Source organism: Gallinula chloropus (genome assembly GCF_964237585.1).
Source record: "Gallinula chloropus genome assembly, chromosome: 14".
Taxonomy (NCBI): Eukaryota; Metazoa; Chordata; class Aves; order Gruiformes; family Rallidae; genus Gallinula; species Gallinula chloropus.
Window position 1 is genome coordinate 8,250,928 of NC_140099.1, and position 71,471 is coordinate 8,322,398.

The 71,471-nt window shown below is 48.0% G+C and overlaps 1 protein-coding gene across 1 annotated transcript; it reads right to left on the reverse strand.

Annotated features, from left to right (window-relative positions):
* Positions 1-10,466: 10,466 nt before the first annotated feature.
* EXOC3L4 (exocyst complex component 3 like 4) lies at positions 10,467-31,389 on the reverse strand (the record flags this gene model as incomplete). The annotated part of the gene is made up of 11 exons (XM_084270706.1): positions 10,467-10,796; positions 12,891-13,012; positions 13,824-13,976; positions 14,672-14,794; positions 16,460-16,574; positions 18,687-18,782; positions 20,791-20,891; positions 22,065-22,190; positions 23,209-23,326; positions 26,010-26,661; positions 31,047-31,389. The coding sequence occupies 11 exons, from the start codon at positions 31,387-31,389 to the stop codon at positions 10,637-10,639; spliced, it is 2,109 nt and encodes a 702-aa protein (XP_084126832.1). The 3' UTR covers positions 10,467-10,636.
* Between the last annotated feature and the right edge of the window lie 40,082 nt (positions 31,390-71,471).

Consider the following 71,471-nt stretch of genomic DNA (forward strand, 5'->3'; position numbering starts at 1 on the left):
TTTGAGAACTTTGCTACCAGAGGCACAAACCTCATATAGTGATAGCTTTGCCCTCTCCAGTCATATCTGAACCCAAATAACAATACAGAACTCTCCTGATTTTGGTTTCCACTGGCATCAAAAATCCTTCCTGTCTGAGTAATGAACCAGGAATTCAAATCTTACAGGAATGCTCTAAATCTTCATCAAAGGAAGGTCTCCTATGCAAACGTGGTCTGCATCCCCACCCTGATATTTCTGCTTGAGGAGTGGTCCATAGCTGAGGTTGATGACACCTTCACCATGATATTTCTGGTGGAGGAGGCATCCATCTCTGAGGGCACTCTGGTACCTTCCCCCAATGGTTGTGTGAGGGAGGTGTGCATTTTTGAGGTTGTTTTGCTACCCTCCCCCTGATATGGAGACCAGAGGAGGGGACCATCAGAGGTTTCTGGCTGGGCCCAGCTGTCCCTGACATGTTCACAGCAGGCAGGAGACATAATGTGTTGGAAGTGAGGTCCCTATGTCCTGACAGGCCCTGCAGCCAGACGTTCACAGCTTGATATCCCTGGACCTTTGGTCAAGCAACTTCATACCCTGGGACAAATCGCCCTCCCCCATGAAATGGAGGGGTAGTGATACAGTCCCTGTGTTTGGAGCTGCTTGCAGACTGGTGGGCATCCTCAACATCTGCTGCATGGAGACTTGGGGAGGAGCGTCAGGCACTAAGAGAGGGTGTAGTTTTTTCCTTTTCACCTGAGGAAAACTGGTGATGCTTTTTACCAGTGTGGAAATCCAGCACAACTGGCTCCCACCACAGTGGGAACTTGGGCTTCTTGCCATCCTGCTCCCATCAAAAAATGGAGGGCACGTTCTGGGGTCACAGCACTGGGCTTAGGTCTGGGATAGGGCTGAATGAGGCACTTGGGGCAGATCTGCAAGAGCTCTGAGCTGGGGCAATTGGGGTGGTGTCATACCTGCCTGTACCACCCATGTCTGGAAGGACACTGCTGCTTCGGAGAAGCCTCAGAGATCCTCTGACAAAAAAGCACCAGTGTTTTTATCACCCTATTTTTAGGGTACTCCAGCACTCGCTCCCCCATAGTTCTTCTTTATTTTCCACAGCTTACTCTTGCTTCTTTATATAACACCACTTCTCCATTTACAGCTTCCTAACGTCCTTGGCAGAGGCAGCCTGAACACAGGAGGACCAGCTCTCTGTAAAGCCAGATAAGCGTGTGTGTGTTTGCAAGGTGTGTCTTGTTTTCCTCACAGTGCTCCCACGTTAAAAGGAGGCCACTGAGATGGGGCCACATTGACTCGGATGCCCTCAGAGGTCAGCACTGAGGGAAGGCAAACGGGAATGGCCTCACCAGTTAAGCTACAAGACCTGGTGCAAAAGCCACATCCTGGGCAGTGTCAGACATCTGTGATCTCTGCGATGTGGCTCAGTGCTCCCAGATGTGGTAGCACAGTTGTGCTGCATAGCACAGGGCTGGGTTGCTGTTCAGCCTTGAGAAGAGAAGACTAAGGGGGGACCTAATTAAAGTCTATAATTATCTTAAGCAGGGGATGCAGGGGGAATCAGCCAGCCCCTTTTCAGTGCTCTGTGGGGACAGGACAAGGGGCAATGGCTGCAAGTTGGAGCACAGGAAGTTCCGCACCAACATGCGGAAAACTTTTTCCCAGTGAGGGTGAGGGAGCCCTGGGACAGGCTGCCCAGGGAGGTGGTGGAGTCTCCTTCACTGGAGATATTCAAGCCCCGTCTGGACGCCTATCTGAGTGATATGTCCTAGGGAGCTGCTTTGGCAGGGGGATTGGACCCAATGATCTCTCGAGGTCCCTTCCAACCCCTACAATTCTATGATTCTATGATTCTATGATCTCCTGCTCCATGCTTGCTCTGCAGTATCAGGTCCTGAATACAAACTCAAGCTTGAAGGGAAAAAAAAAGCACTGGGCTGCCTGTCAGGTGACCCTCAACAGCTGAGGCAAGACAAACCCTGCCAGCCACCACGATCCTTGGCACTGCCAAAACCACCCTGCAGCAGCTAGAGCTGCTTCAGCCGTGTCAGAGGAGCTGCTCGAATACCTGCCGCCCACGAGTGCAGGAGAAATGTGCCCACCCATGTTTAAAATCTGGGGCTGGAGCATGCCTGTCCTCACTGGTGCTGAGCTCACGGGTTCTCCACAGACACCAGTGGCTGTGCTCAGGCTGGCACACAGCTTGTGTGCAGGGGGTGAGAGGACTAATTTTAGATCGAGGAATGCAACAGTGATACTGAAGGTCACTGAATGGTGCCAAAACCCAGCCAGCCCTTGTGATGGTAGCAGCATCATTTTTAGACCTGTTGAGACTGATCAGAACAACTTTTCACTGCATTTTTTCCCTCTAGTCCAGGTACCTTCCCTGCCCCAGACTTGCCGCATGGGGCACCTCTTTCTGCCCAGCAGGAAAGTCTGCCCATAAATTCCCCATCACCAGGCGGTGGAAATTAGTGGGGGCAAAACCATGTGGGAAGCTGCAAAAGCAGTACTTCTTTTTGAGGTCTTGAAAGTAAGACACCAAGAAGTTCTGGTTTGAGCTTCCTTTTGGGTCCTCCAGGTTTGCCCACTGCTGCTTCCAGGGTCTCTGCTGTTGGGTTATCCTCATGTGTCCAAGCAAATACAGGCTTGGTGAGTGGCACAGAAGGACATTTCCAGGGGAAATCCAAGTGGCCATGAGGACTCAATAGCCTATGTTTCAAACCCTCTGACTCAGTAAGGAACTCATCGCTTATCCTGCACTGTTGAAATCAACAAAGTTTTTACTATCAAATTTACTGGCAGCACAGAGAGGCTCTTCGTAAATAGCAGCGTGTTCCTGAACAAGGTTTACAGATCTCCTGAGGACTGAAATTCCCCTGACCTTGCAATAAAGTACTCCTATCTCTTCAAAAAAAGGTCTGTAGATTCCTGCTGGATAATAACCTTTCTCTTTGCCTCCCCCTGCCCTGGCAGAACACACACTGCTGGGCTGGGTAAGGAGCTCTGCACAGGTTTTCTCTCCTGGGAGTTGTCCCAACAGTTCAGCAGCCAGACATGGATCCTTCCTAAACCACTCTAGCACTGGATGAGATTGTCACAGTATTTCTAACATCCCCTACACAGAATGAAGAGGACTAATGGAGGTACAGGTGAATGATGGGCATGAAAACCAATCTTGCAATGACTAGGCAAAGGCAGTGGTTCACATGCAGCATTTAAAGCGTGTGCACTTTTAACCCCTCCAGGCTTTTATCTGCCTGCTTTAGAAAGAAGCAGCTTCACTTATAAGAGGTTGAATAGGCTGGTCCATATAGTTTTAAAGGTGGGGGTTTTTTTTCATGAGCATGGAAAATAATATTCCTCTGAGGATTCAGTTCAGTATGGCCCATACAAGCACTTTCCCAGAAACAGAGCTGGAACAGCACCAGTGCAATCCATTTTTTTTTGGTGTCGTGACTAAAACAGTGGCATCGAAACCCACACGCCAAGGCCTGAGGTTAACTGACCCTGGAGAAATAGCAGTTATTGTTTGCAATAATGGTGACTGGCTCTGGGAATTTGAACAATATTGCCATGAGTTTTGCTGCCTGTGTGTAGGCAGTTCTGTTAAGATTTTTCTCCTGCTTTGGATGTTTAATAGAGCAAAATTAGGCATGCATTCAAGCAGTCCTGCCCTGTTGCAAGCTGAACAAATCCTTTTCTTACTTCACTCAGGAGACACAACCTTGAGCTGTTTCAGTATTGCAAAAGGCGTTGTGCTGGAAATAAGAAATCACAGGCCCAAGGGCTGGGGCCAGAGGAGGAGGCAACAGCGTGTTCGGGTTCAGCCCTTTCCCCTGCAAGCAGCACTGAAACGTCAGTGGGACTCCACCACTGCCCTCCCCAGGAAAGGTTCTCGTGCCATGACATACGCAGCCTCTGCCACAGTGCTGAGGGATGCCATGCGAAGGGCATGCCCGGCCTGGGAGGGTGCTGCAGCTGCTCTGAGATCTTGGCCAACGCTGCAAGGGCAGGGTCTCCTCAAGGGTGGCTTTTTTCCTTGCACAGAATAATTGGGTTGAAATTTAGGTCACAACTTGATACAATCCCAAGGATCTATTATTTCCTTGTATCGTGGCTAAATCTGGCTTTGAGCTGTTTGGCAGCGAGGAAAGGAGTGGAAGTTCACATGATTAATGAAAGGGAAAAAAAGACTTTGTTGTTTTTCAGACCAAACAGAGTGCAGAGGGGCATTTCACCTGTGATGCCACAAGGCTACACATCCTCTCTCAGGGCTAGAGGCACTCCTGAGGTAGAAGGGGATGTTGGACCAGAGCTGCAGGGGTCCCTCATTCTGTGTTACCTTCCCAGGGGCCATCATCTAGGGGCAGAAGCAGAAGGAGGGCTGGGCTGCAGGCTAAGTCAGGGGCAGGAGATTTGTGGGACAAGCAGCACAAAGCATTTCTTGGTGTCTCTCTTCTATGCAGTCCACCGTCTCCTCTTCACCCCTCACTCTACTCCACCAAGAACAAGCTCATCAGATCCAGAAGGTCTCCTGAGTCAGCTCAGTGCCTCATTCATCTTCCAGCCATTAGGGAAGAAACAATTGTGCTTCCAAATAACAGCTCCTCCTTGAGCTTGCTGGGAGAACTTGTTATCATGGGCAAATTGAGTCTGGCCCTTTGGGCTGTTATTTCTGTCTGTGCGTCTCCTTAAAGATAGTGAACACGTCATCCGGGGGAATGGGCTTTGTTTTGGAGGGTGACTAATGGCTTCTTAGCAAGAACATGTGCTGGGTGGATTCAGCCTTGAGATCAGCGAGGGGAAGAGGCAGTATGGGCTTTCACTTGTGCTTTGGAGGGCTCAAGGCCCATTTGTTTAAAGGTCTCTCAAGATGAAAGCATGTCTAGTGCATTCACGCACTGCGAGGGGAAGATGATGGTCCACGTGTGCAGGTGACGTAATTATGGAGACAAAAAGCCACCAGCTGCTTTGGCCTTGCTCCTCTGAATGACGTTTAATTCCATGCTTGCCCCTTATCTACTCAACAAGCGCCTGTTTATAGCACAGTTCCTTCAGGAAATATTTTTTCCTGAGCTTTGGAAAAAGTATTGTAAAGTTGTGAGCTCCCTCACTCAGGAAATGGTCCCTGGCATTTTGTGCCCTGCTCAGGATGCCAAACTTTTATTATTACTTGGATTTCCTTAATTTCAGCTCTGGGATTAGTTACGTATACTGAAGGTCAGCAGTAAGCACTGTTGCGTATGTGCATGCGAAAGGAAGAGAAACTCCCCGGTCTTGTTCTTACCTCTGGCACCGTGGGCCACCAAGGATGCAGCTCCTCATTGTAGGTCAGCACCTGCAAGTGAAACAGCCCCCCGGGGCTGCTTATGGCCCCATGGTCCCTCATATCATGGCAGCCCTAGAAAACCACAGCGTCACCACGAGTTACCAGCCCGGGGGCTCAGGCCGTCTCCTGCTCCTGGTCCTGTGCCTGTGCACTGCTGAAAGGGACTCCACACGTCTGTCCCCATCGCAGAGCAGGACCAGCCATGCTGGCACATCTCTTGCAGGCATCTGCCTGGCCTGCTGCAAAAAGCCATTGATGGTGTGGACATCACGCTTCAGCCCTGGCAGCGCTTGTGGTGATTTCTCTGCATCTGACTTGCATCTACTAGTTTCTCTATGCCTAACCCTCCACAGAAAATGGAGAGCAGCTTATTCTTTCCCTTTTGCAGCAATATTTTCACTGTTGTAAGACGATTATCATGTCCCTGCTCTGTGCCTTCCCTGGAAGTACTCTTTTAGTCCATTGACTGAAACAGGTTGAAGGCCACTGCTCTGCTCTGACAGATGTGAAGCAAACATCTCTTTCTCTGTGGATGCAGTTTGCGGGATCATTTCTGTTTTCAGAGCTTTCTTCTGATTATCAGCATCTTTCTCCCAGCTGCAGTTTGCCAGCACCTTTCTAGGGGCTGAGTGCAGCCAGGGATGGCTTCACAAGCTCCGTAACCACCCCTGTCTGCTTTCCAGCTTGGATTTGCTTGTTCTGTCCTTGTGTAACACTGTTCACAGAACAGCAGGTCTGCCTCACCTGATGCCAGTCTCTCCACAGTCCTGGGAACCAAGGCACAATCCTGCATCCTGTAAGAAAACCCTTGGCAGCTCCCCAGCCCCAGGCTCCTTACTGAGCTCAGGCTACAGACCTACTCATGCTGCCAGGCCTGATTTCATGCATGGCTAAACATAAACTCCGATGGATCAGACATCTTGGAACTTAGGTGCTCATCTTTGATCTGCCATTCACTTTTTTCTGCCTCCTTTAGCAAGAGGTGCAATCTCTGTGCAGCTAGCAGAGAAAGCCTTACACCGGTGGTGTCAGCATAGCAAAACCACTACAGCAGCCTTTTCCTGGAGGCTTCTCTGCTTTACATGTTGCTCCTTTTCTGGGATAATGTATTTGAATGATTTGATAGGAATTTACATATATAAATGGAAAGTATCACGCTGGGAGAGTATTGGAGACTACTTAGGGGGGTATGTGTGTGTCTGTGTGACAGGGAAGCAAAGTTCAAATTTGCTCAGTGTCCTTTAACAAATAGTCCTGTGACTGTGGGACTAAAGGAAGTTCTTGCAGTTCTTGAAAAGTTAATCTTAACCCAGTTATGCCACACATTAATTTACATCAGTCTTTACCTTTACCCAATGCTGTCTTAGTCTTGTAATAGTTTAAACGTGCTATGTCCAATAAATGCTCCAGGAATCTGACTGAGCTCTGGGACAGGTTTTATGGGAGACACGAGCCACTCTGGGACAGGTTTTATGGGAGACACGAGCCAATCTCAGTGCTAATGTTATGTCATCGTTAGCAGGATTAAGGGAATGGAAGCGCACAGCGACGCTGAGCAGAGCACTCCTGTATCTGCCCAGTGCCCAGAGAACCAATGTCTGGCTTTGGGGCAGTTCAATCTAATCACAGCAAGATTTCATGGAGATATATGCAAAATACAAAAGAGAAATGTCTGCTAAACAGCACTGCTTTGATCCATAATTACCAAAGTAGTTAAAACTAATACAGATTTACTTTTCAGCCACTTCTGAGAGAGTAACATCCTAGCATCTCCTTTCCTCTCAGCCGTGTTTGCTGGGTGATGTTGGGCCACACTGCCCAGCTCATAAAGTGGATGTAATATTGCAATCCACTTCTCATGGAACACCCTTAGTATTTTAACCCAACTGAGAGCTCTCTGCTCAAAGATACCTCATGGCAGGGAGCTAAATGTTATAGTGCTGCTGGACCAAGGGCTTTTACTGGGATATTCTGACTGACTGATTATGAACCTGAGATCAGGAACAGTCTCCTGTGCTTTCATTGCAAAATCTTGCTATTGCTTCCTTCTTGCTTGGAGCAAACCTGTTTCCTTCCCCTCAAGAAAGGACAATTTCATTGAGCTGAAATGATGGCACCCAAAAGCTGGTCTCAGATGGCAAACCCCAGCCTATGGGTCACCCTGGCTGCAGGCGCTGTTCCCTTGGACAAAGAGTACTGGAAATGCTGCTTTTCACCCCAAACCAGAAACAAACAGTATTGTGAAACAGCAGAGACCTCTGAAACAAACATAAAAAAATCTGTCACCACCCACACAGTGCTGTGAGCTGTTCCAGATCCCTCCCCCCTACTCCGAAATGCAGCTTTCACCCCTGAGAAGCTAAATCTGGTGAGAGTTTGGCTCTTGCATTTAGTTGGATACTTTGAGGAAGCCTTATTCACTGAAGGATTTATCCACACTTGGTAGCTTGGGCCTCCAAGGTAGAATCATTCCTGTGTGATTTAGTCTGGGTGATCCTGCTCTGGCAGGGGGGTTGGACTAGATGATCTTTCAAGGTCCCTTCCAACTCCTGATGTTCTGTGATCCTGTGAAAAGTGAGCTGTGTCTCCTGGCAGGGAATTAACTGTGTACTGGGGGAGGAATAGGGCTGATGGTGGAAAACACAGGCAAACAACGAACAGAGAGAGTTAGCAGGGTAGTAAGTGAACTCCTTGGCTCCTTCCTACAAGAGCAACATATTCCACAACAAAAGCCCTGCAAGGCCTTTCTTCTCTTCTGTTGGAATGTGAAATACAGTCTTAATGAACACAGGGTGTTTCACAGAAGGCAGCTGGACAGCAGCAGCTCATTTCAGAGAGCACAGCCCTTCCTTCTCCCTGCTCAGGTGTCTCCAGGATCTGCTTTTGCAGCCCAGATGGAACATTCTCCTGCCCGGGGTAGGGACTCCTGCTCCCCCCACCGTGGAGCTTCCTCCTCTTGCATGGCTGCTGGGTCAGGACAGGGGCTGAACTGTAGTCTCTCCATACTGGGATTAACCTCCAACCGGTTTGCTCCTGAGCAAGCAGCAGGAGAGCGGCAGCTCCGCAGGAAGCTGGCTGTGCTCCTGGCACTGACTCACAGGATGCCAGGCTGCAGGGCTGGAGTGTCCCAGGAGAGGCTGGGTCATCATGCCCAGCTTTCTTCCATGACTTGAGGGTAGCAAATTGCTTTTGTTAGAAAACAGAAGGCGAGTGCCTTATCTAATCCCTGGGCCAGGCGGCTGGAGCCTGAGGAAAGGCAGCTGCTTTGTGGAGAGACCACCAGGAAGACAATACAATTGAAAAGCCAGGACACCTTTAATGCATTGGGGAGAATTTCTGTGCCACAGAAGCCTTGCATGGGATGCTTGGATCAGAGATAGATGCTCAAGGGGTAGAGAGAAATTTCTGATGCATAAAACCTCCCCCCATCAGTGCCTCAAATCCTGCACTTCTCTGAAAATCCAGCCTTAAATATGTCTGGCTAAGGATGCAAAACTTGAAATCCCCTGTTTATCTCCCCCGTTTAGTCGATGCTTTTGACATCAAATATAGATCTCCCAGTGCTGACGCCCTTCCCCTCTGCCGACATGGGGGATGGAGCTCACACACTCAAGGGGGTGTAATACAGGGCACCCTGCTTATGCCACATCCCTGCAACAGGGAAGGGGAGCTGCTCCAAAGTGTTCCTGAGCTCTGCACACCTATCCAGAGGTGCAGGTGATATTTCACTTCTCCATTGCAAATGCAGCGAGTCACCAAGCTGAGGATTTACAGGAATTTTCATGAGCTATATGGAAGAATAATGCAGGGCAGAAAATTCCTCCCAGGATTTCCTACCTCAAGCTCTCCATTTATACCCGATTTGTCAAAGCCATCTTTAGAAAAACGTCTTGACTGTGGATGTAGCAGTCTAGCCTGAGAAAATTTTTCATATGATGATTGAAAATTAAAGATGCACTCTGTGTTTCTTCTTCATCAGAGCAGCTCCCTTGGCCTGTCACCAGCAGCTGCTGCCCACGTGGGCTGAAATTTACACTGGTGCAAACTGGAGCAAAGGAAACAAAAGAGGCTCACTACTGATGCTCTAAGCTCTGCTGCAGGCAAATTAGTGTTCAAGGCTATGCCATGTCCCCATCTATCACATTAATTGATAGATCGTAAACATGTTTCTGTACAGACTTGGATTAATTCCTGTGAAGGGCAACCTAAAGGATAAATTGGATTAAATAAAATTAGATTTGTACAGCCAGAGACTGCTGGATGTCGCTTTTAGTCTCCCAAGCAGATGCTGGATGTAATACTTCAGATCCCCCACAGAGCTGAAATGGTGGTGGTCCACACCCATTGATGAGGTGATGCTGGTTTACTCCAGAGGAGGATCCAACCTGTAGCACTATGCCTGTCCACCTCACATAAGGTTTCATACTGTAGTCAGATTGTACCAGACTTGTTAATATACATTTGAATGCACAAGAAAATGGACAAGGGGCATGGTGGCCCTTTTCCCTGCAGCAAGGAAGACTCAGAGCCTCCCTCCTCTGATCCAGCCACGTCTGCCCACGCTGACAGGCTGTGATGGCACGAACAGGCCTTCAGTCAAACTGGAGTTTTGCAAGGCAGACTGTGAGTGAGGAAAATCTGCTGAAACACCAGAAGGGCCATGGGTCCCATACTGGAGTGCAGCCTGCTCCATGCGCTGCGTGCCCCAGCTATGGAGTTTGGTTACCCTGCAAGACTTTCCTCCTGAGGCAGGTAGTGGTCTGTGGCATCAAGTCACGACGTCACCAGTCATGTTTCATGCCAACCTGGCCAGCTGGTTCATGGGGGAGGAAATAAGACTTGGGTGTACCACATCCCTTGCCCAAGCTCTGCCCCTCGGTTGCTCAGGGACACTAATTATGAAGGAGGCTCTTGCTCTGCTACTGTGTAATTATGCAATGCACAGTCCAAGCCTTAATATAGCTCTGAGTAAACTCCTTTTGGTTTTCTCCTGTTCTCTGAAGAGACTCAATCTTGGAACAAACAACTGAGCAGCAGTCTAAAAATAAGACGTGTATTGGACACGGGGCAGACACAGTGCCTGGGCTGGAGTTACTGCCCAGGAGCTCCTGCAGGAGGTCATTGTCTTGGCACGTCTGTTGCCTTCAGTTTTTGAACTCAGGTTCTGAACTCAGAAAACTACCACTACAGCAGTCAGAAAGTTGTGTTTGCAGAGGGGTGAGGCAGGGGAGCAGATTTTGGATCATGCAATAGTGGCAGCGTAGGTGGAAGGATGATGCTGACTGCTGGTTTGGTTCTGGTTTAGAAGCACTTGATGGTCACTGGGGCATCAATTTCAGCAAAGAGCGTGTTGCCCTCTCCACCATCAGGGCTCTGCAGCATATGAACTTGCCGAAGAATCGCTGCTCTCCTGGTGCGCCGCAGCCCCCGGCGTGCAAGCATGGTCAGGATGTGCTCCTTCCTGCAGAAACCAAACAAGACCTCTCAGTCCCAGCAAGCAAAACCAGCCCAGAGGTTAGCAACCAACAGCTGTGCTGGAGACAGAGCAAAGCCATGGCAAAGCAATGGGGAAAAGTCTCCTCACTGCACTGGAGGAGCCACCAGGATGGGAGTCTGCAGCTTGCAGAGGTCCTGAGCCAGAGAGCTCCAGCTCCCACCACCCTGCACTGGTGGGACACGCTCCTGCTGCTGCTGGTGCTTCGGGGAATTTCCTCCTCTGCCCACACACACACACACACACACACACACACACACACGATGCCTTTTGCAAGTTTTCCTGAGAGGCTGCAGACCTTTTCTTTAATGATTATTTTGAGTTGAGTAATGGAAGTGCTAATATTTAGAAAGCTGACAGGCACTAATTAGATTACAGCTAGGAAAGCCAACTTGGAAACGTACCCTGTTCCAGTAATCTCAGTATATACAAATTCAGCAACGTCTCCAAGAGCTCAGGGAAAGAACTAGCAGACACTTCAACAGGAAGCAATGCAGGTCCAGCAGGTTCCGCCTCGTTTTCCAAACTCAATTGTTAAAAATTATATTACTCAATAATGGAAAGCCAGGAAATAAATAAACCCAGAGGACAAGCCTTAAAACCTGGCTTGGCACTAAGGCTAATGATGAAAAAATACCACAAATCACAGCCTTATAAATGGTTTTTCTTCCTATAAAATGGTTTTCAAATAGCTAAGGCTGACTAGCCGTCATTTACATCCCCCATCCTTCCCAGAACAGGCACTGCCTCCTTCGTCAGCTTTACCTGGCCACTGGGATTAAGGCTTTTTTTTCCTTCTTTCTTTTTTTTTTTTTTTTTAATAGGTGTGTTCACCTAGGAAATTAGTCAGCAACAATTATTCTTTTTCAAGTCCATGTCTTGAATTTCCCCACACAGATAAGCCCAGAGCATATCTGGCACTCCTGATTTAAATATACTTCCAAAAAATTCCAGCCTTAGTTTTGGAAAAAGGGAAATAGGTTTAATGTCATCTTTTTCTGAATGCTAGAGGGTCCATTTAAGTGTTCTGAATAATATGTTAAATTTATGGTTTACTTTGTATAAATATTATCCATCAGGAACTGTGTAACCCAGTGCAAAAACCTTTGGTCTTTTTCTGAAATGCTTCTGATGAAATGGATTTTCTTGGAAGCTGTACCACTAATATTCCTTCTCAGTGACTGGTAGAAGAGGAGGCAACTTCTGCTATGCAGCTTCTTAGCCATGCACAAACAGTCACTTTGTTTATTTTTCCAGTAGCCATAAATTTTGCAGATGCTGCTTTGGAACAGCAAAAGGAAAATACAAAGGAAAGAATTTATAATTTCTTCAAAAATGCTGTGGTTTTGTTGAGGCCCTTTCAGAAACTGCAGCCAAACTATGTCAATGTCTTCGGGGTCACTTTGAGATCTGAGCCTCAAAACAGGAGACAAACTACTTGTTTGCCTGGAGCCTGAAAATTGGCAAGCTGGGCTAATACTGGTCAGGCATGGAAAAGCAGCCTGGAGCTTTACAGAGAGACAAGGCTCATCTGGAGCAATAAAATGGTATGCAGTGACAGGGCTCATGGGAATGGCTCAAAGCTGCATCAAAAGGAGGTTTAGACTTTAGGAAGCATTTCTTTACCAAGAGGGGAGTCAAACACTGCAACAGGCTTCCTAGGGAGGTGGCTGATGCTCCAGTCTGTCAGCATTTAAGAGGCATTTGGAGAATGCCCTTAATAACATTCTTTGGCTTTTGGTCAGCCCTGAAGTGATCAGACAGCTGGACTAGATGATTGCTCTAGGCCTTTTCCAACCAAAATTATTCTATTTTATTCTGAAAAGGCTTTTGAGGTAACTTGTGTTCATTATAAGATCCAGCAGGCAGGGGGAAAAAAAAAGAGAAAGGATACAGCCATCAAGAAAAATAAGGTGGGATTCCCCCTGTTGCTGGCACCTTGACCTCCAACATGTGGCTATCAGCTGAGAAGAGAAGCTGAGGAGCTTGCCTACTGCACGTGCCAAGCTAGTGCTGTTTGAGCTGGGGCCCAGCAGTTCTGGCATCTGCTGTTTCACACACCTGATATCGGGGTAATCCAGGTGCAGGTCATTCACATGCTCCTTGATCTTGTCCTTTTTTTTCTCCCCAATGATGTTGGCAATGTGGTGTATGGCAGGAAGAAGCCAGTCGGAGTCAGAGCCCTGTGAAAAAGGGGGCATAAAGGGACAGCAGAGGGGAATGCATCACCTGCAAAACACCCTTTTACCTGTAGCACAGAGCACCACAGTGGGTTGCTTTAACTGGTGTAGGACAGTACTGCTGCAGACAGGACAGGCTGCCCTTTGGTGGGCAGCATGCTGCTGGGGGGGCAGCACTGGGTGACAATGGCAAGGCAGCCCCAGGAGCTCTTTTGGGCTCTGCACCCCTTCATGCTCATGAGCACCCCAGTGATTCAGACCCTGAGCAGGCTGTTGTGACTGTGGTCCTCACCTTTTGAAGGACTTCACATTCTGCTGCCTAATAGTTTTGTGTGCACACAAACAGCCAGTTTGCTGCCCATCACCTTCCTGTAGGCACACTGTGTGCCTCAATGGACCTTCTGAATGGACTTCTCTCCTTGAGCTGCACCCAGGGCAGGGATCCTTCAGAGACAAGGTGTATCCCACGGCCCAAGGGAACAGGCCCAGAAAGAAGCTGCTGAAGGATGTTTCTACAGCACAAGAACCACCCCACACCAAGTGCCTGTATGCCTGGGAGTGTGCTAAACCACCCAGCACTGCAGTCAGAATGCTGAGAGCTGAGCATACACAAGCCACTACTGCAGAGAAGCCACTGGCTGGAAGTCCATGAACCTGCAGTAACCACCTTGCTTGCTCTCTTTTAAGTACATTTACATTTCTTGAGGCTCACCCTCCTTGAGGAGGGCTGCCTGGGTCCCCAGGAAGCCAGATGGGGGATACTGCACCTCTGGGAAGCGGGAAGTCAGAGGATACCAGGAGGGAACTCACATACCTGATCAATGAGTGTATTGTTAAGGATTCTGGCTTCCTGGTTCATCTTTTCGCTCACTCGCTGCCGTGTGTCCCCATCCATTTTCCTTCTGGGCTTGATGACCTGAATGATGTATTCCTTTACCATGTACTTATGAACATTACGTAGAAGCTCCTGGTTAAAAAAACAAACACACATATCTCATGTTTCTTCTGTGGTTCCCATGCATGGTCAGGGCACTGAGGGCAGGGGAAGCCTTCAGGTCCTCAGCAGCATCTAAGGCAATAGAGGAGATGATACACAAAAAGCAGCACAGCGTTGGCACACACTGCCCAGGCCAGCCCTGCTGAAGGGAGCCAGCAGCTTGCACCATCTTGCTCTGGCACAGAGCAATGGCAGTGCCCAAGAGAACACCATGGAAACAGCCCATGATTTTGCATTGGCAGCTTGGGTCCTTGGTCACAAAGGAGGGTACTTAGGATTGTTTTAGAACTAGGTTTCGACAGTGCTCACAGATTTTAAATATAGAGCCATTGTCACCTACCCATTCATTTCACAACTGCATAGATGTGAAAGGAGCACGTAAGTTTGTGACTGATGGAATGACAATGTTCACTGGTGATGTTCAACAAGGCTTTGTGTTCCTCTTTAAAGAAATCACTTCCCGTATTTAAACTACTGAAAGGAAAGATGTTGTTTAGTCTCATGTGGAAGTGTGGTTAACAGCTGAACTCCCCTGCATCAGCAGTTCCTGTGGTTGGAAAAAGCCTTTGCCGACAGAAAGAAGTCCACTGGTTGGACCACAGCCTGCAAATGGCAGTGGGACTCCCACAGCATCACTGTACCCAGGCATGGGAGCAGCCACCTACCTGGCCCTTAGGCTCCCTCATGTGCTGCAGGTGCTCAGAGAACTGTGACACTGCCGACGCCAGCGAGTCTGGCTTTTCTTTTGCCAAAATCCAGTCCTTAGTTAGGATTTTCTTGAGGAGTGGCTGAAAAAAAGACCAACTCACTGATGGGACCAGTAACATTCAGACTAGCTGATGCAGTATCTGAAGGCACCCAGCAGTACGACTTCTTTGGGGGCATTGAATTGAAAAGCACAGAGCACCGACAGCACACCCACTCTACATGAAGACACATGAGGAGGTAGCTACCAGGAGCATGGAGCAGGCTGGGTTTCTCTCTCCACCCCTGGGAATTCAGACCCATGCCTCCCCTTTCTGGGTAGGAGCCCCAGTGCAAACAGGAGAAGCATCCCTCCCTGAGCAGAAGGTGCTTTGGCATTAATGGCTTACTTGGGACACCTCATTTCATTGCTCTGTGCTGCTTTCTAATCCAACAGCTATATTTCTTTAGGTAAGTAAAGCTTTATCTCTACTATGTGGATGAAGAAACAGATGTGAATGTTAATCAGAGGAAACACAGGCTTGGCTAGAAAAAGGCTGTGTGTGGCATGCCACCATGTGCTACATGGGTTTGCACCAGCTATGGGCACAAGTCACTTGGGAGTGAATCTGTTGCAAACTAGCCCAGTAATCCATCACCCTTCCAGCCTTCCTTCAAGCTCCTCCTGCTCACAGCACTTGCAGGGGACTGTCTCTACTCCCTGCAAATGCACATATCTACACAAAGTCTCACTGGGAATTTCCTTCTCCTCATTGCTCTGATGTGGTGAGGGAATAGCAGCTGGGATCATCCCTGACTTGATACCTCATAGTCAGTGATGATGTGGGAGTGATGCCACCATTTCCCACCTAGGTACAAGGTACTCCTAACCAAGTGTCCCCAGCAAGCTATTTCTCATGCTGGGTCCCTAGAGCTGATGTGCCTCCACATCACAGGAACATCTGCTGAAGGATTCTGTTGGCACCTGGAAGACACTCACCTAAAAGTCAAATTGAACACATCCCTTTGCTGACACATCCCCTTTGTACTTTTCTCCTCTTAGCTCTCAGGAACTCTCTCTGCCTTGAGACTCCAGGCAACCTCCTTCCCAATTACTCTTCCCACTCGTGCTCTCCTGCTGTGCTCCCAGCCTGCTGGAGGGCTGTTTAGAAATGCTTTGCCTCACCCGCCCTCAGTTCTCACGGCTTTTCGGCTCTCTTACTCAATGGCTTGGCTTGCCTCCTTCCTTGCCTGCCCCTTAGGCTCAGAGACAAGCTCTGCAGTCACTGGAAAGTCCCTTGGCCAGGCAGACTTGGCTGAGATTGGAGCAGTTGTGCGACTATCTTTGTTTCTGAAAGTTCCGAAAGTGATTTAGAAAGTGAATAGGAGGAGTGAAGAGGGGTGGGACCAAAAGCTTAATTTCCCTCATCTCTCATGTTATACCAGCTAGGGCTAGTGGACCCCCAGCTGGCTGAGTGGAGAAAGTCCTGTCTGCAGCACTTGGGAAACAGAAACTGCATTGCAGCACTTCGGCTTTTAGGCCTCTTAACACAGGTTAAGCTGGTATCAGAGCTTCATCAGCTGATACCAGAGCTTTAGCATCCTCACACTGAAAGGCTCAGTCTTTCTTCACCATGGAAACAGCCTGGAAAAACCTCCTCTACCAGAAGGAATTCTGTCCCGAGGAGGTTGATAACAGACAGCGATGACAGATCTACGAATAAGTAAATCAAAATGTTTAGGAAATAATTTGGCCAAGATCCTCTTACCTGGGTTTTTGTTTTTAATTTATTTAAAAAAATATTTATGAAGTTCTCTGTCAGAGATGCAAAAATCTTCTGCAGTTCTTCAGTATTAACTTTAAACACTGTTTCTAGCCCCGACCTAGAGAGAGAGACACACACCACCAATGAGTTAGTGTTAAAATGTAAACTATTACACTCCCCTAAGTATTTTATCCAGATTAGTATCTTGGGTGTTATTTTTAAACAATTTTGTGTATATAGTTCTTCCTCTTGGGAACACCTAATGGGTCAATGACCTTTTTTTTTTTTCCTTTTTTTTTTCTCCCCCTAATCCTATACACTGAAAATTAATCACAGCTGAATGACTGTGCTTAAAAAACCACCTATTTCCTCATCAGGTGATGCAAAGCAGTTGCGTAGGCTGGTTGCTTTTTCACTTGAGCAACACTTCTGCTAAATGATTTCCAGGTACCTGAGAGAGCACTGAGGTGTTTATGGGGTAAGAGAGAAGTAAATGATAAAGCCAGAGAAGGTAAAGGTATCGCCCCTGCCACCCCCAGGGCCTGCCTGACTCGGTCCATGCTGCGTCTATCACGGGCTGCTGGGACGGTGAACGGTGGAAGTGGCAATCTGGAATTTCCTAGGAACAGTGCCTACCCCTGCAAGGTTTCCCACTAGTGAGGAAGAAAAGACAACTTCTGAGAGGTTAACGAAATTCCCAGCAGTGTGGGGGGGCTCGGGGGGCATTGAAAGCACCTGGATTTCTTCTCACTTTCTATCCCTGCTGTTCTGTAACACGCTTTAGGTGGAACCACAGAAATGCTAGTGCTCCCAGAACTTCCCTGGATGTAGTACATCCACTGCTGTGAGCACAGAGCACGGCGGGTTCCTGCTACTGTCTGGTAGCTAGTTTATATATCTGAGGCTGCCGAGACAGGACTACAAAACACTTAAAAGCATCCCCCTCACCCCAGGCTGGGGGCTTAAGTCCACAGCTCCTGCTGAATACGTGAAGTCTGGGTCCAGCATCCACAATACCATGCTGTTACATCACCTACCTCTGCCCAGAAACTCATCAACCCAGGCTGGCAAATATTTAACTCAGGAATAAACCCAGCGAAGCCCATCCACCGCCTGCCAGCTCCCTGCCTGGGGCTGGCTTCTCCCTTCACCACCTCTCCCGTCTCCAGCAGGGAAGGGGAGAGGGATTTTCCATCGGGGCAGGAGGAGGCAGAGAAAACCAGCTCCGCGCCGAGGTTAAGCATTCCTGGAGAGACCGTGCCATCTAGAGACTTCCCGATGGTAGTGCTCGCTGCGGCTGGAACCGTCGGCTCCTGCGAGACACCGCAAGACGAAACCCTCTGCATCCCCTGAGGGATCTCCGGCACACGGCATCCCTGCCGCGGGCGGTTCCAGGCAGCGATGCGGCAGCCTGGGCTAGAGAGAACAACCCAGGCTTGTCGGTGGCCAGACCCCAGGCGTTCGCTGGGTTGGCCTCTGAAGCACCACGTCTGCCTGGCAGGAGTGACCCCAGCTGCTGAAGAGCCCCTGGCCCTTGAGAGCTGTGTCCCTGTGAGGCTGCATAGCATCTCCTGGCAGGTGCTGTACAAACAGCCCCTGTTCTACGTGGCACCAGAGGGGTGCGGGCAGCTGCAGGGTGTGAAGTGCAAGGTCATTGTGTGCCACAGCACTGGGCTGATGGGCCAAACCCTGGGACACACACTGACTGGCACCATCCTATTTATGGGGAGAGTGGTCCCGCTCCCAGGAGCAGTCTGGGCATAGCTGTGCGTCAGGGGCCTTTTCAGCCTGTGGCTTTAAGTAACTAATTCCTAGCACGTGCAAAGCCCTAGATGTTCAGCGGCCAGCAGCGATGGTGAGGGGTTCATTTGCAGGTTGAGTGCTTTCACGGAGTTTCCTCTTGCCCAGTGCCTTTGGACAGAGCTGCTGGGTTGATGCTGCTAGCCTCCAGAACAAGAAATGAAAAACCCCACCTCAGAGGCCTAAAAAGATGGGCTGAAAATGGGCTTAAAGCTTTCACACGAGCACCATCCTCCCCTATTTCTGTCTCTTCACCCTCATGACTTTTATCTGCATCTCTTAGGGAACATCCCACCATGAGGTGAGGAAGGGCTGGAGGCTCAGCAGCCAGCAAGGCACCCCAAGGAACCTTGGTCTTTCCTTTCCAGATGCTGTCACCCTCCCGGACCCCAGCAACACAGTGGCTTGGCTCAGGGGGGAGCGGACTTACGCCAGGTCATGGAAGCTGTTGATGTAGGCAGCAAAATAAGGCACAAAGATGGGGCTGTCCTGGGCAGTGCTCCATGCCATGAACTTTTCCCCGAACCTGCGGGAGAAGACACACAGGTAATGTGATCAGTGTGGGGACTGAGGATGGCTCATCTTCTGTGTACATGGTGATGTCAGGGAGGCACCAGTAGCTGGCCCAATCTGTCCCCTCTGTATGTGGACATATTTTTTCTTGGTGTCATAACAGTAGGGGAATAGATGGCAGATAATTATGGGTTTCAGGTGCTCTTGCCTGAGTGGGTACGCAGCACTTTTGGAGAGATGCCAGGGATCTCAGCATGCCAAATCTCTGACTTTTCTTCATGCTGAGGGATTAATTGCGGCCGTGGTACTCAGGCTCATTAGCCTGGTCCTTCATTTCATTGACTTTTTGGGCAATATAATATGTGCCCTCTTAAGCACACAAGGAAAGGATTTACCTCAGGGCTGATTTTCCAACAGAAGGTGAGCAGGAACAGGGCAGCACACCTACATCTTCCGCCTGTGACCCCCAGCGTGGTGTGTTAGGTAGCTGTTTGCTGTGTGTCACAGCTTTTACACTTCAGACAGCTGTTTTACAGCCAGGTCCGTGCTGCTGGCAGGAGGCTGTGTGCTCAGGTGGGCTTTGCCTGGTGGTCCCATTCTTTGTCAGGGTAAAGGAACCTGCTAAGGCTAGTCTCAGCCCTGGCATCTTGGGCTTGTTTAAGAAAAAGCTTAAGTTTCAGTGACCCTTTCATCTGTGAGCCCTTGCTGCCCCAGCTTATATTTTACACCAATTTTGTTTGAAAGGGAAAGGGAGAAGGAGAGGGAAAAGGAAAGGAAAAGGGAAAGGGGTGGGGAAGGGAAGGGAAGGGAAGGCAAGGCAAGTCAAGGTGAAAAGATAAAAAAAGAGAACAGGTTAAATAAAAGGAGCAAAGAAAACCAAAAGTGAGGGGGGGAAATAAAAAAAAAAAAAGGAAAAAAAAAGAATTAATGGAATATCCATACTGTGATTCAAAAAACCAAGCAGACTTCAAAGCCACATCGCTGGTTTGAACAACCCTGCTCGTTCAGGTTATGGGAGACAAGTGTAGATCGCTGGGCTACTGAAGCTAAGGGTTTACACAGGAAAGCATCGCTCTCAGTGCAGTTTGGACACCTGCCATGGCCCAGGTTTACAACATGAGAGAGCAGCACTCAGGCTGCTCACTCTCACTCCAGCAAACCTCCCTGCTCAGCACCTCCCAGAGGTGGGAAACGTCAAAGGTTAATGTGAAATTATTTATATTCTTGCTCAGAGTTGATTCGTGCCAAACAACCTTTCTCCTCTACAGATTGCTGCTCCGGCAACGGCCGTGTACCTCTGAAACACAGCCCCGCCGGAGGGGTCAGCCAGCGTGTCGCTGTGCTGGGACCCTCTGCAAGCCAAAAGTCTTCCCTGGAGCATCCCCAGAGCATGCCACTGGGGGTAACGTCTGAGGCCATAACTCAGGGACTACCAAGCAGGCAAAGATCATTTCACCAAAGGTGGAGGGTCCTGTATCCCTTGGGCATCAGGTAGATTTTTAAAAGACTTGGCAGCCCAGCTATATATTTTGCCTGGGTGAAACAGAGACATTTCTCTGCCTATAGCCATGGGCTGCAGGAGAAAACCCTTGTGGCAGAATTCACCCTGAAACACTTGGATAATGTTTTGGGCAAGGAGGTCCACAACTCCTCGGGTGTGGGGGTCCACAACTGCTGCTTGCATGTGGCTGCCGCTGCAAGTGACCAGCATCTGAAGCCACAAAGGTCCTGGATAGATGGGACTGCAGTGGTCCCATCCCTTTCCCATCCAACAGCTTCTTCCTGAAGCTCTGACCTCAGACTTCGGGACTCACAAGTGTCCCCACTGGCTCTGTTTACGACTCCCTCCAAGTTGTTCTGCAGCTCACTCATTACTGGGCTCATTGTGATCTCTAATTCTCCCAGGAGCAGGCTCGTGCCTGCTCAGTGCCAGCATCTGGCCCAGTGCATGGACCTTTTCCCTGCTTTTTACCAGTGTGGGACTCATTTGGAAGGAATGTGCTTCCCGGAGCGGTGATGACCTTGGTATGAATTTGTGCAGCTCTGCCAGGCACAGCTCAAGCATTTTCGTTTCCAGGCTCTTGCTGATCATTCCAGATACCTTCATGTACTCTCCGATGATCTAGTAAAGGGCACAAAAAAGCTCCAATGAATGGGAGAAGCGAAACATCATTCACAAGGATCTCATGCAGCTTTGCTTAGTAAACATGACTCGCCCAGCGAAGGGGGAAACAGCCAGCTTGTTGCCAGGCGTTTTTCATTATTCTCTGGCAGTTTTAAAAATAATAATCCAGAATGGGCCAAAAGGCACAAACTGCTCTGTGGCATAATCATTCATCCCTAATGGCCCCCTGTCCTTCTGCTGCCTGAGTGTGAGTTAGACTCAGTGCTTACTGGAGCCCCGAGCTGCCTGGTGCTGTCCTCCTCTTGTAGGGCAGTCAATCCCCAACCCACTGTCCCCATGCTGAGGGTGGTTATAAGCACTATCTCTGAGTGCCCACACAAGCCCCCTCCTCAGGAATGATACTGGGGCTACGGGGGGGTCCGGCATCACCCTGAAATCTTGCTTGCGCTGGGGCTTCCTCGCTCATTCCCATTCCCACCAGCACAGCTGCCTCTCTGGAGCGAGGCAGCCCCTCTCCAGAGCTTCCTGAGGCTTCCTGTCCCTCCGCTAATCCGATCCCATCTTCCTGGTGACCGCCCAGTGTGTCACATTCCTCTATGCAAAAGAGCCATGGCAGTGGGCAAAACTCTTTGATTTCCTCTCTTTCTTTTTTTTTTGTATTATTTAATTGAAATGAGTCAACCCTTTGAGTGAGGAGAATGAATACAAACCCCTCCTGGATTTATTACCCTGTGGTCCCTAAAGCTAGCAGGAGCTTTTGGGTTTTGTACTGTTTAAATTGGAGTGGCTGTCACTGCCTACGGCCTTTCCACGGCTGCCACAGCCTCAGGACAAAGTTGCTCTTTCAGCCAAAGGGTTTTTCTAACAAACCTTTTCTTTCTGCCTTTTTTCCCCTTCTCTTTCTTCTTTCTAATCAAAGAGATTTAAGGACTTTAAAATCAGTTGCCTATTATGTTGCTGACACAATTGACAGCAGGTTTAATTTGCAGCTAGAAAGCAAGCAGGAGAGCTAAAAGTTGTAATAAACGACATTTTCTGCTCTAATGTATTCTGCCAGCGCGTGACTAACATAAATTATCACAGGAGGCAGTACCTCTACCCCAGAAGGTAGTGATCCAGTTTTCCTGGAGCCACAGAGCCCTGCACACTTTGCCCCAGCTAATTAAATACCGTTTGAATATCGAAGGAGAGTGAGGACTGGTAGAGGTTTCCCTTCACTTCTGGATGAACTTCCTTCTCCCACTTCTCCGTGACCTCCAGTTCCAGGATGTTTCCAAAACAGCATTCAATTTTCCCCTAAATGTTAAATGTAGGAAGGAAACATGTCGCTCAGGATAATGAAACAAGCGTGAATAAAGTGACTTGCTGCCTTTTGCTCTGTTGCATGTGTACAAGGCTCATGTGTGCAGTGGAGAAAGATCAGCAGAGTCCAAGTTCTTTCTTAAACCCTGTTAACTCTACACTGATTCCCAGGAAAAGCAAGGAGCTGTGCTGTGTCGGGGGCAAGCTTCTCCCAAATCAAGGAAGAATCATTGTCCTGGCAGGGAAATATTGTGTCAGCTTCTTGACTGCTTGATTGCAAAGTCCTCTAGCACATATAACACACAATATCAAGATTAAAGATCAAGCTGGTCCTTCCTGGCAGTACAGCTACTCAAATATGTGGCAGTGCTGTTCAGTCCTGGCTGTGAGACAAAATGATCCTTTACCAGCACGATGGAGCAATGCTGATTTTATTCAGCTGGGTACCTTGAGCTCACCTTGAACAGTGCCCTGTTTCAGAAATGGCTTGCAAGAAAACCTCTGAACCCAGCAAACAGCCTGGAAAGCTTGTCATCTGACACGGGGCCCCAGCCAAGGACAGCAGAAAGACAGCTGCAGAAGGGGCTTCCTCAGGGAAGCTGAACCATGGGGACATTCTCCTTTGGGGACATGCCCAAAGCTGTCGTCTGCCTGTAGCAAACCTCAGAAGTGCTGGAGGAGCTCCACGTTGTGAAAGTAGCAGCTTAAGTGCCTTTACACCTAACTTTACAATGCTTTCAATCTGGTGAGTCCCAGCTATGAGCTTTTGGTGAGCCTCTGCCATACTGGTATGGGTCTGGTACAGTGCTCATCCAGGTTCAAGCTCATGGTCCCAGAACTGGTGTTCAGGACTTTGTTGCTTCTAATTAAAGGCCATTCTGTGTGGTGCTGGCAGGACTCATCACCTGGTGGGGCTAGAAGCCATGATGCAGCTATCTGAGACCTCTGCCCGGGATCCTGGGGTCCTGTACCCTCCCCGGGGGCCATGTGGGAACAAGGTCAAAATCCTCACCTTTGCAGAAGTCATGTAGTTGGTTTTCAGTTTATCCCAATCAGCTGGTGTCAACAGCAGGGACAGGTTTTCTGTCTTAACTTCTGGTTTGAGATCGGGGTGACCCAGAAAGAGTTCACTGGAAAGATTAAAAAGAGCAAATTATGTTGCCTTGGAGTGTGAGTAAACTGATGGAATATTCATGTGGCATGAGCTACATAATTATTAAGCCGTGAGAAATATACTTAAAGCTTAAATTGTGATGCTTGTTTTCAAGCTTTAACAAGAAAATCTTTCCTCACTATTCAAAATCCTAATTATTCAAAATCAAAATGATCTAAGGTTCCAGCCCACCTTAGAAATCATAAGACTCCTGAGTTGTTTGGACATGAAAAGTGCTATGAGAATTTACTTTTTTAAATAAACAACCTGAAGCTGATTCATTTGCCTACAAGCCTGCGAGATGCCTTTGAGGGTAATTCCTGTAGCAGCATGCAGTTAGCTGATCTCCCTGGCTCCTCTCCGGTGTCACATCGCAGCTCATGTCAGCTTGTTATTCTCCCCCATGTGCTGCCCAGGGCTTGTGCTTCTCCCTCTGGGGTGAGAAACCCATTATTAGCCTGTGAAATTGAACGTGCTGCCCTTGCAAGCTGCCATGGACCATGGGTGGCACTGAATCCATTGGGAGGAAGGTGGAGAAGAGGGAGAAGAAAATATTCCTGCGCTCGAAGAATGTAAGTCCTAAGGTGCAAGCTGTCACCTGGTCAGCAGGTAACACAGCTGCAGTGTCCTACACACTGCCTGTTTGCCTGACCACCAAAAAGGGTCCCCATCACCAAACCAGCGCCCAGTCCGCTGTCAGGTTTGGATCCAAGTGAGGATTGTGCTGTACAAGATTCAGGCTGGTGCAGAGTGAATGATCAGCAGAAATAAAAAGGCTCAGCCTGCTGACAGTGTCTTGGAGTCAATGTTCCCATGGTCTTGGTTCAGATTTCCTAGGGAGGCACATCTGCACATCTGCAGCACTGCAGAGCCCAGCTGCTGCAGGACTCTGCTGCTCATTTAAAAGGACAGCCCAGATTGAACTGTGAACTCTGCCATGACTGAGAGGACCAGCTCGATGCTGACCCGAGGAGCTCATTCCCCTCTCTTTCTGGTTTTTTTTTTTTCCATTTGTTTGAAATGTAGCATCAATAATGAGTTTGGGTGAGACACTTTCTTCTGTTTTGGGATGAAGTTCTTTTGGAATGGGAAAATCAAATGGAAACAACCCAACCCAGGAAGGTGATTGCAAGTTGTTCTGCAAGCTCTCAAGAAGCTCTTTCACAGCAGATTAGAGAAATATGATGGAGACACTTTTCTTTGGTGCAAAACTTCGCTGCTGAAGCTCATTTCTTCTCTCATACAATGTTGGGGTGTAGCACAGTTCCCAGGGGCTGGGGACGTGCAGGAATTTCCCTCCAGACAAGACTGGTAGGGATATGTGAGGGAGAAAGGCAATGAGTGGGAGTGACCTTTCCATAGTGGTCCTGCCATAACACTGGTCAGTCAGTGCCAAGATGCTGAAGGGCTACACACACATCATCAGGTCACCACACTGTAAATGGGCTTTTAGGACCAACTGGCCAAGTTCACAGAACCAGCCTGTTGAGTGCTGTTCAAAAGCAAGACCATCTGTGATGCGAATGTCCTTGAGCCAGGCTAGGACTGTTCTAGGCAACTGTTACTGCTGCTTGCCCTGCTCCACCACCACCCCCTCCCTGCCCATTTCTTCCCTCTGCTTGACTCAGTCTTGGTCCTCCTGCCTTCACTCCCTCTTCTCTTTGTTTGAGGGGTGCCAGCAGGTCTGTGTTTGTCCCATCCTTAGGCTTCTGGTACAGGCCATTCCTGGAGACCAGCTACTGGGGCAGACACAATTTTGCTCTGACATGTCTGTTCTTCTGTGCTTATTAGCAGATGCACCTCCCACAGATGTTTTCTTTCTTTCTCCCACCACACTGTATTTCGAGTGGGTTTTAGTCTGGGAGCTCTTTGAGCCCAGGGTGATGAGCTAGGGTCTCAGACAGTGAATAACAGAGAATATTGACACTCAGTGCCTGGCTGGTCCTTCTACAAGTGCCTATCTTACATATCTCGTCCGGCTTTAAAAACAGGCAACGTCCAGTAGCACAGTTTTCATTGCTGTTGTGAAAAATTCCTGTCTCTGCTCCCACACAGGGTGCCCTGAGGATGGTGCTGGACATGTCTGTACAGCTCCCAGAGTACTTTAGCCATCCCTGAATTGCGGGGATCTTTAAAAGGTCCTAAAAACCACAGACCTCCTATTCAACTAGCGGATACACCTGAGCCAGGGCCTTTGTTTTAGCACGGCTGATTTCACACGGTAATGTCTTGGCACCTCCTCAAGATGACTCTGACCCCTAAGCATGCAGGGTAATGGGACCTGCTTCCAAATGCATCACAGTTTTAATTGAACAGGAAGAATGCAGAGCTCCCTCACAGGTCCCTCCCAGTGCCTGGAAAAGTCACTAAGCAGTTTCTGGACCTTGCAAAACATTTGCAGAAAGGGAGTAGGTTTATCAGAGCTGCAAGGAGGAGCTTCCTGCCATATGAGAAGAGCAAGTGGGAGAGGGAGGTGGAAACAAAGTAATTGAGATCTATGAAAAGCACCGAGTGTTTTATCCACAAATCTTTCTGGCTTTCTGGCTCTGCTGTAGGAGTGACCGTGTCTCTCCTGCTCACTCAGGAAACTGAAATTAGTTTGGTGTTTTCAAAGGACCCTGTGGCCCTGCTGCTCTACAGAGGAGGCTGAGGTAGCTTACCTGTGGTAGATGTTGGCCACCCAGTCGAGCAAGCAGTAGAGCTCACTGAATTCCAGTGGTCTCTGACAGATATCTTGCAGGTGTGAGGAAATAGCCTTGTGAAATGCCTCCACATACGTGTCACACACCCGGTACTCCTCTGGATAGCACTTTTTTACTGATACCTTGATTTTCAGTAAGTCTTTGCTCAGGTTTTTCTGGAGGCAAGCTAGGTGGTGATCAAGCCAAGAACTCTCTTTTTCCTTTGATGCCATGGGTACCCCCAGGACTCTTTTTCTAGCACTCTCACTGACAGCTTCCCTCCACTTCTCCCTCCACTTTCTGGGTGTGCCAAGCAAGTCCGACCCAGGACCAGCAGCATTGCTTGTGTTAGGATGAGCTGCTTCTTCACGGGCAATTAAAGTCACCAGGGAGGTGAGCAAGGAATCCTCCATAGTGGGATGCTCCAGTGTTCCCATCACAATGGAGTGGATTGCATTCGTGATGGAGTTATAAAGCAAATCCACGTCCTTGGATTTCCTCACAAACTCCTGGGGGTTATCTTTGTATTTCTCAGCATCCCGATCAGCTATCATCTCATCTTCCAAGTACTTGACATTTGCAAATGCTTCCAAAAGTTGTCTTTTCTGAATAAGATCGTTGATTTCCATTACTGCAGAAAGAACAGGAGGAAGAGGTTGGGATAAAGCAGCCGTTAGATGATTGGCAGGTCACTTATTGGTAGGACAAGATACCCCGCAGGGAGGCTTGGGGGGCTGTTCTGCTCAGGCAGGTCCCAGCAATGCCCCTGGGACTGACCCCACAACCTCCCCAGCTCCTGTTTGACACAGGAGAGGGAAGCAGTGGAGATGCAAATCGCTGCAAATTGAGCCACATCTCTAAACCGCTGGTTTCGGAGGTGGGGAGTATCAAACAGACTGATTATAGCCCTGCAGGAAAACCTCCAGCAAACGGCTAATGAGGCTGCACAGAGAGGCACGGGGGTCTCAGGCTGCATGAAACTGCCTCTGGCTCTGCCCCTCTGTTAGTGTGGAGCTGAACTGGGACTGGCAGCAGTGACAGCCCGTGACATACCCTCCCAGCAGTATTTCTGTCAGCAAGGACACCCCTGTTTCCCTGCACACACACTGGCCATGGCATCTCTGGGTGAAAGGGCATTTCAGCACCAAGGAGGCAGGGAGAGTGCCCAGGGGTCTGGCTGGAGGGGTGGGAGGGAGCCCAGCCCGACAGATCCCTTTGCGCCCTCTGAGCTCCTGTGTCAGACATCTCACTAGATGACATGTCTGCCTCCAGCCCACCCACAAGCATGTCCTCCAGAGATACCAGGGCTATGGGGGGGAGCAGGATACCACCTCAGGCATGCTCCTGATACATTTTTGGGAACACTCCTAGTTCAGATGTAACCTTGGGCAAACCCCAGGCTCCCCTCCTGTCTTGAGTTTATGCATTATCAAGTTTTCCTATGACACATCCCATTAATGTCACAGCTAAACTGACTCCTGCGTTTCTGAGGGCTGAGCAGAAGTTGTTGCCAGTGTTTTGCATTATGAGGATTCCTTGAGATGCAGGAACTGAGGTAGAAAACCAGAGGCTGGCTCATCCATGGCTGGCCACCCTTTCCTGCCTGTGCCTACCACAGCAAATGGACTCTGAAAGATGCTTCTTACCCATTCCAGACATTTAGATGTTCTGTGAATGCCTGTGGTTCTCAGCTACCTCTCAACCAAAGAGAGGGACTTTGGAAAGACCAGAAGCCACCGCTTCTCAGCTCTGCAGTTACTGCAATCTGCAATAACCCTTTAGCTGGGGAGTGGGGAGGGTCTCTGGGTTGGTAGTCCCAGGGTTCCAGCAGGAGGAAACTGAGAAACACCAAAGTATGTCAGGTAATTGAAGTTCACCTGTCTGGGGTGGTTGAGGGCTGGGTGACCCGGGGGAGATCCAAACCTGTGGGTGCTTCCTCCTGGTGCTCAGGTCTCATGTGGGTTTTCCCCACTTTCTCTGCTTTTGGTACCTGCTATCAGTACTGGTTGGTGTTGGCTGAGACTGGGGGAAAGTCACCAAATACTGCTACCCCCAAAGTGACTGAGGTCTACTGAGTTTCCCGTTTCTTTCTCAAAGCCTTACTGGTGCAAGAATCACTGCCTATTTTCCAGTAAAATAAGAAGTATTTGCCATGTGTTGAGGAGATCCAAGTGCTCTGTTAGCTTTTGAAGGAAAAAGCTCTTGTCATCTCCAGCATCATAACAGGCTCTGAACAGGAGACCCCATTGTGATACTGGGCATATTAAAGAGGAGAAGAGAAAGTGTATTATTTTGGCATATGTGGCCACTGCTTCTGGGACATGCACATGTAAAGTGATAGGGAAAAATGAGAGAGCACTCAAAGAAATTATGGTTCGTAGCCCATAATTTATGCCCTTGGGCTTGTCTGCACACAGGTTTTATACCATATGCACCAAATAATCTGTGTAGCATAAGAATATCTGTATGAAGACAGAAATACACCAAATAACCCAGCTAGTGATGCTGCATACAATGCATAGAGCTCTGAGTGCCTAAATAGAGGTACAGTTGCTTCTGCACTGAGAGAGGAGGGAGACCATGCCAATTAACTTAGCCTCTTCTAGATAAGTTAATGTAAAACCTGTGTTTGCACAAGTACTTGCCATGAGAGAGTAAAGGAATACATTCTGTTCTGTTTATCAAAGTGAGAAAATACCATTTAATCACCATCTAGGATAATTATTCAGGGAGGTGATATTGGGTGCTAAATGAATCTTTAATTTAGCAATACAAGATCAGCCAGCTGGTAGTTGAAGGAAGACAATTGGAAGGCAATTAACCATTATGAAGCTTAATGGTGCACATGGTGGAGTCTCCATCACTTGCCATATTTATCTCAGGATGGGATGTGTTTCTGACAGAGCTGCTTTAGGCTCGGCCAATCACGAGTTACTGGGCACAGGATGAGTCTTATTTGTGCAGCTCCTCAGCTTGTTTATTGCAGGAGATGAAAAGGGCTTATAGTAACATTTTCTAACACTATGACCCTTTGAGAAGAGACTAGCAAGGTTTATGAGATGGGCTCAGATTCAGCTTACCAACCTCAGACTGTATCAGTGCAACGCAGGAATTAACTTCATGGCACAGTAAAGTATGTTACAGCAGTGAGACAATGTCAGCCTGATCAATGTCAGCTGATCCTCATGACATCCTATGCAGTAGACCAAGAATTTCTTTCTAGAAACCATAAAATCATAGAATACCATGTTGGAAGGGTCCTCAAGGATTATCTGGTGAACCTTTCTAGGCAAAAGCACAGTCTAGACAAGATGGCCCAGCACCCCATCCAGCTCAACCTTAAAAGCGTCCAATGTTGAGGAGTCCACCACTTCCCTGGGGTGATTATTCCAATGTCTGATTGTTCTCATTATGAAAGATTTTACTCTTGTGTCCAATTGGAATGTCCCCAGGTGTAACTTTCTCATATTTTCCTTGTGAAAAAAGAGTCTCCATCTTCTTTAGAGCCACCCTTTAAATACTGGAGCATGGTGATTAGGTCTGCTTGAGCCTTCTTTTCTCAAGGTTGAACAGTCTCAGCCTCTCAGCCTTTCCTCATATGGCAGGCTTCCTAGTCCTTTGATCTCCTTTGTGGCCCTTCTCTGGACCCTCTCCAGCCTGTCCACATCTTTTTTTATGTAGTGGGGACCAAATCTGAACACTATATTCCATATGTGGCCTGACAAGCACTGAGTGGAGTGGGACTGGGCAACCTGGGCTAGTGTAGGGCATCCCTGCCTATACCAAGGGAGGTGGAACCAGATGAGTTTTGAGGTCCCTTCTAATCCAAACCATCCTGTGATTCTATAATGACTTCTTTATTTCTGCTGGTGATGCCCTTGTGGGAACAGCCCAGCATCCTATTGGCTTTGCCACTGTAGCCCACTGTTAACTCATACTGAGCTTGTCCACCAGGGCCCCTAGATACCTTTCCACAAAGTTGCTCTACAGCTGGGTAGATCCCAGCCTGTGCCAGGGCCTATCAATTTGTTCAGGTCAAGATCCTGTAATAGTTCACATGCCAACTCTTCCTTTACTGATGGTGGGTCTGTGTTTGCATCAACCTGGATTTTTACTCCCCAGGTAGGTTGTAGATTGAAGAAAGGTCAATGTAGGTTAAGAAGAGGTCAAGCCATGGTGATGCATCTCCTGGACATATTGTAGTACCTTTGCCTTGAGAAGGTGGATGAGAATGGTGATTAAACCAAGATCAGAGTCATTGTATTCTGCCCACACTGGAGGAAAGGTGAGAGCCATGCTGAAGGTAGTTAGTGTAATTTGACTAAGACTTATTTATACAATGCTGACAAAATGATCAAGAGTTAACTATCCTGGGGAAAACAAACCAAACAAATGAAACACTGCTGTTGTGAGAAGATTAGATGAAAAGTCTGCATAAAACAGCAAAGGCATCTGTAGAGGTCCCTTTGCAAGGCAGTCTCTTAAATTAAGAACCAAGGTGGAGGTGCCAAACCAGATCACGCACAAACTATCTGTTTTCCCCATCAAGGCCCTGCAACAACCTACAGAGTGGCCTGGGACTTTCAATCTCAGAGCTGAAGAGCAGAAATTGTCCAGAAGTGCACTGCAGGCGATAGTGTAGGAATAGCACACACCACACTTACAGATAATTGTCAGGCCAGCAGTTCCCAAGCTGTGCTCAGCAGAGGTATGTGTGATGGGCTGTATGCGCACGGATATGTAAGCCAGCAGGCTGATGCACTGACTGATTGTGGGTATGGTTAAACTAACAAAGTGAAAGCTACTGAGCTACTGTTCAGTGACAGGAAACCTGCCCAGACTGGGCCACGTAGCACCCCAATGAGTGTGTGCAAGGGGTGACACAGTTGTCCCTATCCTGCAATGGGATGCCAGGTCTTTAGCACTTCTGTTGGACCCAAGACTTACAAAGTGTAAACTGCTTGAAAGTTATACATACCCTACCAAGCAAACTGCACTGGTGCTTTTCCTTCTTACCTGAAAGAGGTTCTCCTTGAATGGGCTCTGCTTCTGTCTTCTCACCAGTTTCCTCTGTGCCATTGCAGACTGTGCTTTTGTTTTCCTCCTTGGAGAGTCGCAAGGAAAGCCGTTTCACTTTCCAACTGCCAGTACCTTCCTTCCCTTTCTCTTTGTTCAGACTTTGCTTTGATTTCCGGATGGTTAACATTGTTTTAATACCTCTTTCAAAGAACCCACTGTCCCTGCTATGCCGAGTCGGGCTCAGTTCTGAAGCGACGATCTTTTCTTCCCCAGCACCGTCCATCGTTAAGGCTGGTTCTGAGGTCATGGTCCCTGTGTCTAACTCCGTATTTCTACTCATCGGGTCATTCAGCAAGGGGTTTTCCAAGCAGGCTGACACTAATCACTGAAATGCACAGAACAGCAGAATTAGATGAGTTGTTCCTAACAGGGTATTACCGTGCCTCTGAAGTCAGGACTGAAAATCTAGCCCATCCCTTTCCTGTGCCTAATCCAAGGACAGAGCAAGTTGTTCTAGATGGTAGCTACTGAAACAATCCTTCTACCCACATACACCAGGTGCTGGCCTGCATGTAGCTCTGAAAAGCTCTACTTTATTCTATAAATCAAGCAAGTGGCAGCTATTTCTCCAGTGCCAAGGAATCACTAAGCATCAGAGTTGCTGAAATCTGTGCAGACATGCCGTTTAGGTCAGTAACAAGGTATGTTTTTACTTTCGATTCTTCTAGGTAGATTTCCAGCCATGTTGTAATGACCCTTCCGAATCTTGCTGAAGTATTGCCACTTTCTCATGTGGACACAGCAGATTTGGGTCATGCTGCTGCTTCTGCCTAGCTCAAGCCCTCACCTGCTGCTGCTGCTGGAAGGTAGCCGAAGGGCGAGTGGTCTCCATCGGCAGGCAGCTGAGCTCTGCTCTAGCCCCCACAGCAATCCCCACACTCTGAATCATCATGGGAGGCTGTGCGATGCAATAAGGGTTCACATCACTCATCCTGCCTCCTGGTGTGCTGAGAATGCGTACCCCGAGGGCCAAGCAAACCCCCATGTGAGCGGCAGGGGATTTCAGATTTCAACAGAAGTGCTCCTTGGACTGTAATCACATCCCTTGCACTTGCTCAGCTCCTGCCCTGCTACAGACAGATTGGCTCCCTTCTGCCCACTGTTAAGGGCTGGCCCAGGTGCTTGGGAAGGGGTTAGAGGGAGAGGTTTTGTCTTCTTTTCCCACCCTTGCAAAGGGTTCTCACCAGGTGACCAGCTAACACAGCCTGCTCATGAGGATGTTGTGTGCTGCAGCTCTGAGGACCGAAAATGCTGCATTTCCCCAAGGCAGCTCAGTGACCAGTTTAAATCATTAGAAACAGCTATTGCTTGAGGTCACCCAGAAACTGCCTGTCTCAGGTATGTCCAGCTCACAGGAGCCAGGCATTGAAATCTGGTGGCTGTGAACAAACATGTTTGGACTTTGGAAATACATCTCAGCCTTTCTCTATCTGAGAGAAAAGAGTTTTGCTCTTATTATAGTTATTTATTGCAAACTACAGGGACTGGGCTTTCCCATGGGTTTGCCAACCCTGCATCACACCCTTTCAGGGGATATTTAATTATTCATCCCCTTGCTCAGGAGCTCACCTTGTCACAGCCCATACAGAGAGTGGCACCACATTTTCCAGGGATTTCAGTAGGAAGGGGGATGAGTCCCTAACTCGAGCCTCGCATGGGGGCTCTGTGGCTGGGGCAGTGCAGCACGGATAGCAGGGGTGAGCTGTGCAGTGGAGGGAGTCAGGGAAGGAGGACCATTAGAAACAAGGAAAGAGAAAGGTTACATACCCCAGTACCCACCAAAATGATCCTCTCTGCAGTGAGTTGGGATAGCAGGTGTGATCCACAGAAAAGGAGGGCAGCTCCAATCATGGGAAAACCTGGACAAACATGGTGGTGGGCAGGCAGTGCTGCAGGACAGAGATCTGCCTGAGCTCACCTTTCCTTCTCAGCTGGTGAGAACACCTTCCCACATGCCCGTGCTGGCTGAGGGGCTCTGTTGAGGCATGGCACCTCTCTCCATCCTCCTTTGCTCTCTGGGAAAGGGTGTTTGGAAGTGGGAAAAAAGAAGATCTATCCTCACCTGCCCAAGACCATCAGCAGCTTTGCCTGTTCGTACCCCAGGAGAAACTCCAGCACTGTTTCACTTTCATTACGTCTGAGAGTGTAGAGGTAAAATGTGGGAGAGAAATGCTGTATAAGCTGTGAATGTTCCAGTTAATGTTTACCCTACAAAGGGAGAGGGAGGTGAGAGCAGGGCTCAGCAGTGCAGTAAGCTTCTGGGCTGAGCCACCTGGGGGGAGAAGGATTTTGGCATCCTGGTCTGGCCTGGTGGGGCAAAGCCCCACTGCATCCAGGTGTGGGGGTTCAAAACAGCCCCAGAACTGCTGTAAGGGGATGGTTGCATTGCCCCCCCCCCCCCCCCCCATGCCCATTTCTGAAGGTCATGGGAAGTTCAGTCCAGGTAATGATTGACATGCGTGGGTGAGGGATTGAGATTGAGAGGGCCATGTTCTCCAGTTATATATTTATATATTCACCTTCCCACTCCTCACTTTGTTCTGGGGGCATTTATTTCCATGAGGAGGCTGGCCCTGGATCCTTCCATCCCCATAGCATCTGGGCATATCAGAGGCAACTCAAAGCACAGGATGAAAAAGATGCTGGGGTCTGGAAGGTTGAAAGGGCATTAAACACAGTCACTTGGCTTGTCACTGAATGGTGTAAGTAACTTAATCCTGTGGAGCCCGCAGTGCCTGTACTGTGCCAAGCCAGGCTGTCCAGCTGGGCTCACCAGCCAGAACCAGGAGGCTGAGCCCTGGTATAAAGCAAGAGGGGTAAATCAGGAGGTGCCACTGTGCCATGAACAAGATGCAGTCCTTTGCTTTAGGACCCTGCCAGCATGTCGCCTATCAGTGCGATTGGGGAGATCAAAGGGTTTAGCGAGGGATCCATGCTATAGAGTCCTGTGGCATTTGGATTTTGTACTGTGGAGAGAACAGAGGGGTTCATTACTTCCCTATGGCTGTGCCCAGATAATGGAAAATGTAGGGTGGAAGTAATTATGATTAACTCAACAGGGAAGAGAGGCAGCGCAGAATGGCAGGAAGATACCCAAGACAAAGCTGGGCAGAGTATCATTTGGGGCTGCCCCATCATGCAGGGGGAGTCCTGCCTGAAGCCCCCTCCAGCAAGGTATCCCAGTGCTGAGCTTTTCATCCTTGGGCTCTTCAAGGCCACATTTAAGCTGGAGTCTACCCTACCATGCTGGGGAAAAGTGCAATGGGTAACGCCTCTGCCGCTCTGGCAGGTGACTACAGGGACAAAGGGAGGGAGATACTTACTCAGAAGCATGCTGAGGAGTTAAAAGCTCAGGCACAAAGTCCTAATTCTTTCCATCTTGATCATTAATTTCCTCCTGTGCCAGGCATTCATGGTGCTGTTGGTTTGTAGAGACAAGCTTGCTCTGAATGGGGTGCAGCCAGAGCAGGTGGCAGGCCTGACATAGGTGGGGGCTGATCTGGACCTCTCTGGAAGCTGGCAGCTACCCCAAAACATAACTAGTACCATGGCCTGCTGTGATGCTAGTAAACACAACCCCAGGGGGAGCTCTGCACCCCATAGTTTAGGTCACCTTTCCCCCCACAGCTCTTCCCAGTGCTTTCCCCCATCATCAGCTCTCAAGGAGCATGCCCACTGCTGGAAGTGCCATCAGGGCAATGCTGTCTCCAGGAGTCTGGCCCCAGAAGGTGATGAGAACTTAAAAACCTTCTGTGTTGTGCAGCTTTTTACTGTTTTCCTTAAATTTTGCTGGAAGGTCATAACCCTCAAAGTAGCTGCAAGGGTTAATTTTCTTCAGAAAGGAAACCTGGGGATTTCCTTACTCCAGGAGGGGAGTCCAAAGAAGAAAAGGTGAAGCTGGGTGGTGATATGATACTTCTATCCCTTCCTACCCTCTGTAGCCCCTGGAAAAAAGTCTTCAGCAAGGCCTGCTCCCTCACACGTGACCATTAACAGCCTTGCGGTATCAGGGTGCGTTTTCTCAGCAGCACCATGGTGGAGCTGGTGAGCACTCACAGAACTACGGACTCAAAACCTGTGGACCTTAATGCCGTGGGAAACGTGTGGGCTCCACCCTGTCCCCACTGACCCATGGGGCACCCAGGCCATCCCAGCCAGGCATGGCAGACCCCTGACGCTCCTCCATCCCTCCCAGGCACCGGGATGACACAGCCCTCTGATGCTGAACTCATGACCATGCTCTTAATTTGACATGGATGAGCGAACTGGAAAGAAAAGGCAATCTTAGCAGTAGGTGGCCTCCAACTGATTTTCCCCATCAGTGCCTTGGGTTGTCCTCTGCTCAGCCTTTGCTGAGCCACCCACTGATGCAGCAACAGCCGCGCAGCATCCCGGCTGTGCCAGCCTTCGTACCCCAGCCGGCACGCGGTGCCCCGTGCTGGTGTTCAGCCCCTCCATCAGCAGAAACACGTGTTCCCGAAAAGTTCTGTCCATCTGGAAGAAGCATCATGAAACTGCCTCCCACCCAGCAGCACCAGCTTAATTGCTTCCACCTCACAGGCTTTCAAACACCTACAGCTCCTGTGGCTTTCCCTGTGTGCAAGTGCTGTGCTGTGGCAAAAAGTGACAGCCTCGGGGCCTTGGGGGTTTCCATGGCGACCCAGCCCAGTTCTCCATCCATTATGCTTGGTTTGTGAGGAAAGGGATTTTTCTTTTTTCCTTCTTGCAGCAAATTCATCCTCAAATCCAGCACATTTGCCCCTGGTTCCCACGGATGCTGCCCATGCTCTCACACTGTCCCCAGGCTCTTGCCCTCCTGGAGTCAGGATGGGACCTGGGAGCAGGGTCTGGTCCATGGCAGAGGGAATACACTCAGAAATGTCTCCACTGGGTCCTGTTGCACAGCCCTCTGCTAGTTTTGGCTGGAGTAGGGTTAATTTTCTTCACAGTAGCTGGTACAGGGCTGTGCTTTGGCTTTGTGCTGCAAACAGGGTCAGATCAAGTTTTCAGAGATCTAGAAAATAAGGGCAGCAAAGGGGAGTTGAACACATCGGGGCTGTTTCACTTAAGAGATCTCAACAGGTTTCAGCAGTAGGAGCGACTGCTGGAAAATGGGAGGGAATAACTTGCCCTCCATCTACAGAGGGGAGAGGACTCCAGTGATTTTCTGCCTGCTGAAGCTGCACCACCTGAGATCTTCAGTAGGGATTCAGGTGTCTGAGCAGCAGTTCAGGTGCAGAGCTCCTGTCCCATCTGCCTTGTACTTGGGGCAATACCCCTCCAGCTGTGGCAAAAGAGAAGGCACGGGATCCCCAGCTTCACTCTCCCTCCCTCTGGGGCTCAGGGTCTCTTCCCAGCAAGCATCTGTGCAGCTTGCAGATGTCACTGGCCCTTGTGTTTGCTTGTCTTGTCCTTGTTTCGGCTTACTCTGGTTTTAATGGTCACAGCTGAAGCAGGACAACCTCTGGAGCATGTTGCTGTTCCTCCTGCCTCAGTTTCCCCACCTGTGAAACACAGGTATTTGTTTTAGCCTCATTGGGAAAGTCATATGGATGAGGTGTGCTGGTTGACCTCTTGCTATCAGAATAATTCAAGGGGTTTCTGATTTCCTTGGCCATAGTGTGAAGGGCAAGCACAGTCCAAAGATAAAGGGGTGTCCCTATGCCCTACATCCACCCTATGTGATGCTCTCACATTGCTGCTTTACTTCCTGACCCTTCTGAATATTTGGTTTGGGCCTTTGTTTGTTCCCTTTTCCCCCTTCTGCATTTATTCATCATATTTATTGCCTTTCAGCTTATTTCTTTCCCTTCATTGAACACCCGTGGAGCATGGTGAGAGGCTCCAGAGGCATAGTGCTGCTTGGTGGTGGGGGGAGAGGCAGGGAGAGGAGATATGGGGGACTCCTGCAAACTGCTCCGCAGCCCTGAGGTTTTCATCTGCTCCAAGTGCCGTGAGAACATAACGCTGTGGCCACACAGAAATATTGCAGGTAGGCACACGACATCCCTGCTCCCAGCCTCTGCAGCCCAACCTGCATGGCCCCAGTGGGGTGTGCTGTAACCTGCTCCCTTTCTGCAGGTTTCAGTCACATCGTGGTGGGGCTGAAATCTCAGCCTGTGCAGGCTGGGGAGACCCCAGGGCTGCAGTGATTTATCGCAGCACTGTCGGTGATGGATGAGGCAGAGGCATGCTCAGAGGCTGCACGTGCCTATGCAGCCATTGCTGGCTGACGGGTGCTTTGCAGTGGAATGAGAAGTATTGTGATACTTTTCTCCCTGTTTTTAGGGTGTAGGGGCAGGTAGGGGAGGGCTGAGCCTTAAACTGCCAAGCCTGTTAGCAGGGAAGAAGCAGGTTACGATTTGGAGACTGGCTTTTGCAGAGAGGATGCTGGCCCCCAGCTTGAGTGGAAGCATTTGGAAGATGCATTTCTGCACAGCACAAGAGCGTTGCCTCGGAGAGGAGGGTGCTCCAGACCCAGGGATGGGTGTGTGATGCTGTCCTACATTGTCTATGTGTAGCAGTAGAAAGAGACCAACCACTGGGATTAGTAAATATTAAACTGGGGAACAAATCCCTGCATGCTCATTTCAGTGGGGAAAGGGGGGCCAGGAGGATTTTCCATGAGAGCTGCTGCTGCTGCTGCTGCAAAAGCCCATTCTAGATGCTTTTGAAGGATAAGCATCAAAGTTTGCCCTCCCTTCTCCCAGAAAAGGTGTGAAATAGGCCTGTGTAAACAGGCTCTCTCAAGCAAGTTTTCTTTGGGTTTTGGTATAATAATTAACACTTCCAGCAAGCCAGCAGCCCTGTGCGCTGTGCCAGCAGCTGTGCCAAAGTGTGCTGGACCTCATGGGGGGGGGCTGATGTAGCTGGGAGACAGGCTTCCCCATCCATTCACCTCATCCAGGACTTGTGCACTGCAAATCCTGTGCTCACCAGTCACCGCAACAGCTCTGCAAGCTGGTGTCACCATCACAGCATGGACAGGCCCCCGCCAGCCCTGGTGCAGCGTGGTGCTGCCGGGGTGGGGTGCACTGCCCCTATGTTCCCCCCTACACACACCCTGGCAGCAGCTCTGCTCCCGGGGATGCTCAGCTGGTGGGTGCATCAGGGACACGCTGTGGTGCCGCCTGCCAAGTGCTCCCTTCTGCTTGTTTTTCATTAGCGGTGCACTGATGAGTAGATGGATGGTAATTGCTCTCACACAAAAAACTAGATGCCCAGGTTGTGCTCTGCAGTGCATTAGTTCGCAGCGAACATCAGCAAGGCCAGGGTGGGGTCCATCACCCCAGCCCTTGGAGCAGCCTGGAGATTGAAATGTCACACCTCATTGACTTCAGAAAGAAGCCCCTGTCCCACTGAGCAGGGTGCCCTCACCCCATTCATCACAGGAGCTGCCAGACCAGGCATGGGGGAGCAGAAGCGCTTTGTGCCTGACAGTGACCGTGGATTATCTACACAATTATCTCTCGGTCCTTAATTCAGCCTGTGCTTTGCTGAAACACCAGCCTGATGCCACAGCTTTGCACTGTGGTGCCACTCCATGGGCTGCAGTTGTGTGGAGCCTGAGGCCTGTCAGTGCTGGGGGGGGGGGCTAACCAGCCTGCCGCCCAGAGATGGCTGCACTTGCCAGGGAGAGCTTCCCCTTGGAGGTGGCTGCAGCCTCCGCTGAGCGATTCAAACAAGCCTCAACCACTCTTACTTCAGTGAGGTAGCCAGGAGTAAACCACTTCTGGAGCAAAGACTTCACCACAGCTGTTGCAAACGTGTCACTGAGGCTTTGGACTGAGCTGGGAGCTCAGCGCTGCTGCTGCTGCTCCGGAGCAAGGGCAGGTCACGGTCAGCAGGAGCTTGTCCTTCCCCATCCCGGAGGTTTGCTTTACTGCACCAAAATTTCCAGTCTACACTGCTCAAAAACTTTACCAAAGCTTGTTTGAAAGATATTCTCAAGCATGAGGACCTTGAGAAAAAACAGTAGAGCCTTGCAAGACACCTCTTTGGGCTTTTCTTCTTCCTGGCTGAACTTTCTCCAGCTTAATCCCAGGCTTGGTTTGATGGAGGGGGCAAAGGTGTGGGCTGGTTTTTATCTGTCTATCACTGCTAGGTCATGACTTTCTCCCAGTGCCTGAGGGTGCATGCATCACACCTTTGCATTGCCCACACCAGTGTAAGCTGTGGTCCCCACAGCAATGCCCCAGAGGAAGTGGGAGGGGTGGAAGCAGCTTCTACTGACTGTATATCTGACTGTATGTCTGACCTCTGGAAAGCTGAATTTTCCTTACCTCTGGTGGCTGGGGAAAACTGAGAACTAGTGCTTTATTTAAATATATATTTCTGTACTTTTTTTTTTTAAATAAGTGTTTTTGAAGTTTCATTGAAGATGTTGTCACTGGAATCATTATATTTCTATAGAGATTATAATGACTCCTTTTGAAGAGTTATTCTCAGTCAGTCAGTGCTTAATTCACATATCAATGACTCCATAAACCCTAAATCCATAAATCTGCTGAAACTGCTCTAATCTATTGTGCCAATGAATGCCTGCAGGGGCTCATTGGTGTGGAGATAATTTGCTTAACGAGCCGTCAGGCAAGGGTGGTTGGTCAGGATGGCAGAGGTCTCCTCCATGCAAGGCAGCCATAGGTTCTGTAACCAAGCCACACTCGGGTCACTCTCTTCGGTTGATTTGCCCTGAACAATTTGATATGCAATCCATCAGTTTGCAGCCTTTCCCATCATTTCCAGCGAGCCCTGCATCATTTCCACATGGCAATGGGGCCGGGGTTGGACCTTTCTGGCGCGTCCGCATCTGACCAGTACTGCAGTTGCGATGCCGCTCTCTTCAGAGCGAACTGGTTAAGCCGTAGCTGGTTATTAAGCCACTGAAGGTAGTCACTCCTAACCGGTTATTAGAGCGTTTGCAAACTCTTTCTGCTGCTGCAAAACACCGGGCAACAATTCTGGCTGACTGGAAGCCATTGAATGATGCTATTGTAAAGCAGTCCTGGGAGTTTGACCTCTCTTTTATGAAATGCGTAATCCCTACGGGAAACTGGAGACCAGTAGAAAACGGTGCCAGAACAGCCCCCACACACACACCCCCCAGAGCAGCAGGAGTGTGGGCAGCTGCCCAGGAGGTCAGCGGGAAGGGCTCTCACTCACCAGGCAGCCAGCATCACCCATGCAGTCAGCAGCTCAGATAGATAACTTGAGTATCCCCAAAGCACTCGGCTCCAGGAGGCATCTATCAGTCTTGTTTGTCCCTGGACCTTTCCAAACGGACAAATTCACCAGCAATTTTTTTTCTTTTTCAGTCTGCAGGGATTTATACAGCTGTGTTTTGAAACCACTCAATGTGTGGGGCTATAATGGAGCCCTAATTGCAGTAGTGTAGCAGGTACTGCTGTAAAAATGCCGTTTTCTTTTTTGTAGAGTTTAATTTGATTTACAGCGCTGACAGGGACACAATGATCCGCTCACATGTGCTGGCAGGTTTCGCCCCTCCCCTCCATGGCTCTTGCAGAAATGGGTACAAAAGCAGAGTGAAGCTGCACTTGTGCCTGGCTGAGCCCAAATTGGCTGGCTGCTTGGGGGGAGAACAGCCACTTGCCTGGCCCTCTGCGGCCACTCTCTGTGGCCACTCTTCGCCCATGGACTCCCACATGACCTGCAGCCCAGTTCCTCTGGCATGGCTCCATCAGCAAACACCCTGCAAAACAGCCTGCCTGTCCCCTGCCTCTGCATCCCTGGCCCTGCTGTCCTCCTGTAAGCTGGGGCTGCCACCAGCACAGCACGGGGAGCTGGTATGGTGTGGAAGCAGCGATTTCCCCTGCTGATACACACTGGAGGTGTTTCGGGGCTGTCACACAAAATGCGGTTCTGGTGCACGCCCCGATGGGGGATATTTCCATATGCCATGTGGCCCTTTAAGAAAACCTACATATATATATATATATATATATAAATATTACGTTTCCCCAGGGGAAAAAACAAAAGGAGGCAAATGGAGCAGATGCAATTCTGCAGCGCTGGGGCTGCGTGTGTATTAGTGGGAAGCTGTGATTTATGCTGGGTGAAACAAGGAGACGCTGTCTGGCTGTGCGCTCCCCTCCACCACAGGCTTTGTGCTGCTGTGGGGGCAGAGCTGCCTTTGGGGTGCATGGGTGTCCCGGGCTCCCAAGGCAAAAGTCTCACTGCACCAGAGCCAAAACCAGAAGTAAAAGGTCTGCTTAATTGCATCTATCTGCTCCAGCATCAAAGACCTGCTCCAACACTGGACTTGGGGAGAAAAACCTGACTTTCTTCCAACTTGGGAAACAAAGACTTCAGATCTACAGAGTAGTTACTTAACTCTGTGAGCCACTGCATGACCTGCATGCATAATGTACTTTTAACCTGTCTGCATGTGCCTGCACAGGCAGGTGTGTTCAAGGTGTGCATGCATACAGGGACAACCAGAGGACCACAGGCCATCACATCTCCCTTCACATAAGCTCTTGCAATATACATTTCACCCTCCTCTAGCATTTCTCTCTGCTTCCTTCTGTGATGCCCTAGTGCTGGCAGGGTGAGGAGAATTGAAATATAAAGTAATTTTTATTTTACTCTCTGAATCACGTTGGTCAGGAATCCTCTGGGTCTGAAAGTCAGTCTGCTCTGCCCAGCAAATCTTGCAGGAATGGAAGTAAATCATGGCACCAGAATTAAGACTCAGCTTTTCTCCCTGTCCTACTGAAAGGGGGTGAAATCCAGTACTTGCAGAGGCAGGAGCAGAACGGATGGGCATCTCAGAAGGCCACCATGCCCAGTGTCCCTGTGCCCTGTCAACCCAGACCCTACTGCTGAGAGCAAAGCCCGTTGGCCTGGCTTGGACCCCTTTGTCCCTCTCACTGCCAAGATGGGGCTGAGTGTCACGGCATCACAGCTCCATCCCTGAGCCCACAGATAACTCCTCCAAGCGATGTCAACGTGGTTCGTGCAGCACTGAACACGCTGTGGTGCGGCTGAGGTTGAGCAACCTGCGTCAGTCTGCACTACCTCCTAGCTGGGTGAACCTTGCCAACCTTTCTTCTTTTTCACCAGCAGATGTGGTTCAAGTTGACCTAATGCTATTGACCCAGTTTTGAGGACACAGCATGCCCTACAAGCCACAGCACAGCCTTGGTATGCAGAAACCCAGGTTCACATCCCTCCTAGGGCTGAGACAAACTCATCTCTGTACAGCTGAGGGTTTGCTGGGAAGCCTGGCATTAGTTGGAAAGCTGGAAGATGGATGAAGCTCTCAGTGCTCTGGATATGCAGCCCTTCAGCTGTGCCATCACAGAACTGGGCTCTCCAGGGAGCTCTGGGAGCTGTGTCCTGGTTTGCTGTGGTGCCCGTGCCCCTGCCACGAGCCCAAGGGCAGAGGCTCCAGCACTTGTCTGAGTCCCCGGGACAGTGTCCCCATTTGGGAGCTTGGGACTCTCTCTGGCTCTCGATGCTGCTGGCACTGGATGGGCTTGCCACTGCAGGAAAGAATCATAAAAATACCCCATCTTGAAGTCAGCAGATGGAGCGAGCTGAGCTCTCTGCCTGTTTCTATGGAGCTCCTCGTGAGGCCTCGGCTCCCGGTGGCTGTCAGCACTGTCCCTTCCCCAGGGAAGGCTTTGTCCCTTCTCCCCGCCGGGAAGCAGCAGCTCCCTCCTCTGCACCCAGCTGCCTCAAACCCGTGTCCCACGCACCCAGCAGCGCTGCAGATGCGGGCAGGCTCCCTGCCACGGTGATGCAGATGGACTCCCTGGAGCCACACAGCCCTGGAGGGAGCTGGTGCCACGCCATGGGGTACCACTTCGCCTCATTTCCCAGGCCAGCAGCTACACCAAGACATTTGTGGGGGCAGGGATGGGATTTTTCAGCTTTAGGGTGATTTTTACGTGACACCTTGTCTGATCTTTCCTGCCCCTCTCCCCGTTTTGCTTTCAGCTCTCTGTTGGGCAAAGTGGAAGGCAGGAGGTGGCAGGTGATGCTTGGTGTCATCTTTGGTGTTCCCTGTCATGCAAGCACACCTTGGCAAGCCAGAGCCTTGCCTAGATACATACAAGATTGCCTGGCCAGTGGTGGCTGCCCAGCGTTGCTCCAGGGACTGCTGTGTTGCTGGTGCAATGCAGAGCAGGGTCCCAAAAGGATACTGGTACCTTCCTCCTGCAGCGGTGTCTGGCAGGTGGCCCTACCATGGGTTTTGGAGCTCCACAGCCTGGATGAGCTCCCATAACTACTGTCCTAAACCTCTCCCTCTCCCTGCACTGGCAACTTCAGCAGACCCAGTACTAAAGTGCTACTGGTTTCCTTAGGCTGAAACTATTTGGAGAACCAAGACTCAGCCTGTGAAGAGCTGGAGGGAGGTGAGGATCTGCTGCTCTCTGAAAACAACCCATGTACACATGCACTGACAGAGATGACATTCCTGCTCTGAATTCTTTGTTTTACCCTTCTGCACTGTTTAGGTGTTTGCAGGAGCCTGTAGGCACTAGAACCACGCACCTGTGGTCTGAATCAGGCTTCAGCCTTCTCTTATGCAGGAATTTGGATTTTAGGCCATTTCTAGCAATTCCCCAGCAGAGACAGCACAGATGTGTTTGAATTAACATAACTCCAAGGGCATTCCTCCAGTTTTCCACAGTCTTTGTTTTCTCATCAGCCATTTGAGACACCTTTTCTTGGAAGAGGAGAATGAGGATGAGAGAAAATGACACTGGGGGAAAAACGTGTTTAAATCCTCACTCTCTATGATTGTAAAATAGCAACAGGGCTGAAAAATCTCATTTTTAAATCCAAACACAAATGTCTTCCCCAGCCTGCTAAAAAAATATCAAAGGATAAACAATAAAGCCAAATTTGTATTGCTTCTGTGGCTATCACACATTTTGTCTCCTGCATTTTAATTTTCTCTCTGGCTTCATCTGCTAAACTGATGTTGAAAAATATTTGGCCTCGTGGTGATTATCTTTGTACCACATTGCAGAGGAACGACAGTCATCTCCTCTTAGTTGACCTACTAAACACTTCTTTCTAGTATATTATTGACTTTTATCAGATTGAAAGAATATAATCAACAAGCCTTTTCAAATTTTCCTATTAAATTTCTCTGGGCCTTTGTTGGTTTGGGTTTTTTTTTCAACATCATATTCTGAAATGCAATTCACCCTCTGCTCAAGCTGTGACTGTGGGCTCTGAGTTCTTGAGTGCAAGTGAAGTTTGGTTTCAGATTTACTACACTCTGCATCACAACCCACCATGCTATGGCACTGTGCCGAGATGAAAATAAACCCCCCACAAGCCATGATTCAGGTCATTATGTGCCAACCAGTAATTGCACTTGTGTAATTTCTCGAATTGCAGCCTCCAGTCTCTCCATCCCTTCAGCAGCACTGATATGTGGGGATAGTCCTCCTTCCTGTGAGCAACCTCTCCAAAGTCTAAGGATTGCTTCTGCTTGAGCTTCACAGAATCACAGACTTAGAGGGGTTGGAAGGGACCTCCAGAGATCACTGGGTCCAACCCCCCTGCCAAAGCAGGTTCCCTCACACAGATCACACAGGTAGATGTCCAGACCAGTCTTGTATCTCCAGAGAAGGAGATATTCCCCCCTGGGCAGCCTGTTCCAGTGCTTTGTCACTTGATACTCCTAAAATATATCTTATACCTGAGGGGGAGCAGGTTGTGTGAAGTTAGTGTGGATTTATCTCACTCCCACAAGCCTTGATGGGAGCAGAGCTGGCAGCCACTGGGCACTTTTGGGAAGCTCCGTTATGCACCTGTAAGTCAGGCTTTCACGTATTGTAGGTCCTGTGGTAACAGGGAAAGTCAAATAGATGTCTGAAACATGAACACAAAAAGCCAAGCATCAGCACACACTGCATGATTTTAGAATGGCAGCAATTATTCATATTTACTGCTGCATTGTCTGTGAAAAAATGAGGAGCACCTGTCTTCTGTGCTTGACTGTGCTTAATGCAATGGTCACTAGCCAAGATCATTAAATAAGATAAATAGCAGGATTTGGCCTTGGATGTTGACCAGTACAAATTGATGTATCCTGTTTGGTGCTGGCCACAGCCAGCTACTGAGTCACAATCCATATCACTTGAGCTGAACTGTGTAGATAAGCAGGATAAAATCAATCAGGGCGAGTTGTGAAAGAACCTTTACTTGGTACAGAAGTCTGCCCAATTATTTGTGGTTCACATGGAGGTCTTAAAGAAAACAGGACTTGAAACTAGTGCAAGTATATGTGCTTTTCCTTCTTAGGAGATAGAGCTGTCTCTTACATGAAGGTAAACCCTGGATTCCAGTGTCTTCATACAAGGGATGTAAGATCTGCACCAAGATCCCTGCCCACTTCTGCTGCCAGAACAGCGAGTACCCAGACCCCTTTGCCACGCCATGGCGAGCAGCTCTGGGATGCCCACACTCCCTCCCTCCCTCCTCCCTGCAGCCACACAGACTCTGCCAGGCATCCTCTCCCGTTGCCTCCGCATGTCTTCCAAACAAACAGCAATGTTGACACAACCAACCGCCGGTGTATGGGCACAAGTGTCTCCCGCACTGATCCAGCTGAGCGCTGCGCCAAGCACTGCCGGCGGTGCCAGGAGGCAGTGCCAGGAGTGGCTGCCTTTAACTCAATGCACCTTCTTCTCTGCAGACTTCCAAGAGTCTTCTTGTTCCTCAGCAGACCAACCCTACGCAAGTTCCCAAAGAGGTGCAGGCAGCTGGTGGTCACATTCTCCCCCCAATCTTTCCCCCCTCTCTTTTTATATGTCCTGCATCACTGGATTTCCCCCGGGAGAGGCTACAGCACCCGTGTTTCTTGGAGCTCAGTGGCTTTTAGTCTCCAGGCAGGAAGTAAAGTGCACTAAATTTAGGCAGGCTTTCGGCTCTGCCTCCAGGAAGGTTGGGCATGGCAGCTCTGGCAGGCAAAGGCTGTCTCGTGTTTGTGCTGAACTGGTACCTACCTGAAATTGTTACTGGTATGGACAGCTAAGTCCCTGCCTCCTGGCATGATGCTGATGGCACCCACGTCTGCTTCCCTGGGGGGGGGGGGTTCCATGCTTTGCAATGAGGCCTTAGAGGTGATGGAGAACAGAAGGGGCAGCACAAGTGGGGGAAGAGACAGGAATAGAGCATGTTTTGTGAAGGAAAACAAGTAAAGACGTCAGAGGAAAAGAAGTTAAAGTGGCAGAAATAAATATCTTTCCAGCAGAGGAAAAGAAGACAGGTGGGAAGACAGGAGAGAAGGAGTGAACAAAGAAAGAAGTGCAGAGAAGTCAAGGAGAGGTCGGGGGAAGGCTGTGCAATCATTTAGCACCAGCTCCTTGCTTCAGTTCCCTGAAAATTGTGCGAAGCGGGGGCAGAGAGCTGCGGATTACTGAAGTGTAGCACCACAATACCGTGGGCTGGCCACTAAATTACCATTCAGAGAGTCTCTTGGCTTAGCCTCGCTGCTGCCATGAGAAGGAGAGGGATGTATGCTGAAAAACAGATCTATGGGGAAGAGGGTTGAGACTAGAAATTCCATTATATTCTTGGCACTTTGACATTTTTCCTCCCCTTTTGTGAAATCTCAAGGGAGCGCTGCCTACTCCCGCAATAATAATAATAAAAAAAAAAAGGTAGCATATGAGTTGGCATGGTAACTTCATCTACTAAGTAACTAACACGTAGGATTTGCTTCTTGATCTAGAATAATAATGTCAACAGCCCCCAGGAAGATGCTTTCTTGTGACTGACTGCCTGTTGCCGGCTGGATTTCACGCCTCACGCTTGGTGAGACGCCACGGCGCAGGGACAGAGCTGCACTGCTCTGACACCAAGATGCACATTTGCTGGCTTCCTTCACTATACCCTCCAGACCGGAATTACTTCATCATGTCCAGGTTTGAGTGCAATTAGTGTTATTCTTGGGGTTCTCTGAAATGTCTTTAGAAATGAGAAGGTCTGAGAACTGAGCAAACTGGTTCCAATGGTCCCGTGCTGGGACCAGCATGGCCAGTAGCCCCAGTAATTCCTGCTCCTGAGCACTACCCTGCCTGCTCAAACTGGCCAGGGGGCTCCTCTGGTCCTGATGAGCCTCCCTGGGCAGGACAGACCACCTGCAAGTGATGCTGGCCCAACCATGCTTCCTTTCATTCCCCCAAACAGGGTATACACACTGCTACTTTGGAGTGCCCAGGCGTGGAGAGAGCCCAAATGAACAGACACTGTCATACTGGTGTAAAGACCATCTTTATCTGTGTGGCTTGTTTTAAAAGAGCACAGATCTGGCCATAGGTCCACCTAGCCCAGCACCCTGTCTCAGAAAGTCATCACAAATGAATGGGTAGAGAGAAGTGAAAAAAATCCAGATATATCAGATACCCCTCCAAAGGTTTTCAGCTCAGGGGCTTCCTGGACTAAATGTGATTTGCAGCATGCATGTAGCAACATGTTCGTTTTCCAGAAACTTCTTCAGCTTCCTCTTGAATGCACACAAACTTAGCATCCAAAACATCACACAACAAGAAGTGCCACATGGCCACCACCTCTCTGAAGAACCACTGTCTTTCACTTGTTCTGAAGCTGGGCTTCACCTTGAAGCAGGCTTCACTTTCCACTGCTCATTCCTGTACTGGAAAACACAGAGAACTTTTCCTTCAATGTACAGGAGAAAACTACTTCCAAAGATACCTTTTAACTTCTGTGTGGCCTGAAAAGTGAGTTATATGGCTTCAGTGACACGGATTTTAATCCAGGGCACCTAAGCAGTAACAAACAGGCACTTCAGGGCCTGAGTCAGCTCCAGCAGGTCCTGGTCCACACGCCAGCAGCCTCTGCCTCCTGTTGGGTAAGGGGGCTTCACCCACGAGGGCATGTGGAGCATATCTAAACACAGGCTCTCCCCTCCCATGGGCATTTTTTTAATGCATGGGGTGTCTGGTTGTAAGGATTTTTGTATCACACAAAGCTATTTAGAACAGCTGAGTGATAACCTCCTCAAAGGAAGATTTATTAATGTTTGCACGCAGTTCCCAGTGGCACAATAAAGATATATCGTACTTTAGGTAACTGCTTTGCCTAGGGGAGTCCCAATAAAATCAATGATCCATTTTTTTATTCTTGAAGTGAGCAAGAATCTCTAAGGCCCTTTATTTCTTTCACTGATCAGTGGCTCAGAAACATTCTTCAGTGCAAATCTCTTCCCCATAGAGCTCTCTTTATCTTTTCTGTCTGTGCTGGAGAAACAGACTATCAGAAGTCACAAGCAGCTGGTGCACCGACTTTTTTCTTGCTTTATCTAGTCTCTAAAGAAAGTCTGAGGCAAGCAGGGTTTTCTGAGAGTTGCTTCAGGGTTTCCAGAGGAGCTCTGTATGTGCAGGCTGATGATGCTCCCTTTGCATCTTTGCATCGGTTTCAAAGCATCGGGCACTTGGCTCCTCACTAGAAGCATCAGCAAGGTGCTCCTGTCTTGTGGCCCCCACCATGGCCTTGTCGAGGAATGGGAGCAGAATGGGAGCAAGGGTCTGGCAGCATCAGTGGGGAAGATGCTGAAGTAGGGGAGCAGCCTTGGGGCGCTGCCTGTGGACCGGCAGATGATGTGAGTTTGGTCTCCTTGAGAAAAACGTGGGCTTGAAAAGGAGAGATGAGAGCGTGCTTTGCGTTTCTTTTTTGCATAGCAATGGAAGGAAACGAGTAGTGATTCATGTACGTCACGGTGCCTCCTCCTGCCACTTGTAAGCACTCCGCGGTGCTCCCGGCTTTGGTGCCGGGTCTCGGTGTGTCACCGCAGCGCACAGAGGCACCACGCACCCTCCGCCTGCTGACTCAGAGCGATGGCGGGGGAGGCAAACAAAAGGGAGCTCAACTCTCTGCTGGGTGGGTTTTTTTCCTTCGCACAGGGCAGGGGAGAGGCCACAGGCACCCCAGCGCTGCCCAAAGCCTGCGAGGGAGGGGGTGAGGGAGGTGGCACCCCTTGGGGACAGAGAAGGGCTGCTGACAGGCTGATGTGCTGGCAGGGACTTCTGCAGGCAGGTAACCGGTGAGGCAGCCCTGCCAAGGAGATTCACACCAGCAGTGCAGGGCCCACTGGAGTCACTAAAGCCACATTACTTTCAGAAGGTGAGAGGTTAACACAGAGCAGTTGAAATCCCTTAACAGCTTTTGTTGTGTCACTGAGAGCTCCTTAGGGTTGTTTTTTTAATTGATGCTAATGGTAAGTAAATGATCAGCTGATGGTTTCCAGCTGAAGCAAATGAGCTAACAAAACTCTATAACTATGGTCAGTGCTGGCACTGCTGTTTTTTTTTCAGCTGTGTGTAGTGATGCTGAAGTAAGCCAGCCAGGAGGAGTTTCAGAGGCCTTGAATTTGTGCTTTGGGATAGTGTACTAGGGGAGAGGTAAGTTGTGATGCTGCTGGTGTTCTGGGGGTGACGCTCCTCTGACCCTCTGGATGGGCAGGAAAAGATGGAGGGAAGGAGATCTGAAGATGAGTGTGTGTGTGTGCACAAAGCTACCAAAAACTTCTGTGTGGGAGGGCAGCTGGAGCAGAGGGCCCTGGGGTGAGAAGATTACTCTAGCCTAAGCTGGGGTTGGGTCTGCATGTTGTTGTGCCACTGCAGTGCTCCCCCAGGACCCTCGCTGCTGTGGGAAACATCTTCCCTGGGCTAACCTGAAGGTGTGAGGCAAGACCGCTGGAAACCTGCTTTACTGTTTAATCTGATGGTGTTTGGAGGGCTTGTGGTGCTTGTTCCCCTTGGGGCTGGCACTGCTGGAGTGGCAGAGATGGAACCCCGCAGTGCTGCGGAGCTGGCAAGCTCCCTAACTGGCGGGTTGCTGTAGGGGTGCTTGTATGAGGAATACAGCTACTGCAGGGTGCCTTTGCTTCCTCTCTCGTGGGTCTGCTGAGTGTGTGATGTTGGGTGGTGTATGAGTTCCCAAGCTTCCATAGCTGGGCTTGGAGGTCTGCCTGCCAGCAGCTTTAGCTCCAGAGTCCTGCCTAATTATCTCCCTCTCTACCAAGTAACTGTAAAAGCAACAGCAGAGGTGTGACCAGAGCAGGCTTCTGGCTCTGCACCGCTGCTAGGAGGAAGCCCTACAACAGTTCTCTATGTACTTATTTTTAAAGCAGGAGAACAAAACCCAAAACAACAGTACAGCAACTTTATTTTTTGTGCTGGAGCCATTTTGATTTATGTGCTCTTCAGGCCACTGCAGCACATGGGTAGTACTGACTGTTCCCTGGTCAGCTCAGGGACTGTTTGCAGAGAAATGAGACATTTTGGGTTGTCTTGGGGTGTGAGGGTGCTGAAATACACGTTGTGGATATTCTGGTGCTGATGTGTGCCCATGAAAATGAAATCGCCCTGGAATCTTTCTTACTGCTATACACTTACTTTTGAGTTTGTTTCAGAGTAAATTCTTCCTCTCTTGCTCAAGCCAATGTTTTGCCAGAGATGCTCAAAATGTTCTGTGAATGAGCCCAAGGAACAGATTTCTTGGCTGATGGAAACTGGCAAGGGTCCTCCAAAGTCAGGCGATATTAGGAGACAATAATTTTGGACTGCTATTAAAAAGCTTACAAGTCTGTAAACTATTACATGAAGTTGTCTAGCAGTGCTATCTTGTGAAGTTATATAAACCTGCAATAGAAAAATATTTCACAACTTGGCTCCCTTTGCTTCCCTAAGGGTAATGCTATACCATGAGAGAAAAATCCAGACATCAGTGCACCAGTTCAAAGGCAAAAAGAGGGCTTTTTAAGATCACATTTAATGCATTTAAAAAAATAAAATTACTCCTTTTGGTCAGCTGTATGAACAGCTGAGACCCTTCGTGTTACAGTATCACTGAGTGTCATGAGATGGGACACAGGCCTGCGACATATCATAGCTTTTGGGCTTTGAGAAGGAGGTTATAGCAAGCCAGAAAGACCAAAATAGTGTGTAAGGGCTTTTCTAATACTGCGTGGATCACAGTACTTGAGATCTGTTAATTTCTGATGCTCCTGGTAAGCTCCAATCCAACCTCTGGTCATTATGACACATCTCACCTGCCAGGTGTAGGAGGCAGAACTTATCCCTGCCAGACAGCCCCACAATGGCCAAATCCTTTTAATTTTCTTAAAGTCTACCTTTTTACAATCACAGCTGTGGTGGTGTTTTATATGGCAGGGGTCACACCAGACTGGTTTTCATTTGGGGATTGCCTGTAACAGTTTGTGTAGAGATGCTGTTGCCCAGCTTTTGTAGGATGTACCCAAGACAATTCTCTCGTGTGCTCTTTGCACAGCTGTGGGTGAGCTTGTGCACTATAAGGTCTCTGCAGCTTTCGTTACATCTGTCCATTTTATTCTGAACATCTGCTGCAGGTGTTCACAATAAAAGCTATTTGGATGCTGTTGGCTGGACTTACCTCTCTTTGAAGACTCTGACCTATGCTTGGTGCACTGTTGCTTGGTGCTGAGGACGCTGGCATTCCACTGCTGATCCTGAAAAAAAACGTGCTATCCACTGTGAATCAAGCCACCAGATTTAGGAAAACTGCTGTTTAGGTAAGTAGATACATCAGAAATTCTCAAGGATCCTGTTTCTAGGAGTTAGTATGAGGACACGCTGACTTCCCCCCCTCTGATTTTAATATTTGCTTGCTGCTAGCTGGCTCACACTAGGTGGTCTGTCTGCTGTTGCATCCTGTTTGTCACTCAGGAGAGAAGTATTGTTAGATAAGCCCAGATAATGGACCGAGCTGTTCTAAACCTGGAACTGTAGTTGCTCTGAAGAAGGCCAGTTCCTTCAGAGAAGTAAGCATTTGCTCCAAATTGGGGAAGGAGAAACATTATATTTTGTTCGTGGTAACAAAGAGCATTTCTTAACTTATGAATGGAGATCACATTTGGTATCTGGATGATTGCTCTAGATTTAGATGACTGAAGATTTCTAGCAGACCACAAATCTGAAAAAAAACAGAGGGAATATAAGAGAGGTCTGTGAAGTCCTGAGAGACAGTGGAAGAGTTGAGTGTGGGATGATCATCCCTATTTTCAGAACTGAAGTCCATTAAGTCTGATTAGCAAGAGGTGGGCTCAAATGTAAAAGGGGTTAACTTTTCCACACCACACAGTTCAGCTGTGGATTGTGTTGCCAGGGGATGTTATAGATGACAATTTTATAAGGATTCGCAATGTGAGTAGGTAGCTAAGGAAAAAGCAAGTCCACTGAAGGCTCAATGAGACCTTAAGTCACAGTAGGGCATGAGGGAGGTACACCTTGGGGTGAGGGTGAACCATCACTGCATGCATGATCCATATCTGTGTTCTTTCCCTAAACATCTCTTGTTGGCTGCTCTTGCAGCCAGGATGTAGCACTAGATGGACCTTCAGTGGGACCCAGTGTGACTGCTCTGGCATTGGAGAGTATCTGCCATCAGAAAGTAAATATAATATGGACACGTCATAGCTGCTATTCTTCCATTTGTTGAAGTGATGTGGAAAATATGGTCAGTGCAAGAATAGGACAAAAGCAAAGTTGCATTGGAAGCCTCTTAACAGCGTTGTGGGCTCTGCTGAGTGTTGTTATGCAAAAAGAATTGCCCTGGAACAGGCAGCAGCATGTTTCCGTCCTGATTGTTACAGCAGTTCAGATTTGCTGAGGAAATTTTGAACATCTTTTTTTCCCATCCTTAGGGGTAGATTCCTTTCCCAGGCTCAGCTGAGATGTAGCTTTGTTTTGAAGCTTTCTTTACAGAGCTGCAGGAAGAAAATGGCAGGAATCTTACCCTGGAGTGTTGCTCTGTGAGTCTTTGTTGGCAATTGCTTTGAAATCCTCTAAGGTGATACTTGCTCATGATTAATATCAAAGTTTACCTTTATGCTGATAAAGATGATTTTTTTTTCCCCAAGAAATATCTGTTCCACATAATGAATAAAAAGGTCTACTAAATGTTTTCTTTGTCCTTCGTAACTAGAGACAATATTTCCATGTTAATTTTCAGTCACTTTTAGTTGCTACTGGTTCATTTGAAGGTCTCTGAGGTTTGGAAAGGATCTCATATACCCTTTTGTGCTTCCCATCTCATGCTCCTGGGAAAACCTGTCAATAATGTTCAGCTCTTTCCTCTAGCTGATCATTTGCAGGATCAATCTGGAATGTGTTTTTCATCATGTTCTCCTCTCTATTAATAATAAGGACATTGAGGCAGCCTGTTTATTTTCATGAGGACATCTCCTGTGGTATTTTGACATAATTTTTACCTTTTCCCTCCTATCCTCAGGAAATCACAAAGCTCTGCCATATTCACATGTGTGTGCCTGGCATATGTTATTGAGAACTGGATCCCGTTTGGATAAGTTCTTTGAGAGCTGAAGTTCAAGTTCTCTTGTATATCTTAGAAATTTTATTTGTTTGCTTTTGATAAACTTTATGGGGAGGTGGGGGGTAGGAGCATTTGGGTTTCTGGCAATATTGTCCAGAGCTACCCAGTATGCTGATGCAAACTCTATATAATTATGAGAAAATTTAACTGGTACATGTTTCACTCTTAATTTTTCTTGGGGAGAAATTTAGAGATTGCTAGTGATCCATTGGCAAAGTTTCTGCCTTTATTTCTAATGTAAGAAAAGTTCCCTGTGGTTGCTACTTACTTTATCCTTATCTATTCTTTCTTCCACAGTCACCTTGTCTATGAAAGGTCTGGTATTACACCCTTGCTGACATGATAGCACTTGTCTCTGTCTTCTTCACTGCACCCTTCTTGTTTAGGGGTGGTGATGGATGGTTTTCAACAGCATAATCTATGTCAAGAATCTTGCACCTATTGCTGATCCTTTTTTACACGATGTCACTTGGAGGGAGGGCAGTGTCCCCACTCCCTCTAGCTGGTGTGCCTCAGAGGTTCAGCACTTGTTCTTCAGTTCAGTGAACTGGCTGCCTGCAGTCCCTCATGCTGAGCAGATCATTGCTCTCTCCATCTTGCCTATGACTTGAGCTGATTTTCCAGCTGGTGTCTCTGTAGGCAGATACCAATTTTGCCAGGCCAGTATCCTTATATCTCCTAGACCCCTGTCACTGCCAAGGCCAGAAATCCCCCTGGTCTCAAGCACTGGGAGTACAAGGGGAGTGAGGCACCTCGCACCACAATTAAGCAGAGTCTAGGTCCCATGTCCTCCTTTCTCTTATGGTAAGGGGAAGAAGTAGTAAAGAATGTGCAAAGCTAAGGAGAAATGGGCACTCAGTCAAATTCTTTGTATGAGGATGGTATAAAATTTTTGTTTCTTGTTTTTACACTAGCAATTCAGGTCTTGTCTATCCTCTTTGGGTTTTTTTTCTTTACTGGAGAACTAATAGTATTATGACAGTGCAAGTAAAACTGACGAATTTCGAGTAGAATTGCTTTTCCTACAAAATGTTTTAAGCAGTCTGTATTTAGCTAACATTTATCTAACTCCACTCCTAACCAACAGTTGGAAGAGAAAATCTTTGCAGTTCAACACCTCCTCCTCTTCCCCCTTTCACTAGAAGCTGCAAAACCTCCCACTCCACTTCTCTAGATCTTCAAGGAGACCTCTGCCAAAACACAACTTGATGTTTGATTTATTTTTTTTAAGCAAGAAAAAGCAGAAAACAAAACACTTCCAGCCTCTCATACACAAAAAATCAGAACAGGGCACGAATCCAATTTGTTTCCCTTCCCATATTTCCTGAACGTTACTCTTGCAGAGGCAACCAAGGCACTCTGCTACATGCTCTACCCACCAGCCTTGCTATAGATCTCTGACAGGAGCAGTATCAAGGCTATCTCCAATGGTGATACTGTTCTTCAAGGCGGGCACCAAAGCAGGGACTTTCCCAGGTTCTTGAGTGTTTGGCAGCAAATGAGATCTCCTATTTGACAGCTCAAGATGTGAAGACTCTGAGTCTCCCTTGTAGTCATCATTTCTGCAGCCATTAACTTTTTCTCATGCAATTTGAGAGTGTGGAGGCTTTTTCTTCCAAAGTAAAGCATGGCCAGACTTCCCAAGGACTTGTCCAGGAGATGGCAGGCAGAGAGCATCTGCCTCACATTCACTCACCAGTGCTGGGGGGAAAGCTGTACTGGGGTAAGATGGGCTGTGCCCAGGCCTTAGGAACTGGCCTCCTCACTCCACTGTGGGCAAAGTCTGTAAGAAGGAAATGGAAGAGGGTCCCAGCCCAGGCTCCTGGCCAGCCCATGGGTGAGGTCTCAGTTGGGTCAATTGAACAACCTCTGTGCAATTAGATCCTGGCTGGTGTGGGGCGATGCCTATGACAGGGCCAGGGAGCAGTCTACAGGGCAGCAGGCTGCACAGGCAAGGACAGAGCCACTGGCAGGAAACTGGGGTTTTAAGGAGCCAATTTTGCTTCTTTTTCCTGTCTGGAAACTCTTTTCTTAAAACCTGCAGATCAGACATAGCTCTGTCTGGGGCACCCTGCTCAGCACCTAGCTGCACGGTTAAGGGAAGATGGCATCACGCTGCATGTACACCTGCAACCAGGATGAGCAGGATACTTGGTGGAGGAGGTGGTGACAGATGAATACATGGCTACATCTGTCACTCACCATTGCGCTGCCCACAGTGTATTGTGAATTGCCATTAACCTCTGCACTGGTAACCGCTGCTCATCTCTCTTAATTACAGGCGGAAGAGATGATGGTGACTTCCAGAGGGGGAAGTGATGTATGTAGCAGTTAGAGAGAATGGAGCTGGCATGCACTGGACCTAGCCCAAAGCCAGAAGGAAAATGTGATTTTCTTCTGAAACAAAATAACAATAGAGGGACCAGAGATGTCTAAGAGGAGCCAGCTCAGGGCAGGGAATACCCTGGTTAAGGTGGGGAGTTTCCACACCCACAGAGGGATGTGGGCTTGAATGTGGGTTTGTCAGGGAGCTGCCTGGCTTAGGTGGGAGATTCTCCCTTCTGTAGGGTGATGTACTATGAAGGCTGCAAAATGGAGACAGATGGAAGGAGAGAAACTTCTGTCTGACCATGTGGCTCTTCACCTGTTGCTTTTCTCTTTTCAATAAAAAAATAAATTAAACTAAAAATGCAGTTTAGGGTTTTTTTGTGAGAAATACTGATCTAAAGCTTTATTTGATTGTTTTTTTTTTCCAGCTGGAACTGTTGGGTTGGACTTGGTGTGGTTTTGTTTGGAATGGTACAATATGTCAAACTTACAATTGGCTGAGTATTGTTTTTCTGACTCGCTCTGACTAAAGAGTCTCTGTACCAGAGGATGAGGCAGCTGAGCAGCGCAGTCCTTGGGACGACCGGGATGAGAGTGCGGCACAGCATGCTCTCAGGGCAAGCTGACGGTGCTTGGGTGATAGGAGGTGGAAAGCAGGTGCTGCATGGGCTTGTGTTCATCATCTTGATGAGTGATCCCCAAGGGAGGGTGAGGTGGAGCTGGGCAAAGCTCTGCACCTAGGCTAGCAAGGGACTAAGTAAGTGTCAGTTGAAGTTTGGTGTTGACAGAGGTGAACTAACGGTTCTTTAGAAGATTAATCTGAGGTGCTTGTATTTTATTTGGCTTCCCAATTAACTGTGGTGGTCCAAGGAGAAAATAAACTAGCGTGTTGCTGTGGATAGTCAGCTTCCCAAGCTGTGGTGAAGTGGGCACTGCGAGCAGGGTGTTAGGCTGCTGAGGCGATGAGGAAAATGAGGCTGAAAACACCATGCTGCAGGGTTTATAATTGCTGTGATCAAGCAGGTCTTTGTTCTCTATATATGAGTATGTGGGGGTTATGGATGTGCTGAGCACCTCTTTCACATCCAAGAGCCTGGCATAGCCAGGCACTGTCACCTGATGGCCAAATGACCAGTGAGCATGCCTCGCACATTGAGCCCAGGCTCGTGGGACCCTTGTCCAAGGGAGCAGTGAGTGGTGGGGCTTTTCTTTAGGATTGTAATCACAAGGTCTGAGCCTCATGTGGTTGAGAAGGACAGCGGAACTATTTCTTCTGCGTTAAGGACAGCGGAACTATTTCTTCTGCGTTCTATCTGGGATAAGACTTATTGGGGACACCAGATCTACTAATGGTGTGCAGCTTTGGACAGTGGAAGCTGATAATTCTGTGGCATCCTGGCATCCTTTCTAACTTCTTCATCAACTCCCTGGCAGTCCGATCACATCCTACATATATCCTAGACAAGGAGGGTGACTCCAAATAGCCAGGGACTGAAGATGGTAGGAGGCAGGGCAGTAGGTACTTATGAGCTGTCACGGCAAATATATGGCATGTGGCTGGACGGCTGCACCCAGAGAGTGGTGGGGAATGGAGTTAAATCCAACTGGCAACCAGTCACAAGTGGTGTTTCCCAGGGATTGGTGCTGGGGGCCATCCTCTTTAATATCTTCATTGATGATTTGGATGAGGCAATTGATGAAAACTGGGTCAGGAATGAATTAAGCCACCTGGACATCCATAAACCCATGGGTTCTGATGGGTTTCACCTAAGGGTGCTGAGGGAACTGGTAGAAGTAATTTCTAGGCCACTATCCATCATCTTTGCTAAATCCTGGGAAATGGAAGAGGTGCCTGAGGACTGGAGGAAAGCAAATGTTACTCCAGTCTTCAAAAAGGAGGAGCCAGCTAACTACAGCCTAGTCTGCCTCACTTCCATCCCTGGAAAGGTGATAGAACGACTTATCCTTGGTGCTGTCTCTGGAGGTTTTTCCAACCTTAATTATTCTATGATTCAGCAATGCTGCTCCAGGTTTTACAGTCAATCACTGAGAACAAAATATTGCACTTGGGACACATCTTAATTTGATATTCATTTTTTCCATAGAAGAAACAGCCCTATGAAGTCCTGACTGTTAGCTAATATTCACTCCAAGAGAGTAAGACTATAATAATGCTACTAAGTAACTTGCTTTCAGCATTTATCTACAACCAGACATGCGACTGTGTGACTATGCTTTATGCAGGAGCACCTCTACCAGGCTCCTGGGGGCAAATGGGGTGATCTCAGGCTTTGATCCAGGCCAGGTTTCCCTCCAGGTTTGGGCACTTGTGATCATCAATGGAGGCAGGTCATGTCTCCAGAGGTGACAAAGGTCTGTGCTGGGAGGCTGCCCCATGTTCCTGTCTTGGAAGGCAAGTGTGAAAAGGGGTCAGGACTGTAAAGCACCAGGGTGGGCAATAGGTGCATAATGCAAACCTGTGCAGAGGAAGCAAGTTAGAAATAATTAACTAATGTAATGAGGCTGAAAGGCAGTAAACAGAAAACTGCCAAGGGGAAACTGTCTTTCCCTGGTACATTGGCTGCAGAAGTCATTAGCTCAGCGCTGTGGTGGCAAGTCTCAGAGCAGAGCGGGTAGATGCTGCCACTCATCCTTGCTGTAGGGGTCAGGTTCAGGCTAGATTATGTTAGGATCCCTCTTGGAAGTATTGTTTTGTTCTGGGTATTTTTCTGTATACTGGAGAATGATACTTAACCAGTATTGCATGAGCACAGTTTCCATGCAAGTTGCTGCTCTCAGTGACACAGAGCTCTGGAGATTCTGATGCCATGAAAAGCCAAAATGGAAACTCACTGGCCTTGGTGACTATGAAGCAGGTATTCTTTATCACAGCGCTGGGCAGCACAGGGGATCGCTCCTCGGAATGTGCCCACTGGATCAGTTACACAGCTTTTATACAAAATAGATGCATATTCATGAGATATGCATATTCATAGGGTTTCCAATGAATGGTTAGTTTTCCCATTATGAGAGCTCGTTATCACCCACCCACCTACCTCACCCCAATAATCTTTTCGTGGGCTTCAAAGATGTTTGATGGTCATATAATTAATTTACTCCTCTCCATTACAAGTCTTTTTAGTGAGCTTTATCTTTTGCTTTTTGAACAGAACCACGGAGCATGTTCTGCAGCCTTGAGGCATCCTCCTGTTCTTTCTCCCTCTTCTTTATCACTCCCTTCTCAGAGACAAGTTGTTTCTCCTGAGGTATCACAATGCATGCAATATACTAGTGTTGTGGTCCTTCAGGCAGAACCTTGCACGTCCTTTCCATAGTCTGTTGCTGGCCAACTAGTATTTATTGTGTCCCCTGCTTCAGTTGTAGTTGTAGACAGGTGACTTCTTGGAATGTGTTGATGAGGTTAGTAGGGATATTTGAATACTAGACCTAAGAGGTATCTGATCTGGCTGATCTAGACTGTATAATCTCACCTCTCAGCACCTGGTGACGCAGCCTGGGCTCAGCTCTATCCCTGTGGTGGGCAGCTGCTGGCCCAGAGGGTTTTCAAGGCACCGCTCCCATCCTGTGTTGACCTTTCAGCTGGTGTGAATGGCATGAAGTTATCCTCTGTTGAAAGAGAAGGTCAGGTCTGGGCACTGTTTCAGGCTCTCTGCTGTTCCCAGTTGCCTGAGCAAACGTTAACAGCTAGGGAATGATGTTTTCACTGCAGCTCAGGCTGTTAAAATAGCGGTCCGCTGATGCTCCTGCCTCTGCCCGGGGCAGCCCTGCTGCAGGCAGGACCGTGGGTTGGGGATTAATCCATAGTGTTTGAGAGGGTTTTATGTTATTTAATTCCATTTTTCCCCCCTTGTCTGCTGACATCGTACACCTGCTTTTACAGGGATGTGACAGGGCTTTTAAAATATGCATGGCAGATGTGGAATGGAGCTCTGTGACTGGCTATGGCCTGTGTGCTGGCAAAGCTGGCTCCAGGAGCTCCGGAGGTAAATCAAGCATGTGAAACTTGAGATTTCAGGGGAAATTTGGCTGAGTTTGCAAACAGTGTAGTTAGCTTTAAAAAGACTTGAGGGTTTTTTGGTCTTCAAAATAGCACAGCCAGATGGCAAGAGGCTATTTCTGAACTTCAGTTACATAATTTTGCTAAATATTTTTCTTCTTTCTGCAATTTGAAATTATCTGTAATTCAGACTCTGTTGGTACTGTGTATTGCAGTCTTCTGATGAAGCAATGCTCCTAATGTGCTCCCTGTATTGGGGAGCAGCCAGAGTCAGCATACCCACAAAGGGAGCAGAGCTGGGAGCCAAGATGGTCCCAGGTAGGATGTGCCCTTCCCAAAATACGGTCACCCAGGGACTGAAGGCACAGGCAGAGCAGGGTTGTCATGGGGTACATCGATGGTCCCAGAGCCAGGTCAAGGCAGGGTGCGGGTCCCTGGTGAGGCAGGCTGAGGCCAGGAAAAGGCTTTGGTGTCCAGGGAGAAGGTCTAGAGAACATTCAAGCTCTCTGAGGGGAGCAGCAAAGCCTGGGAGAAAAGCAGATGATGGATGTGTAATTAAAGGGCTATAGGGGGTCCATAAATAGGACCAATGCAGATGGACCATAGACGCTGCTTTAGGGGAAGGCATGAAGCTGTTTGTCCTCCCCAAACCAATATGATGTTTGGAAGCAAAAATGTTTTGTTCTCCTAGTCTCAAGCATCCATTGTCATTACTTGAATGGTGAGAAAGGAAGAAATTGTCCCGTTTTAACTCTTAAGTGGCAGGGCTCTAAAGCCCCAACCAAAGCAAGCCCTGTCTGAGAGCACAAGGGCCTGCTGACAAGGTAAAAAATCACTTCTCTGAAAACAGTGTAAATAGCTCAATATGGAGCTTTTTCCTTCGAGAGACCTCAGAGATCTTTATGAAAGAGGTCAATGTTTATTTTTCTTGTTCCAACTTTCCACATGACTAGAACTGAGGAGTCATTTCAGATAAGGAAGGGTTTCCTATTTTTCAGTCTGGTTTGGTTTGGGGGTTTTTTGTGGTGTTTTTTTAACATGCAGCTGCAGTGGGTACAGTTTTCTTCACTGCTGTTTTCATGCAGTTGGTCACCAGCTTTGGTTTCTCCCATGCTGAAAATATGTGCAGCCCTTCAGAAGAAGTAAAAGCTCAATTATGTTTTAAGGGAGTAGCTTAAACTGAATTTTTAGCTTTCTGAAAGACCTGCAGTTCTTTCTGAAATAATTTAATTTTAATAGTGTAAAAAGACCCCAAACCATCAGCTTGCCAGTGTCCTATTACTCCAGATGATGATAACAGGAGCAAAATTTCTACCTGCTAATAATATTTTCCTGTTGACTAGGTCATAGGCATGCATTTGTTATCGGTTCCCAGTTGTGCTGTACATTCATCATAGAGAGCAGCAAATAACTCATAACATTAGACCAAGCTAGAAAAATGCCTACAGATTATTTTCCACCAGAAAAATGAATTTTTTTGCAGGATTTCTTTTTTAATGACAATATTTTGATAACCTAACAGATATTATGGGAATGAAATTGCTGAGGACAAAGAATGGTTCAGAAAAGCCTTGTTCTTCAGTTTTATATCACAATTAATGTTCTAAAATTCTTTCTTAAATATTTGGCTCAAAGTTTGGACTGAAAACAGGTCTACACTTGACAGTTTTAAATAGGGCATTTGTTACAAGGCATTTGGGTTTCCTGGCCAGTGCCAAGAAGCTCTCTTCCTCAGGTGATCCAGTTCTGATCTCCTCAGACCTGTGTCCCGTATAATCAATCACCCTGCAACAACTTCTGGGTCAAGTCAGTACAAAACCTATCACTTCTTGGAAGGACTAGTCCCTCCTTTTACATGTGTGCTCAGTTTTGATTTCTCCATTTGTCTGGATTCCCTACAAGGTCACTGTTACCTTCGAAATGTTTGTGAGTTTAGTCCATGCTCTAACATTCCTGATCCTGATCTGCATGGTGGTAAAATCTTGATAGGGCTGAGAGCCCCAGGACACCAGTGGATTGCCATGAGAGCTCAGGTACAGAGGTTATTTTCAGCAAGGGGTAAGCCAACTCTCTTTTTTTTTTTTTCTTCTTTTTCTTCAAGTGTCCTACCATAAATGCATCCATACACAAATATTTCTGCAGTATCAGTGGAGAGGAGGAGAGGGATGGGTGGCTTAAACCAGTATATTTAGTACAAAAGAATAACAATTTTTTTTTTCAGGTTGCTCTGATTCTGATTTCTTAAAATATTTTGATTTGGGAGTCAAAGCCAAAAACCCTCAGCACAACGTTAACCTGAGCTCTCTAGAGTGGGGTGTTGCCTCTGTCTACTGGAAAGAGGGATGATTAATCAAGCTACACAAGTCTCATTGCCCAGATGTCCCCATAACATGCCTCTGCTGTCACCCACAGCATGACATTACCCCAAGCCACATGTCATATGTGGATCTACTGTGTCTCTCCAGCCTTTCTGCCCTCTCCATGTTTGTCAGACTAGTGACTGCCTAGATACTGGGCTGTGTTTATGGTCACATCTTGAGCATCTCGTGACAGCTGAGCGTGTGGTGAAGTGGCTGTGCAGCTGTGAAAATCTTGCCTGGCTTTCTAGGTTTGTTCTCTCTCCTCACCTCTTCCCATCTCCTCTGTAAAGTCAGGCACGGAATAGCTTCATGGCCCTGCTCAGACTGTACTGCCAGTTGCTGTGCCAGCTGCTAGCACTTTGCTCCCGGGAGCAAAATGACAGCCCCTTCGGCTCACACTGAAAAAGGGTCCCCAGAAATGGAGGCAGCCACATGTACAGGAGGGACAGGAGAGGTCTGGCCATAGTTCACTGCCAGGACGGTACCTTGGAGCCACAACTGGTGCTGCAGTGAGTGGAGCAATGCATGGGGCTCACCGCAAAGGGCAAGTCACCTATGGCAAAAGGTGCACGTAGAGCTTCATTAGCGTGTCTGATTAATGCTTCACTATGTTTGGTGGTGAGAGATCACCCCACCGTGAATCAATGAACATTGGGAGTTGGAAGGGACCTCGACAGATCATCTAGTCCAACCCCTCTGCCAGAGCAGGATCACCCAGACTAAATCACACAGCAACACATGCAGGCAGGGTTTAAATGTCTCCAGAGAAGGAGACTCCACAGCCTCTCTGGGCAGTCTGAACAAGCTGTAGACAAAGGTTATTCTGCAGAAGGGCCAGGCCATTAAAAAAAAGGATAATCCATTTGTGCGAGCCTTGGGAAGGTGTGAGTTGCTAATCACCTTCAGGAGCAGGTTCTCTGAAGTGCATTGACTGCTTGCTAAGGAGCTGTGGAGCCTTTCTCCTCCAGGCCTACAAAGTTTCTTCATTCTGGTGAATATGGGCTGGATCTTGTTTCTTGCCAACACCTCACATGCCTGCCATGTTCTGAGCTTGCTGGCATGTTCAGGGCTTGTCTGTTTGGAGTCACTCAGGAGTGTTTTTTTCCACAGTGACTATCTGGCTTTGTGCATGATCCATTTTATTCTAGGTCAGTTGTGTGCCTTTTTCTGTTTTGTGTAGCACACTCTGGATGACTTGAGATATTGCAAAAACAGGACTGCACTTACAATTAACACCCTACTTGAATCTGATCTGCCCTTCAAGTACAGGAACAGTCCAAAAGCCAGGCCAGGAGCTATGGAACCAGTGGAGACCATTGCCTCAGAGGGCGCCTTTGCTGGAGCAGGTGCTGATGGGGTTGGATCAGTGGTTCTTGGTGTAAGTGAGAAAAATAGAAGGTTTTATTCAAAGGGATGGTGAAGGAGAAGTCTTTTGCTAGCTACAGGGCTATGGCATTCTTTTTAGAAGTGAATTTTATATTCTTTTTTAAATGCAGCAGAGGTTCCTGATGAGCAAAGAGCCTCACTGAAGTCCTTTACTAAGGAATTATGGGTAGAGCCTGGCTCTTTGCTCCTGGTCTCAAAGACCACCACCCAGTCCATCGCCCTGGTGCCCCTGCACAGAGACAAACCTGTAGCAAACCTGGCCTGAAGTGAGGCAGACACAGCTGGATATCCATGCTGGCCCTGTGTTCATGAACTGGAAGTTCATGTCCCTCAGGACAGACCCACACAATTGGATCCTCTCAATAGATGACTTTTCTATTTTTATCAGGGAGAGGCTCATATTGTTTTCCCTTGATGGTGTTTAAACCTCTAAGTGAAAAGATTGCATGTTTTCCAGCTGTGAGAGGCAGCTACCTCTGGTCTGGCAAGGGTAAGTTTGTGGCAACTGTCTGTCAGGTCAGCAGTAAAACAGACAGAACGCTTCAGCTGTGACATGAAGGTGGTGTCTGGGAAGGGGCTTGGATTGAACACGGTTCCTTCACTTTCCCCTCCCAAAGGCAGGTGCCCACAGAGCAGCCAGTCAGTCCTTTGTGGAGAACTAGGGCCCAACAGCAGAGATCTGCAGCCCTAGGAAGTGACAGGGCAGAGGGGAGGCCCATGATCAGTACTCATGACGGCCCCAGGGGGTTGCTGGGTCCTCATTAGAGAAAACAGTGAGTGCTGATAATATTCTCACAGTTATGTTTCATTTCACCATCAGCATCACCTCCCACCCCAGCTGAGCTCATGTCCTGAAGAAGAGTGTGCATAAAGGTGAGGTCAAGGTAGTTTGAAGCGATGTTAGAAGAAAAAGCTAGGGCAGGCTGGCAGCCAGGAAAGGGAAAATTTGCCTCTTTGTTAAAGGAAGAAAAGAATATCAGAGGGCTTTTTCAAATGTCAAGAGTGGAGTATTGCTGTGTGCTCTTTGCTTATTGAGTAGAGTTTGAGGGAGGTTTGCCTTAAATATACCTTCCATACAAATATACAGAAACATGTTTTTTAGTGAACTTTAAACATTAGCTATAATAGTCTTTGGATAAAAAGGCAGTCATTATTTCTTCGAGCACACTCTCTACTGCCGAGCAAATGTTCCAATGTGGCAGGATGGTGGCTTTAAAAATAGCTGTTCACTCCAGAGCCTCTGAGTGTGGCTGGGAGGTAAATTAAACGTTTGACTGTGAGCAGTCATTGATGTGGTCCAAGAGCCGCAGCCGGCAAACCCTTGTTTCACTGAAGCTGGTGGAAATAATGAGGCAGTGGGGAAAGCTTGCAGAAAGAGAGAAGGTTTGGGTGTCTTTGGGGAGTTCCAAGCTGTTTGGGAGCTATTTTTGTAAATCACTGGCTGAACTGTTATGACATCTGTCACAAAAATCACAGGAAACTGGGTGGAAGGGCGCTGACAGGGTGTTATCTTGGGTGACATACCTTTGCCATTTCTCAAGGTACTTGTCCAATCTCTTCTTGTCCAGAGACGGAGACCCACCACGCCTGGGCTCGGCAGCTCCAGTGCTTTACTGCTCCCACCCAGCCAAAGCTCTGATTTTGTCTGAATCTCCTTTGCTGTAACTTATGGGCGCTGTTTTTATCCTACTCATGGTAGAAATGGGGAAAAATATTTCTTTTTTATGTCCATTTGTTTTCCCAGGTCTGGGGGTTTGCTTACCTGGTGTGCAGTACACCAATATGCACACAGAGGAGAGGTATTTTATTGCATATTTGAGCAGATATGGGTGGAACTGAAGTTCCAAACCAGCCATTACTTATACATATAAAATTAACATTCATATTTCCACTACATGTGTATTATTTATTATTATATTATTGGTTAATAAACTTTCACCTCCTAGGTAAATTAGTGCACATGCCCAATAGTTCTTTCTTTTGAGTCAGTGGTGTAATTAGGGTGGGTGGTCCATGGGTCAGTGGTCATGATTTCCCCTTGTTCTAATTACCTTTCCCACAATTTTCTTCTTCTTTGGCAATCTTCAGCGACTCTTCAAGGTTTGCTGGTCAGACTAACAATATGTTGGTTGTACTTCTACTTTTTGACAATCACATACATTGTTTGGATGAACATTAACAGAGGGGTAGGGCTAGACAATGTATGTCTTTAGCAGCAATAGTCTTGGTTTAAATTATATGCTGCGTTTGATTTTGCTGTAATACTTTGAATTCATTGTCCTTTTTCCAGGCAGAACAGACACACTTCTAATCCTCCTACATAAGTTGGATTTTGGGGTCCTTACCCAGATTTGTTTCCTCTGAACTCCCTCCAGCAAGCTCATGACTTTCTTAACCTGCATCCAAACTGAATTCAGTAAAGCCAGCTAAAACCTTACCAGTGTTGGGCCGACTGGAATTACTTCGTGTGTCTTAACAGAGGTGATCCTGTTTGTATGTCACAGTATGGTATTTGACTATTTTTGCAACAGCAATGTTGATTCAAGGCCAAGTGGTGACCCACTAAAACCGTCAGATGCTTTGCTATCCAACTGATATTAACCTAGCTTCTTATCTCCCATAAACATGGATGCCTGTTCCTTCCTACAGTTGGGACTTTAAATTTGTCCTCATTGAATTTCATCTTACTTTTTAATTTATATATTTTTAATAGACTATTTCTCTGGGTTTTTTTTTTTTAGACTAATTCATATCCAGTTTGATCCATTATGGAGCAGCCTGCCTGATGCTGAAGCTATATGTGGCTATAATAAGCATTTCTATCCCATTGCTAAAGTTACTGGTGAGGATACTGAAGGATGCAGGACCTTGCAAAGACTTCTTCTGGGTTGCAAATTAAATAGCTCCAGTCTCACAGTGAGCAACTGGTTCACTGAATACAGTTGAGGACAGTCATTGAGAATGTTGTACCCCTTAGTTACAGCTGTTTGGTTACTGCAGAGGTCTCCAGGCCTCTGGAACCACTGGCCCAGCCAGGGAAGCTGCTGGCCCACCAGCACACACAAGCAGTAAGCCTGCTGTGCCTGCCAGCTCTCCTATGGGCACTACAGCAGCCCAGCCCACTGCTGAACTCACCCCCTTCTCTGGGCATGGCACTCAGGCATTATTTTGTTCTTCATCCTGGACTTGAGGTATACATGTATTTTCCAATGGCAATATGCTGTGCCAAGAGGGAGGGAAGTCATGGGCAAGTTTATTTTTTGGCAAACCCAGCAATTTTGTGAGAAATTTCAGGAAATGTGAAAACATTGATTCTGTTTCCAGTTGTCAATTTTCAAAATAGATTTTTTTTTTCCTTTTAGTCAAGTTTTTCTTTTCCACTCCCTAATTTCATCACCACCTCCCCTCAACTTTTCCCCCATCTGCTTGCCAGGCAAAGTACAATGTTTAGATACTCTAAATCTTTCTTTTTCCATTGACTAACCTCTCAGAAACTTCAGTTTGGAAAAGTTAGAGAATGGGGGGGAAAAAAAGACCTGTTAAACCAAAAATGCTGATTCTTTTAGGACATGTGTGGAGCTGTTCTTGTGCAGGGACACAAGTAGGAGAGTTCTATTTAAGAAAAACATTAATGTTACTCAGTGGCCAAGAGGAAGTGAGCAGTGGGGAAGAAGGAAAAGCAATGCAAAACCTTCCAAGTGTGTTGGAAAATATGCATTAAAAGATGGAGAAGGTGAGATGTTTCTGCTCTGACATGGTAATGCATGAGCACATTCACAATTGGAAAAGGGTGGATATTCTTCCCTCTCACCTCCTCTTTTTTTCCCGGACTGGGTTCATCTGGCAGGCTGTATCTCCTCAGTCTGGTTCTGCTGCCCATGGGTGTACCTGTGGTGGGGAGAGGGAGGTCTCAGGCATACTGTCCCTTTCTTTCCCATCTCTGTATGACTAAATGAATCATTTTCATACCACAGCAGCACTAAGGGTTTTCAGTGGCCCCACCACAGTATGAAGTCTCTCTTTCTTCTTATTTTTTTTTATCCCATTTCATGCAAAGAGCCAAGAAAGAACTGATTACAGAAGTAGAAGGCATACGCTCTTCTGTAAATTTCAAAAACAGCACTATTACTTTTGGAGAAGGCACAAAATGTTACTCAGGGCAGGACTGCTGACTGCAGTCCAGCTGGCCAACCTATCATCCCCAAGAGCAACAAGGCTGCTAATCTCATCCACCAGATAATCCTGCTCCCTGCTGAAAGCGGTAATTAAGGGCCACATTTTCAGCAGCCCTACAAAAATAGGCTTGTTTGACTGGAGAAATTGTGGCATACATAGATAGCACCGTGGCAGAAATGCTGATTTTCCATGAGCCTCTACATGCACTCGGAGACACGGAGTGTTTATTCTGGGAGACCCACTGGAAATGTGGCCGGAGCTGCCTGTGTACCCTGCGCTCGAGGCTGCAGCTGTACGTACAGCCCATGCTCCCATGAGGAGCACTCATTGTGCTGCCTGAGCTGTGAGGATGGCTGTGGGGGTGGCAGGATTTCAGGGCCACCTTGAAACAGAAGTTAGGCTTTGCAAAGTCCCAGTCTGTACCAGTGTAGCACAGTGGGATGGGCTGCAGAGTGGTGGGTCCCAGTTTCTGAGGACGGTGTCTCTGAGGAGTGTTTCTCCATGTCCCCATGCTCTCTGCCTTCTGCAGGCTCATGTAGAGCCTTTTTATGGATTACTCTTCTTCCTTTTTCTTTCTTGCTTGCTGTTTAAGGAATATCTTTACTAGAAACATTTTCTGGTTAAAAATATAAGATGGATATAAACTGAGAAGCTACATCACAAGCTTCCCTGAAATCTGCACCAGTTTGGATCAAGGCCCATCTATGCTCTTAAAAAAAGCAAACCAAGCAAGCCCTATCCTCTTGACAGAGGGAAATAGCTGCTTTGTTTTTCAAAGCAGGCAGCTCCTTGTGTGTGTGGGTGAGAACAGGGGAAGGAGGGGAACATCTCATGGATTTTAGCCGAACTTACTGTCAGGCTCTTTGAAGGCCCCATTTTGCTCAGATGGAGTGCATAAATATGGTGACTTTTCCCTTTGTGCCCTGCAAGTGCTGATGCACAGAGTTGCATGTTTGGGCATGTGAACAGTGCTGTGCAGAGCCACCAATGCAGGTTGCCGGGTGAGCTCTGTTGGTAGCCCCTATGGTCCATCATCCTTTCACTCTGACCCAGTATTCCTGGTATTGACCCTCCCTAAGAAGTTTTCAGTCTTATTTCTCTCAACCACTGTTTGTCCTAATGTTGGCTTTTTTACACACTAATCACCTCATTTGCGGTTGGTCCTTTTGAACTCTTCAGTGCTCTTACATGGAGCTATTCTCTGCAGCTGCATCTCAAGAGTAAACAGCTCCAGAGTGCCCTGGCACTTGCCTGGTGCCTCTGTGCAGCAGGGAAGGCACACCGAGTTTTATGTTGTTTGAGAAAGCTGTTAGATGTAGACTGGGTACTGCATTTTATAAGCCTGTTTGTGCTTCCATCTTCAGCCTCTTCTCCAGCACCAAATAAAGGCATCAGGGAAAGCTTATTGCACTAAAGCTTTCATAATTCACAGCAAAAGTGTTCAATATAGAGACAGATAAAAGAAGAAAATAACTAATCCTACTTGGCCAAATCTTGCTGTTATTACACCTCTCTAAATCACAGTCCAGCCATTGGTTCTTGAGAGGCCTCTTCAGTTTCTTGCCACTTCAAATGACTGCCTACCTGAAATGTGTTGCCTGCCCTGGTTGGATTTGTTTGTCCTCTGGTTCTTAGCCAAGTACTTAGTCAAGTTGCTTTAGCAATCTCTCTAACATCCTGCCTCCACAGAGGCCATGGCCGAGAGGACATCATCTTTGATGTTGATCTTCCTTGAGCAACCAGGTCATTACTAAACCCTCTGGATTTCTTCTCATGTGATGTCTCTTTTAAAAAAAGTGCATCTGGCTGTACTAGGACCAAAGCTCCTGCCTGGACACATGTTGTTTTGTGGTTTGCTACTTGCAAGCCCCTTTCTTCTTGATCTGGACAAATGTCTGTGTCCCTACCCTGATCCATTCACATTGCTGCTGCAGAGATCACTGCCCTCACTGCTTTGAGTATGGCTCTCCCTTGGCAACCTTCCCATGCCTCCCTCTTCTCTATGCCACTGCATTTGACCTGCCTGGCTTCCCTTGCAAGATTCTACATAGCTCTCAAGGGAGGAAAGCTGGTGCCCTTTCTCTTTCAAGGGGTAGATCATTGACTTCTGTAGCCTTCTTGAGAAACCATGACTGAGCATATTGATGCATTATCTTATCTCACCCTCTCATTTGTGATGTGCTCAGATAACCACACATAAAGAGACATCTTCCTCCTTTTAGATTCTCCTGCAAACCTGGGCAGTGGGATGTTTTACAGTGCTGCTGTGTTACACTAGTACAGAAAACATAAATAACAAGAAGTCTGTTTTAGAAGAGGGGATTGTTTCTGTGGTGGATTGCCACAGTTTGGAATGAACTGTCTGTCAAGAAAAATGGCCTTTCTTCTGCTGATTTCTGTCTGCCCTAAACATTTTCAGTGTGATTCTGTAAGATAATTTTGCTGCCCTCCAGCCTGATGTGTAGCTGGAAAATTTTACACAAATGGAAGAAGTCAGGTTACTCTGTCCCACTGTTAAGTAGAACAATTTCATTCCATTTTTATACCATCTTACTGATATATTTAATTGTTCCTTTCTTCAGAATGTCTTCTGAAGCCTTTCATACCTTTTTCCACACCGTATTGGCCGCTGGGCATGTATGTGCTACATTTGCTCTTCTGTAGTCATGTGTGACTGGGCTGAGGAGCCTTGCTACTAGGTCAGTGATTTCACATGCCAGAAGGCTCCAGCTGTTACTTGTATCCTCTGACCATTCATCCAACTACATTTGCTGACTCTAGCACAACCACACCTTAGATTTATGCTTTTACTTTAGGTATGATTTCCATTTTGTTGTCTTTATCCCCATTACCTAGCCCACCTTCTCTGCTATTTTCAGTGTCAATGTTCTCACTCATCCAAAGCATTCGCTTGGCTTTGGGGAGATACCTCAGTTACCTTTAAACTACCACCATCACAACACAGAACAGCTCTGTCTTTATTGTCCTTTTATTTATGAACCCAAACTACCTCTGTCAAGGTTTAACTCAGCCTGATTCTTGGTGGTCCACATTGGTTTCTGTGCCATGACAGTGAGAAATACCATTATCAGTTGCACTTACTTTCCAGGCTGCTGCTGGGGCAGTTGACCCTCCCATAGTGACACGACTCTTTCAGCATGTCTCTGCCTGGTATCATTACAGCAATATTTGTTCATGATGAATTTGCAGTAAGGCCCCAACAAAGACCCAGTAGACCATCATTTCCTAAAATAATATGACTCAACCAGTTTTTACTTTGTTGCATATTCTGCCTCTGTATTTCTTTCACAGCATGGCCAGAATCTGTACCTTCACCTCCTGTGATTTCACTACTGCATCTCCAGGAAAGTGTGTTTCTTTTGGTGCCTGTGTTAGTCAGAACCTCCATTTTGCCACACCCCACAAGCAGGAAATGTTAACTCCATATTCATTCAGCCTTGACTGTGACTGAACACCAGAAGAGGTTGCTCAGGGAGGCTGTGGTGTCTTCACCCTTGGAAATACTCAAAACTTGGCTGGTCATGGCCCTGAGCAACCCTGTTTTGGTGACCCTGCCCTGCACAAGAGGTTGGACAGATGGTCTCCAAAAATCTCTGCCAGCCTCACCAAATCTGTGAGTGGCTCCAGAAACCCCTTCATACTGTCTCCAGCCAGTTCCATGTCTCCAGCTCCCCTTTGCTGTGGCTATCGCCT